At 49.0% G+C, this 71,776-nt stretch overlaps 1 long non-coding RNA gene across 1 annotated transcript; it reads left to right on the plus strand.

The window, feature by feature from the left end:
* The first annotated feature begins 38,103 nt into the window (after nt 1-38,103).
* On the plus strand, nt 38,104-45,068 carry LOC143172895 (uncharacterized). Its single transcript, XR_012997428.1, has 3 exons — nt 38,104-38,138; nt 39,706-42,137; nt 42,399-45,068. It is a non-coding gene; the product is annotated as an uncharacterized LOC143172895 (long non-coding RNA).
* The last annotated feature ends 26,708 nt before the right edge of the window (nt 45,069-71,776 follow it).

Below are 71,776 nucleotides of genomic sequence, written 5' to 3' on the forward strand. Positions count from 1 at the left end.
TCCACTTTTTACTGTTCCCACACCCTGCACCCCCACAGAGACACTCTGCTGTGAGCGACGGCAATACCGAAGGGGAGGCAGACGTGAGAGGAGCTACAAGATTTTCAGTGCTGGCAACTGTGGCTGTACAGAGATGCAGTAGAGAAGCACCCGTGATGCAATACGAATAATCTCTTTGGACCATCCTTCACTTTCCCTTCCTTACCATCCCTGTTTTGTCACTCTCTTATGTTGTTATGAGTCACACTGAAGGCCACCCCTCAGGCAACGCTGCCCTCTCTACAGACCACGTGGCTAACATGGCTCAGCTTCCCCATTTCACCCTTCTACCTCTCCTGAAATCTGAGTACCCCAACCTGCCCCCTCAAGATTTTCTTCATAGAAAGGCAACATATAGTGACTGTACCGAGAGCGGCAGATGGTACATGGTGACTATTGGCATAGCTTTACTGTTAACCCCAATTGCTAAGACAGAGCTTTAAGACTGTGCTGCATCTAAGAGTTAATTTATGGAAGTGGCATGGAAAGCATGAACACGAACCTTTTCAGGTTTAAAACTTTCAGCCGGAGACCCTCAATGAAAGTTCACCTCATATGGACAGAAGGTTTTGCTTTTACAAAAGATCCTTCTAGAATTGGCTCCCTTTCCCCAAATTACAAAGACAGTTAATTTTTCTTTGAGTATTTATCGTGCCAGATTTAAAAACTAAATTGAATAGCCGAACATAAGAAAGACAACTCATGCCTTGTCCAAACAAAGGACCTCAGCTCAACGTTGCCTATGGAGCAAACAACAAAACCTCCACAGCATGCTGTACACGTACAGAAGGAGCCTGGGGTTTGTTTTCACGCACGCTGTCCTTTAGCCTGGTGAAAAGCAGAGGTGGCAAACCACCATTCCCATACGCTAGGTTTTTACACCCCATATGAGCGGCTGCCAAAGCGATTGTGTGAATAGCTCTGTCTTCCCTTAATGGATGATTGACTAAAAGGGCGCCTGAAAGTGCTCTTAGTAGCCTCTCATAAATCCTGACCGATGAACCTAAAATTCTGCTGATGGCATGAATCAGTACACTCTACTTCCAAGCAATATTCAAAACAAAAGTAAATGACATAGTAGTACCCCTGGGGAAGGACTTAATACTAGCGGCGTGCTTTATCTCAATTGTTTGTTCCTATTTTCATTTTTTCCCATCTAGCTACAGGGAAAACTGTAGTAGCATAGCATCATCTATATGTTTTCTGTCCACCCAGAAAGCAAATTTTCAAAGCAAGCATTTCTGGTTAATTGAAATAATTATTATGTTTCATTCCAAAATTGATTTTGTATATAACAATAAAAATTTGAAGACCTTCATGAATAAAAATGCCAAAATATTCCATTTAATCAAGGCACTTATTTCTAGTACACGTCAACTGAAATCCACGTATCTCTGCAGAAAGTTTCAGTTTCAAGTAGAAGAGGAAAGTATTTTCTGAAGGCAAAATGTTGAGAAATGTAAAAAAATTTAGATCTCCTTTTCAAGTCCTCGAAGAATTTTTTATTAACCTCACAGGTTTCAAAATAATTTGGGCTAATACTGTTTCTGCAGCCTTGGTCTTCCTCAGCTAGGGATTTTGGGGACAGTAAGAGTATGTCAGCTTGAATTGACAGCCTTTCCCCTCTTTTTACTCATGCTTTCTTTCCTTTCATTCCTGAACTTTCTACTTACCACGGTCTGAGAAACACTACACAGTGAATATCCTTCTGTCCAGTTCTCCCACAGCAGATGGTTGTGCCTGAACCCCTAGAGACTTCCTTGTGAAGCTTTCCATTGCTGTTTCTCAGGGACCTGGACACTGTCGGTGGTATAAATCATCTGCATTTTACAGATTCCCAGACATCAGGGATGCAATTTCCAGAAGACAGGAGGGGGGAGGTCTCCCTTCATTTTTCAAAACCTTGCAGTAGAATATAGTTATTAATGGGTTTCCATTCCCTTTCATATTGGAAAAAGCCTTTAAAGAAGCACGTTTTGCATTCAGATTAACACAAGATCTGTCATTAACTGGTATAGGGAAAGACTGTTTTTTCAATACAGCTGCTATGGCTATTATTTTTAATTACACTCCTGCTGCTGTAAATTGGTTGTGGTTTGTAACCACAATAATTTAAAATAGAAGGTGAGACACAGAATACAGAGGGGTGCAAGAAAACACTAAGGCATTGGTATCAATAGGAAATAAAATGTTCTACCTTAAACAAGAGATTTAGTATTATAAAGGTGAAACAAACAGCACGTGAAAGCACCACTACCTCCAGACTAAATTGGAAACTGAATTACGCATGATGTGTGAGCAGGTAAGATATGGTACCTGCTGGATTTCTCCTCCCTGAGAATCTAAAGGTAGTGCCTGGTGACTGGAGACCATGCTAACACATCATTATCCAAGCCTTTTTTTTCTGCATACTTTTGGATCACATCTGAAATTGGATCGGTGCAATATCTTTACCACTGGGCATATTTTGGGAAATGCTTCTATAAAAAATACATTGCCTGATTTTGAGGATGAGCTTTCTGGATGAGCTTTCTGGATTTTATGAGATCTGAATACCTGATTCATGCAAGAGAGCATTTAGGACCACAAAACAACCACAGAAAGTTCAGCTATAACAGAGAAAGATTTTAAAACTGTATGTTCAGTCACACCTGCAAGCAATGATTTCTGATATACCATACCCGCCCGCGCTTTTATTTTCAGAAACACTGTTTAGAACTGGGAAAGGTTCAACATTCCAGAATTTTTATTAATATTGTTTTCATTAAACTTCACGTTATTCTTTCTTCTTGGAAATATTTTACAACCGTATCATGGCCAGACATGACAGAATTTTTTTTTTTTGGGGGGGGGGGGGACAAAAAGGCATTTTGACAGCAGACCTCACGGCCATTTTGCATGGGAACCTCCCCATCAACCTACCGGTCCTCAAAAGGCAGTGGTGCTTCACCCCTCTTATGGAATCATAGAATAGTTTGGGTTGGAAGAAGAATGGGCCAGATGGACTTTCCAAGTTCAGACTGGGCGAAACGAAACACAGATCTGAACTTTGCAACACGTTTCTGTAACTCTAACTTACAGAAGGTTAGGGCTTTTTTGTTTCTCTGTTTCATCATTTGTTCTTCACATAGCTTAGTACATACATTTAAAAAAAATCTTCAGGGAAAATGACAAGTTCATATGCTGACTTAAATGTTTTGTGTCACAAGCACTTCCACTGCATGTTAGCCAGCCACCAACAGAAACACTGATCCAGTCAGACATCAGAAATCGGCATAAATACCTTCCAAAGTAGCTAGACTACAGGTACACGCTATCGTAGGCCCATTGACTCCAGCCGCAGGTTTGTCCTGCGGGTCCCACAAGGAAGCTACAGCATCAGCTGCCTTAACCAAAACTGTCTTTGCACAGTGCTCTCACGCTAGGTATACGTACCGCATTCCTGTAACAGAAAGCGGACTATGAGAGCACGAGGAGCAAAGCAGCCAGGTGTCCTGCTGTTAAATCAACCCCACGCTAACCAGGAATGCATTGCACTTCTCTTGACCACGCTGCGCGAGCTCTATTGGCGATAAACATCCCTAGGTAATTTTTTCCATTTCTCTTTGCTTCAGTCAATGGTAATTGAATCTGATCAGTAACTGTCAGTCATTTCACCACCAGGCGTTTATTATCATTTACTCTGTAAATACAGATGACCAATGAACTGCAACACTGGATCTAACTGTATTCACACTGTAACACAGGAAAAGTCCAAACTTGGTTCAGACTTTGCCACATGAGTCCACGTGTACCACAATAGATCTATGTGATCTTTCACGTCTGGCAAGGGAATTAAACAATGTTGCTACACACAAAGATTTAGGTCTCTAAGCTGAGGCCTACACTGTTTTCACTGGAATCTTTCTGCTCCTAAGAAAAAAAACAACATACAAAATAAATCTTCCTAATACTTTTTAATTCTTAATAAACCAATAGTTTTTCTGGGAAGAAGAGCAGAAGGTGTAAAATTAAAGTAGCACTTTAGAAAATTAGGGGAGTCACATGGAGAGAAACCATTTTCCAGGGGTTATGAGCACGCACTGCAAAGGCTGAGAGAGGTGGCAGCAGTCCATTACTTGCATTGCAAGGAACACAAGGCCCCTTGTGTTCCGTGTCACTTGCTCTGACACATGATGCTAGACAGTATGCATGTCAGGGTTATTTGGCTTTTAGTTCAGGGACTAGCTTTGGTTGTCATGCCAGCCACATCTCTCCTATGCTTCAGTGTCCTTTGAGGCTGTGTCTACACTGGTGCACTGACAGTGTTGGGGGGTGATACCATGCTGGTGAATGTTCAGGATCTTTCCCGGCACAGCTCTGCCCTGCTCCAAGGAGCATCCTTGCTGCAATGCTGCTAGCCCAGGCCAGGAGTGGTCCAGAGACTTCTCCCACAGAAGAAATGGCACACAACTTAGTTTGGAGGTGACCAATTTCTGGCCCAGGAGGCTGTGATCGCAAGCAGCCAGCCTCCGGCCCCAGCCGCTTTCAGACTGCCAGTGACGTGCGGCCCCAACGATGGTGCATTGCAACGGCAATCCCTTGGGAAGCAACCAAGGGGCCCCAGTGAAGCATATGGAAACAGCATTAAAACAAGGACCAGTGGGAGTCGGGCTGGGGCTGTACGGAGTACTGAGCTGGCTATTTCCAGCCGTTCTTCCTCTGCTGCATCTAGACTGCCTCTTTGGTCCAGCCCTGTCTGTTTAAATTTACCTTACCCTGGAGAGCAGATACATTTTTTCATGAGGCAGTTTCATTTGCTGTTAATACGATTCTCCAATCTGTTTGATTTTGAGACACTGCCTCTTATTTTTTTAAATAGCCGTTTGGCTGAGCACTGCAACATTCAGCAATCAGAGCTCTTGCAGATAAAGACTGCATTTGCTTTTATCTGGGAACTGAGGAAAAAGAAGAGGGGGGAGCAGAGCTACTGCAGCAGCAGTTGTGGCCTGTGGGACCACATAGCACCTTCCACCTACTCCTAGGCACTAAGTGACATTATCAATTTGCAGTCCTGATTACTAAAAAGCATAAAGTAACAACACCTTCAATGAATACTGTTATAGAGTGGGTAAAAATAAAAAGGGGAGTTTTATTAGGACGGTTCTCTACCCTTTTCAGAATTTAAGGCATCAGATACTAATGAGCTCAATGGCACAAGAAAAGTCTTTGCGAAGAAATAGTATTACGTGCAGGCTTCTCAGCCAGAGCTGGGGTACACGTGCATTCCTCCTTAAGATACATTCTCAAGACTTAACATTGATGATCCACAGCTATATTAAGAGGACAAAAGAAAACAAGGGGAAAAAAAAAGAAAAACCCAAACAGAAAAAAATACTTTTTTTTTAAATCTGAAGAAGTGATAAAAACAATTTTGACCTGTGATTCAATTGTTTGGCTGTTTAGCATAGGAATGAAAAAGAGGATGCGGTAATTTTTGCACAAAAGCATGCATTTTAATTTAGTTCTCAAGTAGTGTAGTGTCCCACTGTATACTTTGCAGTCCAGCAGACATTCTAAAATAATCCAAGCCAAACGTGAAATTTATAATCGATGTAATAAAGCTGTACAGGGAGAAGAAAAAAGGAGGGGAAAAGAAACCTTTCAGGCTACTTTAGATTCTGCTTTAAAACAAAAAATACTCCATCTCCCTTGTGAAATTGCAGTTGAACACCAAGAGACTATCAATCTGACGATCAAATGGCAGGGACTAATTTAGAATTTGTGATTTTCTTAGTAACCATCTCACGGAATCTTGTAAAAGCTTTATTTTTCATATATTTAATCTGACCGATAGTATTTGCTAAAATAAAATTATAAAATTTAGGATTTCAAAATGTTGTATTTCTCTTTTCAGTAGAACTCTTCTTAAAACTTCTTTTTACAGGGCAGTGTGGTGGGGAAGTGTTTCCAGTGGCCAGCATGGGATGTTATTCAGAGATTCTTGTATTTAAGCATTTAAAAATCACATTTCCCTCCACGATCATAGCTTTGGAGGGCATTTTACAATGTGGGGCTGTCAATAAGCGATACCATGCATTGTCTGTGATGGGAAACTTGGGGACTGCGAGGCTAAACTTCTGGGTTTGGGCTTAATCACTCAAACTGGTACCAGTGGGGCTGCGCTCCTGCCAGGGGCCTCCACAACGCCTCTCCTTGCTCGTTTCCAATGAAAGCTGTGGAAAGTGCGGGAGTGGAGCTGGCAGACAACCGTGCGAAGGCTGAGGCCCGTAACCAGCATCCACAAGCACTTCAGTCCAGAGCGGCATGGGCGGCAGAGACTGAGCTTCCCCAGTGACCTCCCCAGAGGAAGCCGCGGAAGGCAGCAACGCAGCCAGCGCTAGCCAGGGGCACCACGACGACATTTGTCTCAGCGTCAAATAATACAGAGGGCACAAGGCATCTAAATATAGTGACGCCACAGCTATTAATTGCTGCTTTAGGAGAGGAGCAGCTGAGATGCATGTGAGCAAGGCTGGGCCCCAGAGATGCTAATGGCAATGGAAACAGTTGCCATGGAGATCACGAAGAAAGGCCGACCAAAGGAATTACCAATACGCAGGAGTCTAAGGGTGCCTGACGTTGAATAATGCAGGGCAATGCCACCACAGTCCCAGCGCCATTTCTGAGCCTGGGGAGCACAGCAACCCTGAGCACGTAACGTTTGGTTTGCTTTGCTGCAGCTGGTGGGCAACCACTTTGTTATAGACACTTATATTTAACAAAAAAAAAAAAAAAAACAACCAGAAGCAGCAGCAATAAAAGGAGGAAAACCCTTAACAAACTGAATGGTTCCCCTTGCCTGTGCTGGAAGAAGGATTTCTGCTGATGCTATGGCTTAGCATTTAGCTCACCGTGAGTCACAGAAAACAGTCTCAACACGAGGGAAGAAAAGGAAAATCAATAATGCTTGATCATTGGAAAGCTAAAACCATTAGGAGCACAAGGAAGATTGCAGTTCTCATTAAGGCATGTATTGCTCCTCCCTGCACATCTGCTTCTCTGAGCCACTGTTTCGCAGTTTCAAGGTCACATGCAGTGTAAAGCAGCACAGCATCACTGGGCCAGTCCTGGGTTTTAACCTGGGCCTAAATCAGCAATTAATATAAAGCACAAAGAAAATTCCTATATGACCAAAAAAAAAGGAAAAAGCACCACAGAAGCCTCTTGTATGTAGCAAGGAAAAGAGTGTTTTGCAACCAATAAATATAAGAAGTTTACATTAATTCCAAAGTAAATGGTTGTCATTCTTACTAAGAAAAAAAAAAGGTGTTTTTAAATTTCACACTACAACTTTTCTGTACAGCATTAGTACCAGTTTAGCATGCCCGCAACAAAGTTATATCCCTGTTTTTAATAGAGATGTTCTTATTGATGGGAGCACTTTGAGGACATCTGTTGGCTTTACTTGGAGTAAAGAAGGTGAAGAAAGAGAAGCACGACCATTGTTACTGCTGCTTTCACAGGGAAAATGGAAATGTTGAGATTCTTCTGGCGAACGACAAATATTAATTCTATTTAATTTGTGTCGTATTATCCACAGCACAGCTTGAAAATGGGTGCCCATACAGATTTTCATGGTAACATGCAAGTGCCTACAAGGCTAGAAAATACCCTGTCAGCTAAACGCATCACACAATGTATATTTTCTATTTAAGAAATACACACACACACACACACACAGAGGTGTAAGTAATTTATACATAACTTAAGCCAGAAACTTAGAATAGCAGGGTGTGAGTGCTTGGCTCCCCTATATTCCTTTGAGAACCAGACACCCCAGTGCTGCTGAGTGGCAGACGGGTGGGTGTCTGCCAGCTGAGGAGCAGCAGGAGGGAGAGTGCATCGGCCTGTGACCCCACCACTAAGCAGGCTGGTCTGTCTGCTATGCCTCCTTCCTGGAGCACACTTCTGTACGCCCTGAGAAGACACTTTTGCACTCCCTGAGAAGACACAAGTGGAACAGGGAACCCTGCTACAGGGCAACTGAAGGTGGGTTAAGTGAGCTAATGTGCTTTGTCTGCTTCCACAGAATCCCAGGGAACATTCTAGTGGCCTGTTGCATGCATGAAAATGCACACAATACTCCATGGATGTGCAAAGTAGTCAACAGAGTACTCCTACTTTTATTTCCATGCAACTGCTCCACAGTAATCCATTCTAAAATATTTCTTGAACTAGGTAGCTCTCTTCCCTTTTTACAGTCCATGGTAGCTCAACAAGAATTATTTTTAGGGTATGTACTACCATGGTAAAACATCCGTGCTTGAAACTTTCAAAGTAGGAACTTTCAGGGAGTCCTTTTTTATATTAAGTCACTGGTTCATTGTGAAAGGTACCAAATTGAAGTCTTTGGTTGAACTTACACAGGCGTACTCTCTGGCTTGAAAAATGGATGCTGGACAATTGGAAATGGTTCACAGCCCTCTGCTTTGCTGAGATCATCCCTTCCCTGGGAAGATACAGAAAATAAAATTAATACTTGTGAAGAGTTTTTGAGACCTTGTAAAGATAAGTTATAATATAATAAGTGCACAATATAATTAATGTAAATACAACATGATTTTTTTTTTCACCTAAAGGCTAAAATTATACAGTAGTAATGAAAGAAATAGATTGTTGTTCAGGGAAAATAAGTTGGTATCCATTCATAATTCATGTACTCCCTACAGTGTCCCTTAATCGAGTTCAGGTGCTTCGAGGAAACATACAGTAAAATTGTTCGATGGGCTATTTTTCTGGAATTGAAATTTTAATTATCCTCTTGTGGTTTTCAAGTTTAGGAGGAAACCAAAACAAACCAGGTCACTCATCTACAAGCTGTGTGATTGCAGGCCAGCAGCTAAGCACCCACGTAGCTGCTTGCTCATGGGAGGGTGAAAAACCATGGGCTGAGATGAAGACCGTTTAATAAGAAAGAGATTTTTTAAAAACAAGCGAGGCAAACACAATCATTCACCACCTCCCACCAGCACACTGTTGCCCAGCCAGTCTCCGAGCAATGGCTACTTTGGCAAGAGCAGCCCTCCAGTCTTTACCGCTGGATGATACCGCATGGTATGATGCCATGATGTTGTATGGTATGGAATATCCCTTGGCCTGTTGGGGTCATCCGTCCCAGCTGTGTCTCCTGCCAGCCTCTTCCTACCACTAGACTGCTCACTGGCAGAGGCAGCGTGAGAAGCAGAGAAAGCCCTGACACTGTGCAAGCACTGCCCAGCAATAGCCAAAACACTGGTGTATTACCAGCACCCTTTTAGTCAAGGATGCAGAGCAGAGCACCCCGCGGGCTGCTGGGAAGAACTTTAACCCCATCCCAGCCAGACCCAGTAGAGTGGTTCAGTTTGTTTTCTCACAACTTCCTCTCGGCTCAATAGAAGTGCACATTACAGGTGGTGGTGTTTAAAGAGTGCTTTTCACCATTAATGATCAAATCACCGCACATTCCTAGCTCCATCTCCCTTTCCTTCGGAAAGTGTGCCTGGGAGCTAAACCGAGCAGAAAGTGAAGGAAGGTTTCTGGCAGAAATCTATTCCAAACAAAACATTGTCTTTTTCTAGCTTAGATCCAGATCAGCAAGATGCTTAAGCCTCATTGCTTAAAAAATAGTAAGTGTTTTCCCAACCACCATTTTAAATAATATTTGAGGCTATAATGGTGTCTTCTTTCTATTCCGAAGACTGATAACAAAGGCTCAGTTTGGAAATCAAAATGTATCTACTTAGATCTAAGATACTGAAGGTTAGAAATACTTCTGGATTAGCATTTAATTCCCACTATTAAAATCTGCATTCTCACTATTGAAAACTGGATTTTGAATATGAAACAATATAGTGAAGGTTAAAATGACAGATTGATACATAGCTACTGAAGGCAGTTTAATGCCTGAAATTATTTTGAAAACAGGCATCAAAGAAAAGCACGTGTGTGATGGGGATGATATTGTTGCACAGCATCAGGAGGCTGCTTAAACAGCTACTTCTAACAGGATTCATCAAACTCACTGCAGACGAAAGAAGTTAGAATCTGCGGATACTGTCGTCCAACACATTTCAACCTTTTTGAAGTTTGCACTAAGATGCCTCCTAAATTCTGTTTCAGGCTTTTCCTGGTATTTTCTGGTTCTCAGCTGGAAACGAGTATTTATTACCATTTTCAGAATGCTCCCACTTTAAAAATTGGCTCCTTAATTTTGCAGACTTGTGGTATTCACCTGGCTTCACTAAATTCAGCGGAAGGTTTTCAGTCAGCTTCAGGTGTTTTCCTGAACTTCAGTCAGTGATTCCAGAATTCAATTAACAGTACAGATGGGTTTTTATCTTTTGTACTCATCTCAACTTCATTTACAGCTCATCCATCATTTCTTTTTTTAATCTTCCACAATCTTGTTTCAATGTCAGTAAGTACCTGCCAACAGTAAGACAGAAACAGTTCAACATGCCGTGCTAAAATGTTGGGTTGTTTTTATTTACATAAGAAATTCTTAAAAACAAGTGGTTTAGTAGGTTCGAAAGACTTTTGGACAAAAGCTCCTCAAGTGCTTCCGAAAATTTTAATCTACTATTTCAAATGCTACAAGTTTTTCTTTTAATCTATTTAGACCATAATTTAAAAATTCAGAAGCCAATCATTTTACAATTTTGCTTAGTTTAGATTGATTATTTTCCACTGTGTATAAATTTATGCTTAGCAAATTTTCCAACTTCCATTCCACTTTCAGGACAACCCATCCTGACATGAAAAAACCATAGTTACAGTTCTTGTTATGTTAGTCTGTGCCCTGGCTCCATATGATATCTCTGTGGAGAAACTGTTGAACCAGATTTTCCACCCAAATCCAAATAATCCATCACTTTCTTAATACTGTTCTCATCTCTTTCCCAAAGAAACCTGATATTCTCTGGCAGAAAAAGCTTGAGAGACATGGCTCATGCTCTTCCGACAGACACGCAGGATGATGATAGGGCTTAAATAGAAACAAACAAAAGTTATGTCTTTTGATCCTCTCTTGAGCAAAAATATCAAGTACTCAATACACTTTTCTTCCCACTATTTGAAGGAACCCAAAGAAATTCAAGGCAGAGGAGAGATTCGGAACAGCTGTGACGACATAGTCAGTTTGACATGATTGACTCTAATGAATCACATCATAGCAAGAGTGTCATATTTCGGTTATGTTTTCTCATAGTGACTCTTTGTCATGCAAAGTAGTGTCAGCTAGTGGTGTCATTCCACCCGCCACATTGGACAACTAGTACTAGCTCACAAATACCAACTATTATAATTTCTGAGAGGCTGATACTGAAATGCTATGAAGGTCTAGGCAGCCTTTAAAATTTAAGTGAGGGAGATTTGGACACCTAATCTGCAATACAGTTTGGAGGAGGCAGGCTGCCAGGTCTCCTCATTTTTAAAATCTCCACCTTCATTCCCCTGTTGCCCAGGAATGGTCCTTTCAGAGGTACTGGGGTTTTCTCATCCTTGTACTGTGCCAAGCACAGAAGTGTCTAGGATCACCATTGCTCCAAACTAGCAAAGATCTGGGAAGACTGATACTGCTATTTGTCTTACGGAAGGGAAGATATGACACTAACTTCCAAGGTTAGCAAATCTGACATGAAATATTAGTTACAGTTATAATTTCAGAAGAAAGAAAGGAAGGAATGAAATTTCACTATTCTCAAAAAAAATTTTCAGTTAGATCTGCCTGTGACAGTTCTGCCCACAAAGTGTGGGAGTATCTGTCAGAAAATCAGCTTCCAAGATTCAAGTGATATGTCCTCATCCACAGCTTTGCCAAGAAAGTGGTAACCCTTTATGTTTATTTCTCCACTGTACCCATTAGTCTTTGCCACTTTTTGCGGTATTGGCAGCTAGGGAAGTTTAAGGCACCCCAACGAGTTCATTTGGCAACACAGATCTTGTACTTGTCCTGGGCATCTGCAAGTGCTCAGACTGCTTGAAGCAATGTGAAAGAACAGGATAAAAAAAGTCTGCTGATAGAGATACTGGCAAAGGCAACATGCCACTTCACTAGTTCAGTCTTAAAATAGATCCTTAAGAGCAGAAAGGAGTTATCAGCACGAGTTGATAAACTTTTGAAAGTAAAACCTTGTATGAAAAATTTAACGCAGATTTATTTCCTGACATGTATCAATCAGCCACAAAGCTGTCCAAACATTCTTTATGATGAAATATTTATTTTGAGATCTCTTATTTGGCGATATTGTGCACTGGACTCCATGTGTGCTTATAGCAAGACAATTCCAGGCTTCTAGGAGCTATTTTGCTCTTGAAGCTATTGAGCTTCTTCCTCCAATTTGGGAAGAAGAGTTTGAGTGAGAAGACGTGAAAAATGTTCTTTGAAAGGAGTCAAAACCAAAACAGATCTGTGGAAATAGGTCAGGTTTGGGTATATAGGAATTGTCACGCAGTCCAGAAATGGAATTGCTGCCTCTCAGCAGCCAGAGGCGGCAAAATGAGAGGAACAGTGCCTGAGCTTTAAAGTGGCTCCAGCAAAAATGGACTGAAGTGTTGGAGAGTCCCTCCCACCTGAGCCTCTTCTGACTGGGAAGGGAAAAAAGGAAACATCCTTTCTCTGGGAGAAGTCAGGTGGTCAAACAGTTTCCTTCAATGTCTCTTGAGAGAGCTGTAGGCTTTTTGCATCTCATGCCTGGGTTACACAACAAGGATGGATATAAATGCTCACACCCATACGCCTATGTGGAGTCCAGGCTGGAGCAGCTCTCTGGAGGTCAGGATTGAGGCACAAAACTAAATCATAGCATCTCCTAAAGAAGAGAGGCAAGACTTGTCCTTCAGTGTCTGAACCCCTGGCGTGCAATTGAGTCGTGCTCACAAGTGGAGTGGTGGAGTGATATGTCAGTTTCCCTGTATTACCCCAGATCCCCATCTCCGGCTGGCAGACGCAAGATCCACATCATTTTGGATCAGCAGCTGGAGGCCAGCAGTCCCTGGTTGAGGTACCTCAGTGGCATGGCACAGAACACATAGATCAAGCCCCAAGCAATGCCATTTCCCACCTCCTACTGAAAGCTGAGATTCCTTTCAAATCCCAGTGCTGCATGATCTTGAACAAAACAACTTTGTTTCGCTGAGAGACAGACAAGAGCGTGTCAGAGCTGACTGCAGGGAGGAAGAGATGAACATGTCACTGTGCGGCAGACAGTCCTAAGTCAGCCAAGATCCGGGAAAGCAGGAATGATGGCTGAAGAGGGGAGGAATCCGGAGAGAGTGACTGTTTTTGAGAAAGGATACAATATTCAGTTACATGCTTGTGAACTCAATGGCTTTAGTGGAAGGCAGGGGGAAGCAGTGGTGGGAATCCTGTGCTTTACGTGAGGGCCATCACAAACTACTGCAGCACAAAGAAACGGCGCTGTCACAGGGGAAGGAATAATTCAGGAGAGCAAGGGGCAACAACTAGTCACTTTGGAGTGAGTTAATTGCCTGGCAATTTGATGGACCATGTATTTGGGCAGGTTTGTTCTGTGCTGCCATGCAGAGACGCACTGAAATATCAGAAACATGGAAATACTTCATGCATCTGGAAGTGTTGTATCACGTCAAGCTATGCATAGCAGAGCAATTCCCCTGGCAAAGGCACAATAAATGTGTCCGCATACTAATTCACGTAAAAGAAGGGGAACAGCATACTAGTTTAAAGAGCTGGTCAGTGAGTTAGTAGACTGTATCTACCACTGGGGTTGGAAATGTAATATTTGAGGAAAGAGATTCCCTTCCAATTTATAACAGACCTGAGACAAAGACAAGAACATTTTGACCTGTCATTTTTATGCCTCCAGATTTTATTCCGCATTATTTATTCACACAGCTGTAAAAGCAAACCAACCACTATTTTTCCAAAAGAAAATGTCTCCTCTTGAAAGCAGAGCAAACTGGAAGAGCGGAGGAGCTGCTTTGTTTGAAAGCCATGTAGGACTTCAGTCGTGCAGGGATCCTGAGCACAAAGTTTGTTTGCTGTTCCTGATGGCAATGGACAAAATACAAGGTCTTTCAGATTTCAAAGCAGAGGGAAGGGAGCTTTGGTATTTGGTTGATAGGACAGGATCAAGTAAGTGAGGAGAGAAGCAAGGACGGTTACCTTTGGGCAATGGACATTTTCCCACTGACATATGTCAGAAGACTGAAAAATTTCCAACCTGCCCCCTGTCTTTTGTGTACTAATGAAAAATGCAGTGGCTTCACACTGGAAGGGCAGCTTTAATGCAAAGGCCGCTACCCAGGAAACATCAATTTTGGCACCACCAGCTGAGAATTAAGCTATTACAACATCAGGAGAGAATCTGAGTTTTGATTAAACAATTCTAAAGTGACATCCCCCCAGAGGAATGGCACACAGAAAAAGCAAGAAAAAGCTGAGAACAATTTAAACCATCTAGTGGGATGGTTGTCACCAATGACAGTATTATTACAGAGCAGCAGCGTGCAAGCAAGGACAGAGAACAACTGAAGGTTACATTTATTGGAAGGGTTTTCCTCCTCTCTCTTCCACCAGTTTGTCCCATACTTCTGTGTGTGGAATGAAAATAAATACAAAATTTTCAATCTCTTTTCAGGCAGTGCCTGTTCCAGCTATTACAGAACGCTGCTCCCACCATAAACAAGCAAACACACAACTAATGCTGCCACTTCTGCTGAGCAAACATCTAAGCTGTATGTATCATTTATTTCATACAACATCCCTCAAAACGTGTACTAATTTTTTGTTCTGACATGACACAAAGTTAATAAGAATTTGGGAGCAGGAAAAGACAGAAATCAATGAGCAGAATAATCTAGATACAAAACCAAGTTTTTAACGAAGGTTGAAAGCATTTAAAAATAAACTTCTTCCAAAGAAAGAAAAGTCATTTATCAGGGTGTAGAAAAGTTAAAAAGAAAATCAGTAAGACAGTACAGTCGCAAGAAAATAAAAACTGAAAGTAAAAGGTATCAACATGCTTGGAAACTTTAGCAATAACTCCTTTTTGACTGTCTGTGGAGCTACAACACACTGCAAATTTTGAAATATGCGTCCAGAAGGGACGATTTTTCCTCTGACCGATCCGTTATTCACATGCTAAAAATGCTAGGCTATGTGTCTCAAACACAGAAAAAGATTATCTGGACAAAATCCTTTTCTTGCTGTTGATCAGAATAAATTCAGTAGCTATCACTGGGAAAGTGAAGAAGGGCAATTCAGCAGAGATTGAGCAGATGCCCATCAAAGTAAGTGGGAGCACACACGCTAATTTGGTGGGCACTGAACCAGGCTGTAGTGGCTGAGGCCAAAAGCATTTGTCTGCACAGAAGTTACAGTCAGACACTATCATCAGAGGCATTTTTGTAGTGCACATGGGAGTAGATCTATTTCCACAGTATAAGGAATGAAAAATGCATGTGTTTTACCAATGCAATTATTGCCTGGGGAGGGAGGTGAAGGGGAGAGAGAATGGGAAGAACTCACCCAGACCAACATCTCTTCAAGTGTGTCCCCTCACGTACATCATGCAAATGTCTAAAATCACTGCATGATGGGGGTTGTGGGGAGAAAAATGTCTGCACCTCCGCAGAGTACTCCCATGTGGGTAAGATACAACTCTCTGGTCCCCAGCATGTTCCTGAAAGGAAGCAGAGGAGAATCACATCCCAGCCTAGCCCACAGGACAGCTTCACATTCATACTGAATATCCTACCGACAAATACCTGACCATTTTGCAGCGAGCTAACCAAGCTGGCAGCAAATTTGTGGTGGGAACCACAGCGTAACTCACGTGCTTTGCATGGCCGTCACATCCTGAGGTGGAGATCAACTGGCTTCTGCTTTGGGTGAGGTTGACTCACCTGCAGAAGCTGTAGCAGGCTATGAGCTTGGGTTTGAAGCAAAATACCCTGCTTTTCTGTGTGCAGAAGCTGCACGGTCTCACCTCCACCATGGCCTGCTGGACACAGGGTTGGATGTTGAGGACAACCTGACACAAGGGGAGCACGGCAAGAATCAGAGAAGGCCCTGCTTTGCTGGGGAGGAGGACTGGGACGCTGACCTGCCTCCGAAAGCAGCGGCTCTTTTTCAGACAGCAGCAAGCAGAGAAATGCTCTGCCCTGTATGTCATGACTTCTCTGGAGAGGGGTGACACGCACCTCACTACACCGTAACCCGTGTTACCGTCCACTCAGTGATGTGCCTCCCTCGTCAGACAGACACCATCATTAGAAAAATGCTACCGTGTTCAGTAGCAGAAACTGAGAGGAAACTTGTGAGAATAGGCACATCCAGAGCTGGCATTCAGAAGTAAAATGCCTCGATAGGAAAAAGGAAAAACAAGTCCGTGGTTGCCCAGAGTTGACTACTCTCCTCGGCCTGAGAGTTTCACACCCTCCAGAGTAAGGGCATACTCAGGCTCAAACAAAAGACATTTTTAAATTGTTCTGCACTATATTTGGGAGTGCTTCCGAGAGAGCACAAATCGACAAGGCAATGTCAGCAATGGGAAGGGGAGGATGCACAGCACACTCTCTCTGTTCCCGGTTTCTCTCAGAGCTAGCACACTGGCTGGGAAACGGGTGAATCAGGACAGGTGAAAATAGTGAGAAAGGAAGGAGTCACCCAGTGTGTTTGCTTTCTTCCTCAACCCCTTTGTTTGGTCTTCTGTAAGGTACAGTCTGAGCATTTATCATGGTAGTTGTGGCAGTCTTTGCCCTGGCTAACCACCCACATTTCTGTTTGGGTTTTCTTTTATTCAGAAAGCAGCAAATGAATCTTGTGAAGCCTTTCATGTTCCCTCACTGTACTTTAAATAGCTATCATTTAATCTGTTATACATACACATTGCTTTGTTATGCATACTGAATTGTGCGCTCTGCATCTCAGAGGAGAGCTGATTCTGAGCAGTGGCCACTAAAAAACAAATCCAATCTGAAAAGTATAAGATTTTTCTCTACAAAACATACCAGCAGAGTTCTAGTCTTTTCTCAGTCATCATGTTACTCTCCTAATTCCACAAAAATCTTGACTGAAGTCCTTTAAAATACAAATGCTTGAGAGTAGTTGCTTAGACTAGGAAAGAAGGTAATTTTCAGGTAAGTTTGTCAGCTTAGCACACTACCTATTTTATTTTCCATGGTGTGCTAGTGAACTTGTTCACCGGCAAATGTTTCCAAATAAACAGGATCTTTTTAAAAAAATCACAAAAACAAATTCTGGGTGTGGAAGTGCAGGAATTTGTACAATCAAAGGACAGAAGCATACAGCAGGACATAGACCATAGGCATTCCATTAAAATGATCCAATCTCAGTATGAATATTAAAGACTGAGAATAAGCTGTCCGTAAACCCGGTATAGAAATAATTCATTGTATAGTTCTGAATAATTAAATATCGGATAACCAGGACCTTCTTGAAGGAATTTGCGAATAACAGCACACAGAATTTCTAAATACGTTATTTTTAAAAACCCATCATGCAACTTAATGGAGCACAATGCAAGCGTTTTTAAAATATCTCAATATTTCACCTTTTTTTCTGGCAAAGAACATGCTCACCTATAGACTAGGAATTTTTCCCAAGTCAAAATTTAGCTGAATACATTTCTATCTACCTAGATATTTACCACTGTGAACTTGTGGGAGCCTGTAATCCTTTCCCAGGAGCTTGCCCATGCCCTCCAGCCAGCGTCCTGGCCCACATCTGGAGGTGGCCAGCCCCTGAGGTGCCCAGTGCAGGTAGGCTGTGGGAGGGAGGCACATGCTCTGCCCAAGCCCATGTGGCTCTTCCAGCCCGCTCCAGGCCTGCGGGTCTCACAGTGCCTTCAGCTGCACCACAAACCACATAGCAGCTGAAGACCCTGAACATTTTGTGCCATGGGGACCTGCATGTCCCCTAATTTAACTGTTTAAGCAATGACTTTAAGACCTGGTGGTTACTGGTTGCACTCATCCTTCCTGTCTCATGGTGCCCAAGCAATCCCAGAAATTTTCTCATTATTTCTGCTTTTATGCCAGTATAGGTGGCTGTCGATATGCTGCGCTGAAACACTTGAACTGCTAGTCACTGTCCCCAAAGTGATGAGTGGCTCACTATTATTTATTCAGAATTGCCAGGGGTGACCAGCTTTATCGGACTAATAAACACGTGAGCCGGGAAGGAAATACCCACCACGCACCTACAGAACCGCGAGTTTACCGGGAGTGGGAGAGACAGTGGGTTTTCTGGAGGATGACTGTGTATCACGCAGAAGTACTCAGTCCTGATCTCCTTGTTTCCCACGCAGAATAAGGCTGAGGAGAAGGTCGATGTTTCTGCTCTTTTGAAGTCCAGATTTCCCCCTCTCCATCCAGCGAGGAAAAAAGTCATAACTAACTAATCAAGAATGGGCTGACGTGACAGAAACGTACATTGGGCAGGCACAGAAATGGAAATAGGCTTTGTAGATACTCAAGATTGAAGATAAGACTTTGCAGAGGGCATTACAGTTAAACTGCACAGTGCTATTATGCAATTGCCCTCCGGTTTTACTGACCAGGATATAAAACAACTGAGAAGCTGGGGACAGATTTTCTGGTGGTGTTCTACTACATTATTCCAAGGGAGTCAATGAAAAATCCCAATTTGCACCAACCAGAAACCATAGAGCACTCTAAACCTGAGATATCACTTCTGTGATGAAAGTAGTAGTAAAACAACCCATTTCAGCCATAGCTAGTTATTGAGTGCATTTAGCTGCTTCCACACCACCTTTCAGTGGAAATCCTTACTTCAAATTTAGTAAACTTCGAAGTTTCTTTGGGTATGAAAAATAGGATTTAGCCGTATTTTGCTGAAATATTTGTACCCTTTTATTAGTTTTAACAGTTTGACAAAATACTTTGCAAACTCCTTTCTTTATAGGAGCTTTTAGTAGAGTAGTGTATAATTTCATTTGAGGACAATTATATCCTGGTTTTAACCATTGTATAGGGTAAAAAACTCACTGTCAAGCTCATGATGATTTAGTTGGTGTTTAAATTAGTTTAGTACAATAACATCCAGCCCAAATGTGGCAACGTACAATACCATTTACAATTGGGCCAGGCCATTTGAATGAAATGAAAGTACCATTAAGCCCAATGAAGGATACGCCTGTGCCTACGGTACAGCAAACATTTGTAAACTGCTTGTTTGAAGTCACCAATACACTGCTGAGCTCTACTGATTTAGCAGACATTCTTAGTGTTACTGTTATCCGCAGAACCCCGAGTATGTCCTACTCTATGTGCTTTGCTTATAAATGGGTGTATGTAGCTACAATGTAGGGATGAAACAGGATTGTCCTTAATATGATCGTACCTCGTTATTTCACTGTGTCCTGCATCTTTGCATTTTCACATTCTTCATGTATCTTAGTAATATGCTTTCTTTCACCTGCAACAGAAATTCCAGAGAGGCAAATTTCAGAGATGTTGATTTTTAAATGCATCTTACATCCTGCAAAAATTGAGAACTGTCTCTAGTTTGTTTTTCTATCTTCAGAATGGTATTCATAGTAATGCTATTAGTTGGCCATCTGGGCCCTAACCAGATGGATCGCAACATGTAGTTGGCATGCTTTGATGACGTATTTTGCTCAAAAGCACTATGTTCTGCCACTTCCAGGTGTTCAGTGTATGAATATTGCCACAACGTGGTATTCATGTGAATCTTTCACATACATTTAGGAGAACTATATCGTAAATTAAGAGTGAATTAGTATCAATTTCTGGTAACTGCTAAGGTAAGTTTAGCAGACTGGCTATCTGATGTTGAAGAGGAAAAAATACATAGATACTGGTACATGCAGTTTGGAAATAAGCAAATCTCACAACCTTGTGTTCTGCTATGCCAAATGCTACGCTGACCAGAGACTCATCCGTACCGTGAAAAGCAGATCTCCCTTTGTTCAATGAGAGCATTTAACTAAGCAGCAGAAAAACCCGGAGAGAATCCCTGGAAAAACAGGATCTGGAGTTGTGCCCTCAGTACCATTTCGTGCAGCGTAACTTGAAATCATACCGAAGACCCAACTGTTTCAACTAACCTTCCTGTCAAAATAATATTCACTCCTTTCCCACAGAGCAGAAGGAGACCTTTATATTCCAGCTTGCCAGCAGTTTTGTTGGCATGCTGCATGCACCACAGGTACTGACTCCCAGCAGTTCTTTTTCCACCATCACTAATATAACTTCACAATATCTTCCTGAGCTGCTTATCCCACAGAGGTTTAGCCTCCGTACAACCACCTCAATCCCTGGTTAGATGTCATACTCCAAGCTCCTTGGTGCAGCTGAGCCTGCCTTTGTATAGCCAGTGGTTCAAAATCCCCTCTTAACTCCCTCAGAAACAGTCAACTCCAATATGGAGAGAATGAAACATTTAAGAACAACAGTTGCATAGATTGCTTTCTTCTCAGTCATGGGTCCAGTCACTCTATCCACAGAGGGAGTGATGAAATTTTCTGACTTCAGTGATAATTGAAATGAGTTTGTCAAGAGAATTTCTGGTCTTGATGCGGTGAGTGATAAAACTTCCATGAACACGAGGGCACAATTACACCCGGGGGATTTTAGAACACGTTTATTTTCTGCTTGTGACAAGCCTGTACAATTCCTGTAAGAGGAAGTTTAGTCTATGTGGGGACTGACTTCCATAGGCTACAGCTGTTCATGACTTTTTCCCCAGAATTTCAGTCTCCTCCTCGTGTTCTGCCGACACTGTGGTTTAGTGCACTGGAGATGAACAGAGAATGGACAATAAATAACCAAAAGCAAGTGAGGCTCATTCACAATTTACCTTTTCTTCTCAGAAGTCAGATTCCATTCTTCAAGTAAACAGAACTGGAAAACACTTGGTGGCTTAGAAATTCATTCTCTGTCTGACTGAAAATCCCTCCTTTTTCAAGACACAGCCAGCCTGCAAGCTTTTTTTGTCAGCTGGCAAAAGCAAGAAATGTCTCTGGTACTATCAAACTGTCAATAGCACACTCACAATTATGACATTTGATTATGTGAATGGGTCTTCATCGAGCTATTTGATTTATAAATCTGATTTGTGCCATGATCCTGTTGTCCAAGCCACCAGGTATATGTTCATTAATATTCCAATTAACAAAAACACACACACAGCTGCAAAAGGTGAGTGTCTTCAGTAACACTTCTTGGATTTACTGCATTTACCAAACATTACAAAAAGAATAAAATCAGGAAAAAAGTGATATGCAGTACACAACGGTATCACAATTTATGAAAAATTATGAACATTTTGTACTTTCCATTAAAAGTCTGCCTGATGCATTTCCCACCAGTATTTATACAAAAATGAAATGAAGAAAAAGATTCTGTCAAATGAGGGAGGCAGCTCTCACAACATGTCTTTCTGCAAAATAGCCTGTAATATCTAAAAGGCGTATTTCAGCACAGCTTTAGTTTATCAAGCCTCAGATGGGTTTGTTTCCTGAAACGACCTGTGAACCTCAAGCTTCAATATGTTAATATGCATAATACATGTATTTGACAGGTGTTTACAGCTGGGGGAGGGAATCGGCACAACAGCTATCACCAGGCTCAAACCTGCTTCCACTCCTTCTGTGTAACTTAGGAAAAACTCCAGGAAAGGCTTATGTGCTTTTATCTTATAAAATTGATCTCAGTGGAGACCTGAAGGCTGAGGCACAATACTGCCTGTCAAAAAGCGTAGAAGTATTGCCCGTGCCAAACACGCTGGGCATGAAGAGGGAATTCCCTTGCCCTAAGGAACGTTTGCCCTTTCTGTCTATCAAATGGTGTAAATTTCAAACAAACGTCAGAATGCATCCACTGAAGGTGGCCCAAGAATAACTATTTCTAAGGTGTTTGGCAGCCTATTCTGCAAACAAAAGGCATTTTAAAAAAATGCTGGAAACTTGTGCTCATAAAATCTCTTCATTCCCTTCCGAAAAAGCAGGTGGTTTATTCCCATTTTCTGCTCTTACTTTTCCCTTTCTGTTCTTGGGTGAAAAGTATGAATGATGTTCAGGATTTAGGTTCTCACAGAGCACTACTATTTTCTTGTTCTCTCTTCCTTTTCCTTTTCCTTTTCCTTTTCCTTTATGTGGAGGGAGGGGGAACTCTGTTATTTCTAGGGTAGAAGCAAAAATTTTGAAACAATGCGTTTTCTGAAAAGTGTAAAAAAGTTCAAGGAAGTGAAAAACAAGAAGTATAAATCTTTATATCCTTCAGTTGCATTCACTGGGAAAGAAGAAGAGGGAGGAAAGTAACACCTTCAAAAACATTCACATTTTTGAATTTTCAAAAACCCGAATGAAAAATATTTCGGGTAGCAATGAAACTAGATACAAAGGTTAGGTTGAGAAGAAGTGGCGAGAAGTGTTCACCTACAAAATTCACTCAAATAAGCAAGTCTCTGTGGAGGGTTACTGTACGTCCCTTACAAGATACACTTAGGGGTTTTCGTGAATCTTTCTTTCTGCAGGTGACAGGAGAGAAGATATTTAGCTCCACACTGAAAAACAGGAATGTTTTGTCAGGAGACTCCCAGCCTAATCTTCAGTTCTTTAATGGGCACCAATAAACAAATATTCAGAATTCCCCTGACAATTTTGTTTGTCAGATCAGGAGCTGAACACTTGAGACAAAGACGGAGCTTGTTTGTGCAAGTTAGAGGTAAATCTGATACTGACCACAAAATCTCCAAGTAAGTCCTACCTAAACTAAGATTAAAGGGATTTTTCCTTTTGTCTTTTTTCTGATCTAGAGTTCTTGTTTCTTCCTGGGTGATTTTGATTAAAAAGATGTAGCCAGGCAGAAGAGAACCCAGGCTCATGGGGTGTTAGAAACACACTTTGATCTACAGTAGAGGCAGAACGGAGACCTCAGCTCTGATCTAAAACATGCAAATACCACGTAAGCCTGGAGAGAAAGTATCTGCCATTTGGCTTCCGAGACAGATGCAAACATCTTCAGGATGTATATCAGATCTGAGGACTTTGACATCTTGTGAAGCCCCCTAGCTATTTGGAAGGTTTGCAGAGCCTGCAAAATGCCCTTCTGCCTTTCCCACAATTCACTGCAACACCTCTAAAAACCTCCTAGCGTGGAGATCCTGGTGATCTCCTCTTGCTTTCATTTCCCCCAGTTACGGCACACTTCCCAAAGGAGGGAGGGTCCAGCTGAGGACATGAGTTCTCCCTGATCAAACTCACTTGCCTATATAGCTCATTAACCAATTTAATCTGGCCCCTCTGCAGTCACCCTGGTGGGCACTGTGCTTTGCAGCACACAGCTGTTTGCAGGGACCCTCCTTCAACTCTTCAGCAGTAACAATAACGGACAGACTTTTCCTCCTGAAGTGGGCTGGTCTTTCAGTGTTGCCTGCTATCTGCAGCCACGACCTTGCCCGTGAGATCGTGATGTTCTCTCGTTTCAGTGAACATCTTTAATGTGTATACTTGCGATTTCTCCTCAGCCACCCAGTGCTGCATAGCACAGCTACAGATTCTCTTGAGCAAACACAGCCTGCCCTCAGTTTTAAAGGTATCAAGATGGCTCTGCTCTGAGACCAGTCCATGCTGTGGTTTCATCTAGCAAAAATCTCTGCAGCCATTGACTCTAGTTCTTTTCCACCAGCCCTCATGTGCTTGCAGCGGGATTCCTGCAGAGCATGTCAGGGCACTAATCTTGTTGCAAGCTCTTCCTGCCTACACTTTTGGGGTTAGTTTGAAAATGGATCGTTTGCCTGGTATAAATTTAGATGTAGCTTCTTGAAAGCCTGTGCTAGCTCCACAGAGTCAATGGGAGGTGGAGAGTAGCAGGCAAGACAACTTTCTGTGGCAGCCCAGATTTACCTAATTACAGTGACTGTGTAGCCATCATCTTAACTACCTTAGTTTAATATGGCAGAACCAAGACTAAAGCTAACAAGCGACTGGACATGTGCACTTGTGTATTCTCAAAGAGTGCCTGCACCCGTCTGTCTTGTAAGCTGAAGCCCTGATCCTGTTTCTCCATGTGTTTATGCATGGATTTTTTTAAAGTGTGGGCAGTTCAACAGAATAAATCAAGTCTGAGAAAGACTACCCGTGGTAGCCCAGAAAGAAGTGAGATGTCTGAGCAATGCATCCAGTGGAAACCAGCCACGTAGTCTTATCATGGCAGAGGAGTACTGACATACGGTGGATTGTTGTGGGGGGAAAGGGAGCAGTGGAAGGTTGCTGGGACACAGTGAGGGCCAGGCATCCGAAGTTGGTAATTAGGGGCCAAAAGGCAAAAAAAAATCAACACCACCACTGCTCCAGGGAGAAAAGTTTGAGGTCATGAATGTAATGTCACATATTCTTGTTTATTTATTTATCTGCCTCAGTTTGATGGTATTGACAACTCCGTGACATCACAGGATGATTCAGGTCTGCCTAGTTCATTTGTACGTCCTATTCTCTCAGCACTGAACTTTCACTCATCGAGTGAGCCTTCTGGGAAACGGTATTTTTGAGATCCAAAGCCTGATTCTTTGACAAAAAGACTACTAGAACCATAATCAGGGTCAGACTCATAAGAAGTGGTACTTTCCTTCCCCAAGAGTGTTGATGTTGACCAAGATTTTTCAGAACTGACTCATGGTTTGGCTCCTAGACAATGTACTTTTTCAGGACATATGCTAAGCCACCTCCTCTGGGGATCCTGAACCACAGCCTGCATGAGAGCAGCCATGCATGTATTCATCATTATATTTATTTCATCCTGTACATTTATCGTAAATTAAATGCACCTGGGTTGAACATCTGAGCATGCTGGTGAGGCAGCAGTTTTACAGTTCACTTACTGATGCCTTCAGCCACAATGTTGGACTAAGCAGTTCTTGCATGCACCAGCGTCTGCTCACTGGTAGTTGGTGTTTCACACTAGGTGTTGTCCTGTACCACCAGTTGTGTCAAGAGAACTGACTGTCAGGCCATAGTCTAACCAAGGTCACACAAATGGTTTGGCCTGAAAAGAGCACCAATTCTTTTTTCGCAGTCACAGAATAATTGAGGTTGGAAGGGACCTCTGGAGGGAGGTGACCTGATCCAACCCGCCTGCTCAAGCAGGGACACCTAGACCTGGCTGCCCAGGACTATGTCCGGATGGCTTTTCAGTATCTCCAAGGGTGAAGACTCCACAACACCTCTGGGCAACTTGTTCCAGTGCTAACTTTTTAAACAGTTAGTAGCCAGTCTGATAGCATTAGAACAATTCTATCAGTATATCTTTTGGGGAAGAAAATGGCACTGTGGGGGCAAGATGGGTCACTACAAACACTTGAGGTTGGCTTTGCCACCAAGCTGTCATGGTGTGGAGCCATACTAAGTTTAACCAGCAGTCTGTTTTTCACTGAGTTCTTATGTGTGGATGGAGAAGGAGGAAAAACAGATAGCAAGCAACATATACTTAAATAGAATATCTGACCAGCTGTATTTCATGGCCCTTCAAAGTAATTTGCTTATCTACCTTAGTTCAGATAGATTCTGCAAGGAATTAGTCACAAAGGTCTCATATTTTCAGTAGGTATTCTTTACCAATTCATTTTCAAAAGAGAGATAATTCACAGTCTGGCTTCCTACTGTTTCTGATTTGAGTTTCCTTTGCACTGAGGGAAAAAAATGAACACAATGCTATTAACTATTCAGTAGTATGGAAAACCGTGCTGCAAAACTGTGATTAAGTCATTTATATGCAGAGAAACAGCCAATATATGAAATGGTACTTCTACATCTGCATGAGTGAAGGGCATCTCTCACAGCAGAGCTTCATTTTTATGTAGGCACTAAAATAAGGGACCAGCTTTTGAAAAAGCTCAAGATAGTTGACGTCCGGTGAGTGGGAACTTCTCTGACAGAAGGGTACCTATTCAGGCTTTGAAGCAGACGAGAAATCCTTTGATATCTCTGAGGACCTGGGCTAGTCTGGCCATAAATTCTTCTGCCTAAAATACGCGAACTTCAAAAAATCCAGCTCTTTTTAGATTCTGAAACAGGAACTAATCTTCTGGGAAAACCTGGCTTGCACCTGAGCCAATTAGAAAATAGTTTCAGACTCCAAATAGAATCTAAAAACTATAGGATGAACTTGTAGCACGTTCCACTTAATGCAAGCATACTTTCTTTACGGGCTATGCCATTCCCATGGCTGCTCAAACACGAAGGAGTTTATTTACAAAACACCATTATCCCCTTTTCCTTTCTCCTCCCAAAAAGGGAGAAGATGTCACAGAAGATGCAAATAAAGTCTCTTACAGTCTAACAAGCATACACATATTCATACACATTATGTACATCTACTTACATACACATACAGGATTCTTAGGCAGAACTGCAGCCAGCTGAACATATGGCAAAGCCACAGGCAACTTTGCATTCAAAAGAAATGGAGGTCAGTAGAAAACAGAGCAATGCTTAGGGGAATTTTACGGCCTAGACAGCTTGTCAGTGCCAAAGACAGCCTGCACCCAGAGAAGAATCGAAGGTGTCTACTACCAGTCACTACAATGAAGTTATAGATGACTGGCTAACCTGGGAGTCAGTAGCTTGTGCAAGGGCACAGTACAGCCCCATACTTAAACATGTGTCAGTTGCAGGAAATCTTGAAGGCAGTAAGGCCACTCATTAACTTCGAGTCAGATGTGTTTAAGCGCCTGGCTCACCTGCTTTTGCCTGGAGAGCATCAGCTGGTATGAAATGCTACTGTGCTCTTTCAAACCAGATGGGCAGAGTGCCAACACAGTTATTTGGTCAAAGGTACGAAGAAAGCCAAGTGCCTTACAACTTACTATCCACCCTCCCATCAGATAAGGGAGCACCAGAGGAACCCACCCCCCATCCTGCCCCTTCTCACTCCACCAGTGATGGGGGTAGATGGCAGAGTACAGCCAATTGAAGCAAGAAGTTATCACAGAAGAGTTTTCAGTGTTAAAATACTTGGGAGAATTAAGAAATGCCTGGGAAACCACAATCCCACTGCTCATGTTTCTCCTGCAGAGCTAAAATTTTTATTTTAGCATCTTAAAATAAAAATGTTTATTCTCTTCAGGAATTCATGTCAGCCGCTCCAGCAGTTGGAGTGGAAAGCTACTTCAGAGCCCGGATACATACTAAAGCATCCGTATAAACCCGTCAGCAGCTAAGCTTTGCTCAGAAATGACAGTTCAGCAGAGCGGATGTGATAGGAGTCACAGAAGTACCAGCTTGGTCCTCCCCCTGGGGTGCTGTGCCTGAGATTATGGACCCGGGGAACAAAAAACGTTTGCCATTGCCTTACGTATTTTCTTGGAAGGTGCGTGTCCAATAAAGAGAAAACAGATGCTGCTGAATATTTGATTACTTTTCTCACCCCTCAGCATCCACAAATGTTTTATAATTAATGACCCCAGAAAAAAACCCATTCTATCCCTGTGCTTTTGAAACAGCAAGAGATGGGCCTGTTTAATGCCCTGTGACAGAGGACTTTTACATGTACAGTTCCTTTTCTTGAAAGGGGAAAAAAATAAAAGAGCTGACTGAAAGTTCACTGAAGGGTAGATAGGGAGGAATTCGAGCTTGAGGTTAATCATAACATTATGATTTTACAGGCTTGGAACTTAAAAAATAGGAGTAAAATGACTAAATGAATAGAATGAAAAATACTACTAGAAAAACCTCTATAAGAAAATACTGCTAACAAGGTTTCCTGTCTCTTCCTTTATTTTCATTTTATTCGCTTATTTCAGTCTCTTTCTTCATAGAGTCCTTCTCCTGAGCATCTCTCTGACATTGTCATGCATCAAATACACTGTCTTCCACCAAGAGCACCCAACACTACACTCTCCAAGCCCAGAAGAAAAAAAAAACTTCCTCGTTTTGTTGAGAACATGCATAGCCAGACTGTCATGAGACTGCAGCGTGCAGCAGAAACGTTCCTGAGAGTTCAGCCCCCACTGCCTGTGGAGAGGTTGATCTCTCCCAAAGTAAATTATTAAAGAAATACTTTCTTTCCAAAAGCATCTTCTGAACAGCATTCTCTCTATACTACTGAGTGGAGCACAACATAAATACAGACAAATACAGTTATTTTGTATTTTGCATTTTGCAATGAAAATGCAAAGTTTCTTTGAACTGTTCTTACCAACACAATTAAATGGGCAGAATTCACATCCCAGGCTATTAGAAAGCCTCGGGTCTGGATGGTTAGTCTTCAGCAAACATCCCTCACAACTGTAGTTAATCCATTGATCCAGAGGGATGTACTTTTGACAATGTGAGTTTTAGCTTATCCATTCTGCTGCGCTGCCAGGAGTGTGGCACCGTACTGTGGAACGAGGCTGTATGAATAGAAAACTTTACACTTTGCAAAGCAAGCAGATGCTAAACTGATGAGTGCATGGAAATATAGAACATGAAAACAAAAACCGGTATGTTCTTTTTTCTCCTGTAAAGTTGTTGATATAGGCTCTGCAGGTGACCATCTTAAACTTGGTTCTTCTCACAGGATTAGAGTAAGATCACAGAACGAATGCGGGTGGAGGGGACCATGGGAGGTCTCTGGTCCAACCTCCTGCCCAAGGCAGGGTCAGCCCAGGGGTCACACCAGGTGCTCAGGACCTTGTCCAGCTGGGGCTTGAAATCCCCAAGCACAGAGGTGGCAAAAACCTCTCTGGGCAACCTGCCCCTCTGTCCTCTGTCTGCCAGACTGTCCTCATGGGGGAAAAGTTGCCCCTCATCTCCAGACTCAAATCCATAGTTTCAGCTGATGCCAGGCACCTCTGGAGGCAGATGGCTCACTGTGATGTCACTGTGTGGTGGATGGTGACATCACCGAGCGATGGACTGTGACCTCACATCCCTCGCTGCATATATTTGGGCGCCGGCAGAGCCTGGCACAGCCTGGCTCATGCCTGCACTCCTGCCGAGCGTGCCTGCGAGGTCTGGAGGGTGGAGCGAGGCTTCTCCTGGTGCTGGGTGGTGCTTTGGGGGCTGCCGTCGGCAGCTCTCGGTGCCCGTCCCGGAGCCATCCCCTGTGCTTCCCCGGCCCTGCCTGGTTCAGGCAGCCGGGCACCGCGGGGTGCGCTTGCAGCAGCGGAGGTGAGCTGTGCGGGGACACGTCCCCCGGGGTGGCCGTGGGGCGGGCAATGGGTCTCGGGGAGCCGGGAGGGTGTCCTTCTCGAGGGGCCTGGGCATTTCTTCCTCCCCTCCCCTCTCCGGGTCAGCAAGTGACCATGGCCTCTCTCCATTTTGCAGCGCGCGACACCCTTTGGCAGCGCCGGCGCCAGCGAGGGGGAGCAGCTCCTCATCCTCGGCTCTCCCCAACCCGCTGCGGAGCACGAACATGGCCACGGAGCCAGAGTGCACCTGCCCCATCTGCCGCGATGCTCAGAACGGCGTCGCCTTCGTGCAGCCATGCCAACACCAGTTCTGCCTGGGCTGCATCCTGCGGTGGGCAAAAAGGTCATCAAATTGCCCACTCTGCAGAGGACAGATGGAGAAGGTCAAGTTTTCTGTGCGGGGAGGAGATGACTACCTAGAGCATGTCATCACGTCCCCCGCACAGCCATCAGTCGCCAGCAGCCAGGCAGGCAGAGCTCCCGGCCGCCTGGCCAACAGCAGCCCCCATCGCCCTGCGGCGTCCTTTCCACAGGGGATGCTGTTCCTGGAAGAGCAGGGGGCTGCGGGGACAGAGGCCGAAGCTACTGTGGGTGGCCTCCTGCCCGAGGTGTGGGCCGCACTCTTCCGGCAAAACCAGCATCTCCTCTACCCCGTGCTGCCCTGGCTGCGCCGGGAGCTGGAGGCAATATATGGGGCTCGGTGGTGGCAGGCAAAGAGTGCAGAGAGCACCATCCTGCACGCCCTGTGTGTCCACGGTCCAGATGGGGAAGTCATGGTCCAGGTGCTGCAGGACTACCTCGAGGAACACACCGCACTGCTGGTTCATGGCGTCATCAATATCATTGTGCGCCAGTGCAGCGAGGAGGCCTGGAGGCTGCTGTGCCCCTACGCTGCCGGGGAGGAGGACGACAGCCCTGCGGCCATCCCCAGCCCCACCGCCTACCGGGGGGGGACGCCCGACTCCAGCCTGGCCTCCTCCGGCAGCCCTGCAGGCTCCGACAGCGAGGAGGAAGCCGGCACATTGGAGGCCGCCCTCCGCAGGGGTCCCGTCCGCCCCCCATCTGCACCCACCCCTGCAGAGCAGGAGCAGCCCCAGGAGGAGCCGGGGGAGGCGGCGGTGGCAGGGCCCTCTGCCCAGGGCTGCAGCCGCAGCCCCTGCGCTCCCGGCCGGGGCATGGACCGCTCGCCCGGGGGGCCCCAGCGCCCCCCAGAGAGGAGGGCCCCCGGCCCCCAGGACTCTCCACAGCCCTGCAAGAGGCCGCCCCGCCAGCGGCACTAGCAGGGCGCCAGCAACCCTGCATTCCAGAAAGAGGAAATAAATTCCTCTTTCTCTGACACAGGCTCTGGGTGCTGCTTTCTCCCCCTCCTCCTCGTGCCTTTTCCCTTTCCCCCCGTGCCCCACCGTGGGTGGCACCAGCCTGCCGCGGGGCACGGCCATGGGCAGGGGCGTCCGAGCCAGAGGCAAGCATTGGGGTAACGGTATTTGGCAGGTACAGCGTGACTCCTACCAGCCCCAGCCTTTCCCAAGAGGAACAAGTCCCTCAGCTTTCACCTCACGCAGGCTGGCATTTCACTTCTCATTTGGCCAACAGAGAAATGGAGGGAGGGAGGAAGGAAGGTGTCGTCATCCCAGACCACAAACCAACTCCCTGCTAGAGCTGATTCTCAGCTTCTGGAAGCTCCTGGCTCCTAACCCTGGGCAACGTGATTCACGTGTCTGATAAGGGCTCCCGAGTAGGGAAGTAAAAGGCTTTCTTTGCCTGCCCGTGGCCTCCCCTCAGCCCCTCCGGCTTGTCGAGGTCTCCCCCGTCCGGGACCCTAGGCTGGACAGGGTGTCCAGATGAGGCCTGACGGGCACTGAGCAGATTTGATACGGTTCTTCTGAAAGCATAAATTTGCTTATTTTGCTAATGCTTCTTCTCTTGTGTAGGGATGTTACATTTTTGCTTGTTTGAACCTCCCTGAATGCTCATGCCTAAGAATACGAAGAGCCTGTAAGGCTTTTCTCCTGCCCCACCAACTGTTCAGGGCATTAGGTCTAGCAGAAGTTATCTCATTTAGGAGGTTAAATTCACTGCTCTTTAGTACGATGAATGATTGTTCAGAAAGCTTGAAGAAAATAATGTACGCCACCTCAACAAAGCTGGAACTTCACTAAATTCTAACTTTTAGCTCATGTCTGAGCAATTAATTGGTGAGATTTTCAAGCTGTACTGAAATAGTTTTAGTCTGCATGGCTGTCGTACAGGTGACTTCCTTGTCCTTATTCTTGCCAAAAGATTTTTTGCCTATACATCAAGTCGCCTCATTAAGGCCCCAAGCAGGTAGCAAGTGAAGTACCCAGCATCAATTTGAGGACTACACCTGCAAAAATAAGCACTGTATATTTCTGAAACTGCCCGTAAATTTTTTTTGTCTTTCAAATCCTATGTGGAAAAGCAGAGTTTATTCTTAAGATACCTGAGTAGCAATACCTGAAATAGTTCTTAGCCCCAAAATGGAAAACAGGTATTTGTGGATCACTCACTCTGCCTTCTCTGGTGGCTTGGTCTTTGTCACCCACTCCTGGATGAACAGGGGGCAGATGTCTTCTGAGGTGTACAGCAAACCCCCCGGGGCTTGTGTGGCATCTCCTAGCTCACATGGACAAGGACTCTGGTGGAGGGAATTGCACAGCTGTTCTGGCGTAGGAGGCCAATGCCCAGAAAGGCTCATAAAATGATGGCGAAGGGGCGTTAACGAGTTAAATCTGCACCTCTTTGAATCTTACACAAACATGCAGGGAACTTTTTCCCATTGCTATAACTGTTTTTCTGAATGTGCTGGCTGCTAGTGACCCGCACAGGAGGAATCCCATTGATCTGCGTGTTAGGGCAGGACTTGCCCAGCGCCGTTAATGATGCTGAGCACAGAAAACAACTTGACAAGAAAAAAAAAAAATCTAGAAGTGTACACAGGCCAAAAAAATTAGTTTAAGCAACGTATAATTTGAGTTCAAACGCTGTCCAAATAGAGGGTGTGTCCTGATTTGAGGCTTTAAGCCAACAGATAACAGGCAATGGAGAGAACTGGGTTGCGGTATACACCTTGCCTTCAGACATTGTGGGCTGTTTGTCTGGAGTGCTGGTTTTAGGCACGTACCAGAAAAAATAGAGGGCATCTCCACTTAGGTGCAAATTCTGGTTTGTTCATCTCTTCCTGTACAGTAATTAGGAATTTGCTGTTACCCATATGGAGGTAGTATCTTCTCTCTTGTTAATAGGAAGATGCCAGAGAATTTAAGAAAACTAAAAAAGAAAACATTTGAGGCATATAAACTCCTCACGTGTGCTAAGGAAACAGCTCTCTAAGTTACTGCTGAAGCATACGACCTGCCTACACCCACTCAGCTTGAGCTTGCCTGCCAGTACACTTCATTATGCAAGTGTAATTTGCTATCATAAAGCTATGAGATGATTTTCCCAAACTTAGGTGCATCACACCCTATCAGCAGCCTTGTGTGTGTGTATACGTATGCGTATAGAGGTTCTTTTGCTAGAAAGCATCAATCTGATGTTGAAAAGTAGAAAGCTGGTTCCCCACTCCTTAAAAAGTGAGTAATTTGGATGGCAGCGTTGCAGGGTGCGTTGCTCATTGTATTCACATCCCTCTTGCCAGGTTGCTTTGTTCCCATTCCCCATGAATCTTCTCCATGGTGAAGACTTCTGTGTCACTGGCAGCTAAAAGATATTCATACCTGTAGTAGCAATGTAACATGTTAGAAATTGGTCTACTCCCTCTCTGTGGGTTTTAACTTGTACTTTATGCTTGAATCCTTTGTTTTCAGGTAAGAAACTGGTCTTTGCATTTAGCCTACCAAGTGCTTAATGAGAAATAGCAGCTCCCACCGTACCTCCCTGTGGCCAGAAGAGTCCATCTTACAGGAGGTTTGGGTATGGCGTTGTTTATGAAACTGGTCTTCCCTGCAGCTGAAGTGCAATACTGTTATCTTACATCGGCAAAACAGATGGTGCGTTTTCTGTGACTAATTAGCTATGCAGTGCCTAGTCTGCAAAGAGCAGGAGGAAATCCTTGATGCCTCTTTGCTACTTTCTCTTCCCCCCAGGTCTTCTGCCTGTGCAGCACATCGCCACAGACCACAGTGGTCGAGAGCTTGTTGGTCGGACAGTGTCCAGCAAAAAGTGGGCCTGATCTATTTCAGGACTTTGGCAGTTTGACAAATCACTCATAATTAGTCATGAGAGGCTTGCTTGGGCTGCGGCTTGACTCAGGTGTATTTGGCACGCACAGCTGAGATGAGAAGCCTCTCGGGCCGGCTGCCGTGAAGATAGGCTTATGGCACCTCCGCAGTCCGGCCAGCACCTAGTGTGGAGTTTCACATCAGGGCAGGGATGTTGCCTCCTTCCCACCCGCTCAGGAAGTTCCTGGATGTGACGGTGGCCTACTGAGGCCCCCTCAGGTCTTAGAGAAACTGAGTTTTCAATCTGTGATCTAAGGAAGCTGTGTAAATCTAGATTTCAAGAGACAGTAGTACTACAGCAGTGTGCCCTGCTATTGAGACTACGACGACTGACATACAAATAAGTGCACTGAATTTTCAACCAGAAACATCTGACACTGCAACAGTTGGTATGGTTAAGTCCCTGGCTAGGGATGAGGGGTGTGTAATGTCATGTCAAGATAGCAGGAAGAAATAAGCCATAGTGAAAAGGAATCTCCCAAGCTTGAATTCACTGGCAGCTCTGTAGCAGTCAGTCCCAGCTTTCCAGAGCGACACCCGACTGACAAATTATCTAACTGCTGCCTGACCTGCCATCAATGGGCACCTGCTTAGCTTTAGGTGCTTTGCTGAGTTGTAGCCTAAATTGATTTAAGCAGGCCTTGATTTAAGATTGGTAACCTGTCACTGCTGCTTGACAAGCAGTTAGCAAAGATGATTAAGTAAGTGCAGTGTTCTTAGACAGAGTGTACTCAGCTAAAAAAATCACCAAGTCAGTCCTAAAATTATTTCGTGTTATACTTGTTGCAAACTTTGCATCTCCATGCCTTTTAAACAAATCCTGCAGATGCAGTTTGGTCTGTGCATACGTATGCTATCACCTTCTTGCTCCGTGCACAGACAGGTGTGGGCATGAATTAGAATTCTGGTCAGTGAAACAATTAAAAGTCTAACTCAATTCAAAAAGCTTTGCAGAAAGTCTATCCTTTTGCACACTGAAGAGAGTATTGGGGCAAATCTATTGACAGATGATAGCTGCGAGGCCTTACGTTGAATTCTTATGCACTAAACTCTGACATGACTTCATCTGAAACCTTGTATGTATTCATACTGGTGTGGAAAAAAGTCAGATGAGGACATTAAAGAGGTGTTTATGAATTAGAGGAGTAAAGCAAAAAGTGCTGATTCTTTCGTCTCTTTGAGGAAATAATCTCATTAAATTAACAGCAAGCAAACGCGTGCTAAACATAGCAAACACTTTTGTTGTCACTATGAGCATCCTACTGGAAGACATGATGGAATAATGTATGATTGTAGAACTTCGGTAGCCATATGTCTCCCGATAGAGACATGAAGTTTCATTGTGATCCCCTGTACGATGGGGAAACTGCTTCCGATCTATATGTTGTGCTACACAAGCTCAGTTCTTAAAGGCTTACGGTGACACAGATAGTTCTGGATTTCTGGATAGGATCTACCCAAACACTCAGGCAAGCAAACAGCTTTGAACGTGTCCTGCAATAGGCTTCAATGGAATGACTCACGCTTTAACAAGAACATGAGATGTCTTATTGGGACTCCTTCTGGGAGGAGGAGAAACTACTACCAGGAGCTAAAAAAATCAGTAAAAACCAGCTATATGAGTCCATGTGGGAAGTACACATGCGGTTGTGGTGAATGTCGTTACACTCATTCTTCCCCGAAGATTTACAGACTGCTGAATTATTGCAATGTATTCTTCCACCTCCAATACTAGATGAAGGAGCTGACAGATATCCATGCCCCCACTGAATTATCATTGATCGAAAACTAAAATTTGTTGCTTTTAGCAGTAAAAAATGAATCTTTCTTCTATAGTACATATCCTCACTTCTTTTTTCTGCCTACTGTAGAGAGCTGCACACAGAAAGCAGCACCTTGCCCACAGGATTCCACTAACAAATGTGGGCAGGTATTCTCCCAGCAAGTTGGGCAACCAGTTGCAATGCACTTTGAGTATCAGCTACACTCTGATTCAAAACAGAGATGTGTACCGAACTCTAAGAAGGAGATGAATATCCATTTAAATTACTGGGCTAGGTATGCTTTTTCTGGGAAATGAATGCATACTGGAAAATGCTGAATTGGGCATCTCTAAAAATCCCGGTCCAGATATAAGGTGCTAAAACAAGATACTTTGATTGTTCTGAAGGCAACACATACTGTTGAGAGGTTGCATTTGTTTGGGTTTTGTGGGATGGGGTTATGTCCCCTGAGAGGCAGGATGCAGTTTCTACTTGTTTACTATTTAGCAAGTGCTTCTGGTAAAAGATGATTCTTGTTTACATTTCTCAGTTTGTTTTCTCTTTTGTTTGCTTGTTTTGTTCTCAAAAGTTCCTCCTATTAATATGTCTTCTGGAACTGCCTGGCCTACTTTAGGCTAAAAATAGCCCTTGTTGCTACTGCTGTAGCTCCACGCGGGCCACACAACACCCACACTAGAAAAGAAAACCTCATGCCCTGCTCAGCTTCCCTGAAATGACAAGCAGGTCAGAAACCCATATGACCAAAAAGCAGGAGGAAAACCAAATCCTGCCGTCCTGGTCTGCTTCTGCTAGGCTTGCTGATGATGCCAAGTGGGGAAACGGCAGAAAGGCATGTTGGTGTTTTGGTTTCCCTCTGCCTCCTCCACATCCACCAAGGGCAGTAGACACCACTTCTCTTATAGAGAGCGTGAAAGAAAAGATGAAACTGCAGGGATATGGAGCTGCAAAGAAGACATTTTCATGTTAGTTTCCAAGCAGTCATTCTTCAGTTTAACTTAACTCGATTGATCTGTTGGGTAAATATCGGTCTTTGGGTATGATCAGACCAATGCTGCCCATGCTGTTGCACTGCTTAAATGAACAGCAACACCTCTCTTCCGCAACTGAGACGTCTCCAGTGGGCTGTGCCTGTGCTCCCGATGTCTTACAAAGGAAAAGAGCTCTGGATACACAAATGTGTTTTCCTCTGCGTTGCAGCAGACAAAACTTAACACTTCTTAGCCTTAAGTGGATCACTTTACACTACTTGTCTGCTTGTGCCCCTCAGTCCATGTGGCCCGTGATGCATGCTGGTGAGACGCAGTCTGGGCTTTCTGGTGACCTTGGGCAAGCCACCTCGCTGCCAGGTGGCACTGTGCTCCCCGCCTGTGAAATGGGGGGGGAATGAAGTACCCAGAAACGCTTCTGCAGCTACCGTGGCAACTGAGGGATGAAATGCCATTGCTCCACAGATAAAAATTGCGTTTTCCCAATTTACTCTAGCTTGCGGATGCTATTTTTTTCCATTTTACAGTTAAGGCGTATTGGCAAGAGGAATTCACGCACTCGTGGGAAGCCAGGACTCTGCGCTCATTTGCGGTAGAATAACCCCCGGGCCACCTTTTCTTTGCCCTGCCAGCTAGGAATTTGGCTTACATGTAAGTAGCTGGGGCGGCACCGTTCTCGCTTACAGTAACATAGCTGTGACTTGGAGGCAAAGCCGAGCCTAACAGAGAGCAAGCGCAAGCTACTCTCGGTGTTCTCACTGCGCTCCCGAGCGACAGTTTGTTGAGGACGGGTTGTGTCGGGTACCGTGAGTTCAGAGTGGCCCGGCAGCTCCTGCGCAGCAAGAGCTGCTCAGGTCGATGGGCAATGCACGGTTTGTGAGTACGGGCCCACAACGCGGTGCAGCAGCCTTGGTCAGCAGTCCCGCCTGGTGCCCGGCGCTTGCACGATGAGGCGTGGGGGAAGGAGGCACGCCAGCGCCGCCAGGGCCTGCACCAGGGCCGGGATCCCACCCTGCCGCCCTGGGCATGCCCCGTGCTCCAGGCTGCGAGGGTCCTCTAAGCCAGAGCCTCCCTGGGCTTAGGGGCGCCAACGCTGCCAGCGCTCACCCAGACCTCATCCCTCCGTGTGCCGGCTTTGCTCCCTGGGTGCCTTCTCCTCCCCGCCCCTGGTTTTGGGGGTGTGCAGTCCGGCCTGGGGTGATGCCGGGTGAAGGCACTGGAGCTGCGTGCTCGCCCCGGCGGGGGCCGGGGGAGGAATGGCGGGAGGGGGCTGCCGGACCGCGCCCAGCCTCTGCCTGGTAATCGCCGAATTGCAGGGAGAAGGGTCCCCGGGGTGGGGGGGCGCCTTGCTCCCCGCCCCCGCGGCGTGTGGGAGCGGGGAAAGCCCCGGGGACCGGTGGCTCCGGCACAAAGGAGGGCGCCGGGGCCGGCCGGGGGCACGGCGGCGCCGGGCCGGGCGGGGGGAAGCCGCGGCGGTGCCCGGGGGGGATCCCGCTCCCTCCCCTCCCCTCCCCTCCCCTCCCCTCCCCTCCCCTTCGCCCGCCGCTCCGCCCGCCCCTTCCCGGCCGGCCCCTGTCCCCTCCCTCCGCTCCGCTCCGCAGCCGGGGCGGGGGGCTGAAGGCCGGCTCCGGCGCACGGGGAGGCAGAGGAGGAGCGGCGGGCGATGGGGCAGCAGCCGCGCCGGTTATCCTCCGGGCATCGTTAGGGAGAAAGAGGGGGCGAAAAAGAAGAAGGGGAAGAGGGAGGGCGGCCCCGGCCCCCGCCCCTCTCCGCCGCGCCGAGGAGGGCGGGCGGACCAGGATGCCCGGCTGGCGGGCGCTGCCCGCCCGCCCGCATGGAGAGCGCCGCCCGTAGCGGGGCCGCCGCGCCGCGCCGCGCCGCGCCGCGCCGCACCGCACCGCACCGCGGGGTGAGCCGGGCTGGGCGGGTGCGGGGGGCCGGCTGCGGGGGCTGCCCCTGCGGCCGCGCGGGGTGCGGAGGGCCGGGGTGGGCGGCGGGGGCCGGGTGGGAGCCCGCCGCCGGAGGTGCCTCCGGCCCGGCCGTGCGGCACCGCGTCCCGGGGGGGCTCGGGCAGGCGGCGGGAGCCCGGCACGGCCCTGGGGGCGTTTGGGCTGCGGGAGCCGGGGCGGCGCGGCTGCTTTCCTGCTTCCCCCCCGTCTCCGCGGGCCGAGGCGGGCCGGGACGCGGGAGCGTACGGGTTTGTCTTCGGCAGCTTCGGCATCCCCGGGACGCCCTGGAAGCAGTGCGGGGGCAGAGCCCGGGGCGCCGGCGCCAGGCGGGGGCCGTGCGGGCTCGCCGGTGGCCACGTGGCGAGCGGAGGACGAGGGGTGGCCCGCCGGGGCGAGGAGCGTGCTCGGAGGCAGCGCCGCGGTGACCGCGGTCCGTTTGCGGAGGGGCGCTTTCCCCCCGCGAAGGTGCCGGGCGGCCCCTCGCCCCGCCGCGGTGCTGCGGCCGCGGCCCTTCCGCGCGGAGCCTCCCCCTGAAAGGGGGGTCCCTCGCCGCCGCCTCGGCTCCCGACGTCGGTGGAGCCGCGCAGGCTGGCACCTGGCTGGTGCCTGGGCTCGGGGTCCCGTGGGGAGCAACCACCTTCCCCTCGCCCCGGCTGGCTGCCGGGGCAGCCGGCGGTGCCGTCCGGCCGTGTCTGTAGCGGACACGCGTGGGTTGTCTTTGCGCCGAGAGTGGGGACAGAGCGGCGATTCCCGCGAGCGGCCCACGGGGAGACGGTAGTCAGCGAAGGCGGACACCATGTTTCTGCCACGGTGTTCCCCGACTGTGCTCTTCTCTGCCGCTGTCTCGCAGTGCTGCGGAGTTGGTTGTCGTTTGGGAGACGACTGCGTGCTGCGGCAGGGCGTGATGGATGCGCAGGTGTATTCACACACAGCTGCTAGGGCAAGGCAAGCAATAAAAGCGAGGGTAGCTCTGGCCTTGCCGCTGTCCGTACCAATAGGCCGAGTGCTGCTGATCTCCGTGGTGCAAGTGAGGACCAGCTTTCTCTGCAGGCACACGCGTGCCGGGGGAGCAGCACCGCTGGCAGGTGCTGAGGGAGACACCTGAAGGCCCGTACCGGCTCCGAACAACGGAGACACAGGATTTGGCTTGTCGACGTGCTTTAGAAATGATGTTTCAGTGCTGCACGACATGTTGGCAGTTCTGCCCTTGAAAGCGTGGCTGAAGCCTTTGATCCACAGTGCCTTTCTGCATTTGCTAAGCCAGCTAAATCACTCATCGAATACTATGAGCCCTGCCCTGAGAGAGAATGCGTCCTCTGTGTTTTGAGCCTCTCTACGTATCAGCCTCCTTCTTCCTTTTTTTGCCTTCTCTTCACACGTGTAATTAAACAGCTCATTTCCTCTGCGACACATCCCAGGAAACATGCTTGGCTGGGATTATTATTATTATTACTATTATTATTATTATTACTATTATTATTATTATTGCTATTATTATTATTATTGCTATTATTATTATTATTTCAGGTCTAGGAATGTTTTGGAACGGGAGGTCAGAAGAAGGGCAATACGAAGTAAAGGAGCTTCGTGGAGACCACTCAGAGAAGTTCACCGTGATGGAAAAGAAGGGGGCATCCCATGTAACAAGAGAGATGATCAGCAGTCACCTGACAGAGGACCGAAGGGATGTCTGCTGTTTTAAGAACAGCCAAGTCGTACTCTTCACGTGGGACGAGCAGGCTGCCCTTCACCTGCCCCTTTCAGCGCCATCAGAACAGGGTAGCTAAGTGAATCACAAAAGCCTTTACTGTTTCCCTCGGGAGTACCCTGTACCAGCCCTCCTTGGCCGAGTGTGACAGCCCAGGTGTGGCCGGGATCAGACCGTGGAAGAGCTCAGGGTCTCAGGGGTTTCCCTCCATCTACTTGGACTTTGCAAACGGGCATTTCTGTTCTTTTTCGCAAATGCAGGTCCCACTAGCTAAATCCCAGGATCTCAAGGATCGGTTCTAGGATCTTTTCTTTCGACCTTACCTCCTCCTTTCATTTTCCATTCATAAGAAATACTGTGTTTATATCAGACCACTGGAGCCGGAGATTACCGCTCAGGGACTTTCACACAGACAATCTCAAAGCGTGTGCCTGTGGGGGGATGGTCCTCACCGACCATCCCGGGTAACGTGGAGAGGGTCCTATCACAACTTCTGTGGTGTGTTCGCCCAGGCTGAAGACCCTGGGACGTTGTAGGGGAGACACAGGAGGGGACTTTGCGTCCACGGAGGGATCCTGCTCGGCTGAGCAACAGCAGACACGATGAATTCATAAAAAGGGACACCACCCCTTGAAGCTCCTGATGCAGCACTCAGCACGACAGGCTTGGGGCAGCCCTGGGGCTCCCGGTGCTCTTTCTGTGCAGAGACCTGCTGACACTGCCAACACCTGGCGAGCCCCGCGTGCCCGGTTTGGCACTGCCACCCTGCCAGTTGTACTGCTTTACCAAGGGTCATAGTTACGATAGCGTGTATGTGAGAAGAACAGTCGTCATTTCTCACGAGAAAGGTGTTCTTCTTCGTGGGGGTTATTCAGTGGCCGCAGGGGCACTCCCTGCCGTGGGTCTTTGCCCCTATGGGTGCGGAGCAGAATATCCCCTTTGCCAGGAGCTGTCCTTGTCCCCCGCGCCACTGGTGTCCAGCCCCCGCGCATCCCGAGGGGCGATGCCGGTCCCCTGCCGGCACTGAGCTCCAGGGCCAGGCGCCTTCACGTGCTGTGTTGGACCGACCGTCCCCGCAGACCTTGCAGGTCGGGGAGCCCCGCGGCCCCAGGTATCCCAAACTCACAGCTGCTCCAAAGTCATTTATTCCGTCTGGAACCGGGACTGAGAGTCTTTGGGCTGAGCTCTGTGCTCATGACACCCACCCAAGTCGCGGTCCAACGGGCTGGTCTGCTGGTGGAGCCTGCAGGAGAACCATCAAGGCCACTTCTAATACAGTATTGTCAGTGCAGATAATAAGGGATTGCATTATTGCAATTTTTATCATTGCAGATTAATGAGGGGTCGTTTCCTGTAAAAAATCAGGAATTTGGGGGTGGGTTCCGGTCATTGATTTTGGTCGTTCCATGGTTGTTGTTGACTCACTGAAACTAAAAATTTGCGTAAGAGAGACTCGACTCTAATGCACTTCCTACTCAGAAATAGTAATCAGAATTTCAGATTGTTCAGGTATCTTGCTCAGACGTTTTCAACTGGAATGCTTTTTTCCTTTAAAAATGTTGTTACAGGTACCGTGAAGTGGATCTATAACAAAAGTATAGAAAGGCTAACATGATTAAAGGGAAATGTTCAGAATTAGTTTCCTTCTTTACGCTGGGGTAAGTCCACTTCACCATATTTTCAGCTTACAAGTATTTCTTCATGTTTTAGCTTCTAACGGTGATTTTGGATGGGAATACTGTTGGATGCGAGAGAATTGTTCCGGTCAGTCAGAAAAGCTCTTTTTTGTCCTACTTCCATCATGTTCATTCTGTTTCTCGTGACTGGTCTCACTAGTTTCAACCTTGTTGTTTGAACTAAGGATTACCTCACTGTACCTGTCTCAACTGATGTCATGGCGACTCTATCACACTAAGAAGGTGGAGCTTCCATTTTGATACAAAAAACGATTTTCCTAAGCCTTTCTATCGTTTTTGCACTTTGACAATACTCCCAGCGTAAACTTTTCCTCCGGTATGAGGAATGGAAAACTGCCCAAGGATTAGTCCTCTTGCGTCATGTCAGCGATATCTGCCGGTAGCCGAGTTTATTTACTAGGTTCCTCTGTACAAAAGACTGCGTTCAGTGGCTTTGTAGAGATGCATTCAGATGAACTTGTAGCTACCGGTTTCCTCAGCAGGGAGACGCGAGGAAATCCTAACAGCGTTGGAGTAAAGGAAGAAATTATTGCAGACCAAAACTCCTTTACCAGGTATTCTCTCTCAGCGTCAGATCGGTCACGCGACATGCAGTTAACCTGTCACCTAAGGCACAGCGCTACCGGGACAAAAAGACGCCCAACCCAAAACCCGACAGCCTTACTAACTGCCAGTGACTCAAATTTGCCATACATTTACGACACATACATTCTGCCTCACGTATTTGATTTTGCCACCCGTTTTCATGGGCTCTACGTGGTACGGTGGAAGAATGTTCCGTCCTTAATAAACACATCTCTTTTCTGTTTTCACAGTGATTTCTCAAGGCGGGGGAAGGGCATGCTGGTCATCACGTCATGGGCCTCGTGCTTCCCTCTGCTGTGCAACCAAGAGTAAAGCACGGGCGTGCAGAAACCGTTTCCCGAGGTCCTGACAGACTGAAATGTTAACTGTGGGCCTATCTGGAGTGTACTGCCCTAGCGCCAACACCGCTTCCAATACAAATCTTATAAAAAGATCCATTTGAGATGGATGAGACATTTTGTACTGAAAAAACCCTTAATTTTGACTTTGTACAATTGAATAGTACTCGCAGCTTAATATTCTCTGGAATGTTTTGCTGTTGCCAGAATCTTTCTGCTTCTCGCACTCCCCTCTTACTCAGAACACAATGCTTATGAAATGCATAATCTTGCATTTTATCCTGGAAGAGTCTTTGCTCACCGTTTTTTCCGGCAAGCTGTGATGTTTATCTGGGCAATCAGAGCCGCGGGACGGAGCACGGTGCTTCCAGTTCTCCCTTTTTCCACTGTGCAGCTGACGGTGACTGAGGCAGCGATGCCTCGGCAAAGGCACCGGCCGTGAGCTGGGGGTGTCTCGGGAAGGAATTGAGAGTATGGAAGGAGTGACGCCCTGCAGCCTGGAAATGGGGGGTGATTTATGCCGCCGCCTGGTGATGCCAGTGCTTTCTGAGTTTGTGCCCCTGTTGTGACTGCTGCTCTAGAGAGGAGACGCTGGTCGTGGCCGAGATGGGAGAAACCTGAAGAAGTGTCCTCGGGAGCAGGGTGTTTTGAGATCCCCTGTTTGGTCTGTAATATTGGGGTGCAAAAGAGAGGCGTAGAAGCCAGAGCATCCATCCGTTCCTCAGCCGGCAAAGCAGAATCAAGAGAGTGGTGGAAGAAGCTCTGCCTCTCGGGTCTTGCCTGTGCTGAAACCAATCATTCCTGCATTCCCAAAAAGACAGCAAGAAGTTGTTTCCCACACAGTCCAGGGCACCGAGGGAGGCTGAGGATGGGTTCACGTGCAAATAGAGGACGCCGTTAAGAAAGTCCTTCCTCTGTCAAAACCAATGCCTTCCTCTTGATTTCAGGTCACCCCTCTCCTAAACCAAAGTGTCTCGGAGACACAGGCAGACAGCTGACAGAGCATTTCCCGGGCGGTACACACGGGTTCCCCTCGGGAGCGGCTTCTCTGCACCGTGCTGGGATGAGACCTATTAACAGGCACATTCTGTGTATGTGTCTCTGTTCGCACGCCTCCTGTGAAAGTAGCTGGGCGCCTCTGAGTGCCAAGACGCAGCCAAAGGAGGAAGGAATCTGTGTTACAAAGCAGCGTTCAAAACGCTGTTTTCTGGGAGAGAAGAAACAGACATGTAGAGAGGAGCACGCTGCCGTGATTCCTGCTGCCACGTAGCATGCCAGCTGCTGAAACCAGCAGGAGAGATACCGGCTCTCTGCACCCTCTTGTGAAAGTTCTCCACAATTGCACCGTCACAAATCCACGGGGCATCTGCGGCAGTGAAAATGGCTGTGGTACTCGCTCCTCCAATACACCAGCACGCCAGACGCGAGCGCTGAAGAACCGGTGCTGTCAGCAGCTCTTGAACACGAGAAGCATTAGAAGCAGGGGAACTCACTGGCTTATTCAGCCCGTTCCTTGGCAGGTCACTCCCTTCCACACCTGGCTTCTTCACTGCTTCCAAAGATGACTGAAACTGAGCTCTGCACGCACGTACACGACCCCCCCGGCAGCGGCACAGACACCTCCAGCAGGACAAACATCTGCCCACCTCGGAGAGGTTCCTGCTTTGTCACACTCTGTGGGGTGCAGAGACAAGTGCTGGAGGTGGCAACGTTATAGCGCATCCCAACTCCTTTCATTGACAGTAAGAGAACTCGAGCGCAGTAGATTTTTTTTTTAAATACCAGCCTAAATTTATTTTTTCATTATTTTACCCCTTTACGCTTTTTCATGCTACTTCCAACTTCTGCACATAGTCCTTTCCTTCCTTTGGTGTTTCTACCTCTTCCTTTCTTTGCACCTTCCCCTCCCTGCTTGTCAGCGGAGCTATTTTCAGATCTTTTAGGGTCCTTTTTTTCACCCACCTTGTACCAGATCTGCCAACACAATAATAACTCTCCTGACTTTGCCCCTAACTGCCTTCTCTTTGGGCCACCTTCACAGCTGGCAAAGCTTCGGTCTTTCGTCTGCAATTTTCTGACAGCAAGTGATTTCCTAAGGACTGCAGTGCAAGCACGAACCACAAGGCAGACCTTTTCTCTCTCAAGCGAAGCTGCTTTGAAAGGACTGATGAATTCCCATCACGGAAACGAAGAGATGCTGACCGAGGATCAGACTGGAAGGATTTGAAAGGGGGTAGGAAGCTCAGCCTGCAAAATGAGACACGAGAATCTTTTTCCCCACAGGAATTTTGGCATCACTTTAGCACTGCTTCACACTGGCGAGCTGTCCCCAGGAGAAGAGCTTCGTCAGCCCCCCCCGCCCCGTTTGCACACCCCTCCTGACAGCGGTGGGAGTGCTCCGGCCATAGGCGTGGAGCCCGCTGTTCCCAGCTGGGGGACGAAGCCCCTGCCAGGCCCCTCAGGCACACCCGGAGTGGGGGGACCCCTCCTCGCTGTCCCCACAGTGGGGTCCAGGGCTCCGAGGATGCTCCTTCCGTCCGGGCAGAGCTCGGGATGGCCCTCATGGCACTGGGACTGGGCTGGGGCACCGGGGGCTGCCAGCAGAGACCGGGCGTGATGCTCAGTTGGGTCCCCATCGGACCTGTGACAAAACCAGCTTGCCCTCCTGCCTGCTCTGCCCTCGGCATCTGCTGCGGGTGCCACCCACGGTGGGGCACGGGGGGAAAGGGAAAAGGCACGAGGAGGAGGGGGAGAAAGCAGCACCCAGAGCCTGTGTCAGAGAAAGAGGAATTTATTTCCTCTTTCTGGAATGCAGGGTTGCTGGAGCCCTGCTAGTGCTGCCGGCGGGGCGGCCTCTTGCAGGGCTGTGGAGAGTCCTGGGGGCCGGGGGCCCTCCTCTTTGGGGGGCGCTGGGGCCCCCCGGGCGAGCGGTCCATGCCCCGGCCGGGAGCGCAGGGGCTGCGGCTGCAGCCCTGGGCAGAGGGCCCTGCCACCGCCGCCTCCCCCGGCTCCTCCTGGGGCTGCTCCTGCTCTGCAGGGGTGGGTGCAGATGGGGGGCGGACGGGACCCCTGCGGAGGGCGGCCTCCAATGTGCCGGCTTCCTCCTCGCTGTCGGAGCCTGCAGGGCTGCCAGAGGAGGCCAGGCTGGAGTCGGGCGTCCCCCCCCAGTAGGCGGTGGGGCTGGGGATGGCCGCAGGGCTGTCGTCCTCCTCCCCGGCAGCGTAGGGGCACAGCAGCCTCCAGGCCTCCTCGCTGCACTGGCGCACAATGATATTGATGACGCCATGAACCAGCAGTGCGGTGTGTTCCTCGAGGTAGTCCTGCAGCACCTGGACCATGACTTCCCCATCTGGACCGTGGACACACAGGGCGTGCAGGATGGTGCTCTCCGCACTCTTTGCCTGCCACCACCGAGCCCCATATATTGCCTCCAGCTCCCGGCGCAGCCAGGGCAGCACGGGGTAGAGGAGATGCTGGTTTTGCCGGAAGAGTGCGGCCCACACCTCGGGCAGGAGGCCACCCACAGTAGCTTCGGCCTCTGTCCCCGCAGCCCCCTGCTCTTCCAGGAACGGCATCCCCTGTGGAGAGGACGCCGCAGGGCGATGGGGGCTGCTGTTGGCCAGGCGGCCGGGAGCTCTGCCTGCCTGGCTGCTGGCGACTGATGGCTGTGCGGGGGACGTGATGACATGCTCTAGGTAGTCATCTCCTCCCCGCACAGAAAACTTGACCTTCTCCATCTGTCCTCTGCAGAGTGGGCAATTTGATGACCTTTTTGCCCACCGCAGGATGCAGCCCAGGCAGAACTGGTGTTGGCATGGCTGCACGAAGGCGACGCCGTTCTGAGCATCGCGGCAGATGGGGCAGGTGCACTCTGGCTCCGTGGCCATGTTCGTGCTCCGCGGCGGGTTGGGGAGAGCCGAGGATGAGGAGCTGCTCCCCCTCGCTGGCGCTGGTGCTGCCAAAGGGTGTCGCGTGCTGCAAAATGGAGAGAGGCCATGGTCACTTGCTGTCCCGGGGAGGGGAGGGGAGGGGAGGGGAGGGGAGGGGAGGGGAGGGGAGGAAGAAATGCCCAGGCCCCTCGAGAAGGACACCCTCCCGGCTCCCCGAGACCCATTGCCCGCCCCACGGCCACCCCGGGGGACGTGTCCCCGCACAGCTCACCTCCGCTGCTGCAAGCACGCCCCGCGGTGCCCGGCTGCCTGAACCAGGCAGGGCCGGGGAAGCACAGGGGATGGCTCCGGGACGGGCACCGAGAGCTGCCGACGGCAGCCCCCAAAGCACCACCCAGCACCAGGAGAAGCCTCGCTCCACCCTCCAGACCTCGCAGGCACGCTCGGCAGGAGTGCAGGCACGAGCCAGGCTGGGCCAGGCTCTGCCAGCGCCCAAAGATAAGCAGTGAGGGACGTGAGGTCACAGACCATTGCTTGCTGACATCACAGTCTGCCGCTCGGTGACGTCAGCCTCCACCACCTGGTGATGTCACAGCAGGCCTTCCGCCTCACCCTGAGAACTTCTGCTTTGGAGCTGTGTCGCTTAGCTGACTGTTCTGCATTGCTGCAGTGCGTTCCCCATGGAGCAGGCACAAGCAGGCTTGTTTTGCTTGACCGCCGCTGTTGAAGGTTCCTCTAAGATGGTGGTGCTTCCGTGGGGCCCTTTGGGACTTTTCTTCCTCTTCCTGCACGCAAAAACTCAAAGTAACGCTCCGTGTCACCAGGACTTCTAGGAGTCCATGAGGAATGGCTTTTTTCACCTTGCGGTAACAGGCTTGAGGGATTTTTAAAGTGAAATCAATACCTTTCCCCCCAAGACGCTCAGTTGCCATTAAACTAGAGAGCTAGCTCAGTCTCCTTTTGGCAGAGTAGAAGCGTAGGCCAAAAACCTGCACGTGGTTCTTGCCCTTTCAGGCTTTGGTCTCTGGGTTGAAGCTTTTGGTTTTCCCAGGGATTTCTGCTTTAGAAACGAAACACATTTCTCATGGAAAGGGTTCTTTCCCGTAGCTCCAGTTTCTCTTCCTGACAGATTCTAATGAAAGGCATTTTGCTGAGCTTCCCAAATAAACTAACCTTTAGAATTCTTCAAGTATATCGGTAGCATACTACCCTGCTTTTGAGTATTGTACAGTGCTGGGTAACACTTAAACCCCTCCCCCTCTTTAAAAATACATAAACCTTGCTTTGCAGGAGCTCTGCAGGTCGAGTACCCTGTAGCAGTGCAGGCCCTGCAGCACGTTTGAAGGTCTCTATCTGTGCCATTGCTGCCTTTGAGGTTAGCTGGCAAAATAATGTTTAGGTATGCTTCTGCCATGAGAGTCACCTGTTTTAAATTTGTCACCAGTCTCAAACACTTACCAAATAATCCGTTACGAAGCTCGTAACGCATTCTGACTCTTACCCTGTTATCCCTATGGCTAATAGGACAGTTCTCTGACCCCATTTCCTCCATCCTGTGGTCAGCATTATGTTCTTGTTTTAATATGGTAAAGCGTAACGCAATTATTTGGTGTTGTCTGAGTCTGTTGTACAGACAGAGTGTCTTTAAAACGTGAACAGGTCCTGTCAAACTTGAGGAAGCCCATGTGATGTCGCTTTTATTCAACAACGGAGGAAGAAAATTTTGCATTGGTCTGCAAAGAGCCGCTGATGCCCCTTCACAACAATGTCAAATCCTTTCTGTGCATGAGAGCGACTTCTTCTTCTACTTCAGGAAGAAGATGGTAACAGAATGCAGAATGCAGAACTTCCTAAATTTTAGTTCTTATCGCGAATGTCTCAGTGCTGTGCGGAAAGTGGACTTTTGGTTGCTGTTTGGAAATCGTCGAATGGCTGCTTTGTTGTTTCTCCGATCACATACCTGCTTTTGGGAAGTTCCTGAAAGTTGACGACTATGAGTCAGTGTTAGCTATTTTCTTGACTTCTGGAGCTGTGTCGCTTAGCGATGAAATTACTCTGACTTTTCACATGAGCTGATCCTTCTTTCTTTCATTTTTCACCCACCTGGCCCACTTCCTGCATCCCCTTCAGCAATTTAGTGAATTACTCACCTGCATCATACTGTCTCAGGTGCTGTCTCTTGCCTCTCAGCCTGCAGATTCAACCAGCTGAAGCACAACAGCGCGAGATGATTATTCCCATAGGTGGGCTGTGGCACGCCTACGGCTTTCTGCAGAAAACGTAGATCAAAGCCACGCTGCGTTAAATGCAAGTCATTTCTGGCGTAATCTTGCAATGCCGTATCATTGCTTATTCGTAGGAGATTCTTGGGTGACTAAGTCCCATGGAAGTCAGAGAGCACCAGGTTCCTAATTCTCTTTGGAGGATACAGGCCCTGGTCGGTAATTCGCTCCCTCAAAACGTTTACTTCTGAGAGGCGAGACAGTGGATAACTCTGTCCTTCTGCGCAAATGCGCTTGCCCAGGCCTTTTTTGCTAGCGTATGCTTGCGAGTCTTGAAGTTGTGTACATGCTGTAGAAGCCAAGTAAGTCTTTTTCAAGCCGTGGTGTGATTGTCTAGCCTGGCACCCGGGAAGATACACCATGGCCAACTTGTTCTTTTCAAAAGCATTAATGTTTAAAAATGAGTTAAAAATGGATAGCCAGGACAGTCTTTTCATTACCACTAGAACGACAAACGCCTGCCCGTTCTCTTTTTCAAGCACCCGGCCCAAGAGCATTGTTAAAATTTAAAAGCTATAATGAACGGCACGTGAACTAGAGGGACAGCTGCACTGGAAATTAAATTCGAGGAGAGGAACAGAGCATTTGATGAAATGGAGCTGTTGCTTGAGGCTCAGAAATACATCTTGGGAGAGAACCGGGCCAAGTATTCTGTGTAGGCCTTTATTTCTGTGGGTGCCTGTTTTCAGGGACGATCGTTACTCGCTGACGGGGAAGATTTTTTGGAAAGCCGGGAACGGAATAGGTACTCAGCATTTATGGAAATCCATGCAGGTGTGATTCCTAGATGATGCCCATGCCTTTGAAGACTACCTTTCATCTGCCCAGCTCTGTACTTGTAGCCCTGATTTTTAACGCCTTAGAAAAAAGAGGCGTTGAGAGTGAAGGCATCTTCACTAGACGTGTTCATTAAGGTTTACTGCCATCGAGTATCTGGTGGTAGGTATAAGTGCCGGCGGAAGCCCTGTTTCTCATCTTCCTAGTCCCATATTCTCCTAATTCTCACACAATACTTCTGGACTGCTTTCAGAGTCATTTTCCTTCCTGAAGTAATTTTGCACGGTTTGTTAAACCCCTGCCCTTCGGGTGTCAAGCTCATGTCTGGCCGTTAGATTTAATGTGCTCTTATGCAGAAGTCAGGCCGATGCTCCCTTTACCGACCAGAGAGGGTGGGGTGAGGTCCAGCGCCTTCCTCCGAAGCACCCCGCGCTGCCCCTTGCAGAGATGGAGCTGCAGGCGTTGCGTGTCTGCAGACAGGCCTGTGAGCGCGAGGTTGTCCCTCGTGCCCTGCGTCCTGCTGCATGCTGGGGAGTGTTTAGCCCCCGGAGGATGACAAATCCTGCGGCGTTACAAAGAGAAAGCACGGGGCAGTCGACGTGCACAAGGGCAGGGCTGCCGTAGGGAGGGGCTGGACGGGGGGAGCAAGGGGCCGCGAGAGACCCCGTGCAGTTCGGCCAGGAGCAATGGGCAGCCCTGCCCGGGGAAGGCAGAGCCCCGGCATTGATGCCGGCTGGGGATTAGAGAAGGCCTCTCTGCTCAGCGCCCGTCAGGCCTCATCTGGACACCGTGTCCGGCCTAGGGTCCCGGACGGGGGAGACCTCGACAAGCCGGAGGGGCTGAGGGGAGGCCACGGGCAGGCAAAGAAAGCCTTTTACTTCCCTACTCGGGAGCCCTTATCAGACACGTGAATCACGTTGCCCAGGGTTAGGAGCCAGGAGCTTCCAGAAGCTGAGAATCAGCTCTAGCAGGGAGTTGGTTTGTGGTCTGGGATGACGACACCTTCCTTCCTCCCTCCCTCCATTTCTCTGTTGGCCAAATGAGAAGTGAAATGCCAGCCTGCGTGAGGTGAAAGCTGAGGGACTTGTTCCTCTTGGGAAAGGCTGGGGCTGGTAGGAGTCACGCTGTACCTGCCAAATACCGTTACCCCAATGCTTGCCTCTGGCTCGGACGCCCCTGCCCATGGCCGTGCCCCGCGGCAGGCTGGTGCCACCCACGGTGGGGCACGGGGGGAAAGGGAAAAGGCACGAGGAGGAGGGGGAGAAAGCAGCACCCAGAGCCTGTGTCAGAGAAAGAGGAATTTATTTCCTCTTTCTGGAATGCAGGGTTGCTGGCGCCCTGCTAGTGCCGCTGGCGGGGCGGCCTCTTGCAGGGCTGTGGAGAGTCCTGGGGGCCGGGGGCCCTCCTCTCTGGGGGGCGCTGGGGCCCCCCGGGCGAGCGGTCCGTGCCCCGGCCGGGAGCGCAGGGGCTGCGGCTGCAGCCCTGGGCAGAGGGCCCTGCCACCGCCGCCTCCCCCGGCTCCTCCTGGGGCTGCTCCTGCTCTGCAGGGGTGGGTGCAGATGGGGGGCGGACGGGACCCCTGCGGAGGGCGGCCTCCAATGTGCCGGCTTCCTCCTCGCTGTCGGAGCCTGCAGGGCTGCCGGAGGAGGCCAGGCTGGAGTCGGGCGTCCCCCCCCGGTAGGCGGTGGGGCTGGGGATGGCCGCAGGGCTGTCGTCCTCCTCCCCGGCAGCGTAGGGGCACAGCAGCCTCCAGGCCTCCTCGCTGCACTGGCGCACAATGATATTGATGACGCCATGAACCAGCAGTGCAGTGTGTTCCTCGAGGTAGTCCTGCAGCATCTGGACCATGACTTCCCCATCTGGACCGTAGATGCACAGGGCGTGCAGGATGGTGCTCTCTGCACTCTTTGCCTGCCACCACCGAGCCCCATATATTGCCTCCAGCTCCCGGCGCAGCCAGGGCAGTACGGGATCGAGGAGATGCTGGTTTTGCCGGAAGAGTGCGGCCCACACCTCGGGCAGGAGGCCACCCACAGTAGCTTCGGCCTCTGTCCCCACAGCCCCCTGCTCAGCTGGGGACAGCATCCTCTGGGGAGAGGACGGAGGGGACGCCACAGGGTGACGGGGGCTGTTGTTGGCCGGGTGGCCAGGAGCTCTGCCTGCCTGGCTGCTGGCATCTGTGGATTCTTCGAGGGGTGTGATGACACACTGTAGATAGTCATCTTCTGCCTGCACAGAAAACCTGACAATCTCTATCGGTCTTCTGCAGAGGGGGCACTCTGGTTTCATCCTTGTCCAACGCAGGATGCAGCCCAGGCAGAACTGGTGGAGACAGGGCATCACGTAAGCGACGTCATCTCGAACATCGCGGCAGATGGGGCAGGTGCACTCTGGCTCCGTGGCCATGTTCATGGTCCGCGGCGGGTTGGGGAGAGCCGAGGATGAGGAGCTGCTCCCCCTCGCTGGCGCCGGCGCTGCCAAAGGGTGTCGCGCGCTGCAAAATGGAGAGAGGCCATGGTCACTTGCTGTCCCGGAGAGGGGACGGGAGGAAGAAATGCCCAGGCCCCTCGAGAAGGACACCCTCCCGGCTCCCCGAGACCCATTGCCCGCCCCACGGCCACCCCGGGGGACGTGTCCCCGCACAGCTCACCTCCGCTGCTGCAAGCACGCCCCGCGGTGCCCGGCTGCCTGAACCAGGCAGGGCCGGGGAAGCACAGGGGATGGCTCCGGGACGGGCACCGAGAGCTGCCGACGGCAGCCCCCAAAGCACCACCCAGCACCAGGAGAAGCCTCGCTCCACCCTCCAGACCTCGCAGGCACGCTCGGCAGGAGTGCAGGCATGAGCCAGGCTGGGCCAGGCTCTGCCAGCGCCCAAAGATAAGCAGTGAGGGACGTGAGGTCACAGACCATTGCTTGCTGACATCACAGTCTGCCGCTCGGTGACGTCAGCCTCCACCACCTGGTGATGTCACAGCAGGCCTTCCGCCTCCACAGGCGCACGGCATCAGGAGGAAAAAGAAAATACCGTTTCTTGGTTTCGTCTTCTACAGTTCCGTGTTGCTCTAGCTTGGTCACCTGCAACACGCGTCCGTGACTGTGTCTCGTCCCCACTCCTGAGGCCTTGCAGAGGTCTCCTGTGAGGGGAGCGTGGTGGGACCAGTCAGCGTGGACTGCCCGCGGCTGGATGACGCCTCCCCCAGCTGGCTGCCTTTCCCTGTGCAATGCCGGGATTTGCAGGGAGGACCTGGGTGGTCAGTGGCCAGCCCCGGGTGAGAGTCTCCCACCCTGCTGGGTCGTGCCCCCCGCCGGCAGGGAGAAGCCTGCAGGGGCATTTTGCTCCAGCCCCATCCGCTCCCGCTGGCACTCGCCCACAGTGCCGGGTCCCTCTCCGCTTACCAAGTTTGCCATGCTTCTGGTAGCTGGTGCTCCTGGCCAGCTGTTGCATTGGTGGTCCTCAAAAGCACGAGCAATGGAGCCTAATCCTGTATATGCAGGAAGGAGTTGTAGTTGCTGTCCCTCCAGAGTAGGGTAGAAGGGCCGCAGGTGCCCTGCTCACGACTCCGGGGAGCCCAGGATCGATCACCGCGTGGGCCGTGCTGTCCCGTCATCCCTTCTTGCCTCTGGCTTTTATAATCCTTTCTAGTCATTGGTCCAAGCGCTTCTTTTTTATTTTCTGTTAGTTTTAAGTTCGACTGCGTGAGTGTGAAGGGTGCTGTGTAGGTCAGCCACATGGGTCCGCCCATTAAAATCTCGTGATTTTAATTTAAAATATGAGCCCATATTTTCTATTCACAACGCTTCTCGTCTATGGGAGAGGCAAATACAGACACTTCAGGCCAGTCTCTGCACAAAGTTTTTGCCAGTTTGGTTTTAAAGTCGGAGTTTTTCTTCTCTGCAGCCCCACTGGACTGGGGGGTGATGGGCACAAGGACGCTTTGGTTCTAGTTGTAGGGCTGCACAATTTTTCTGCATTGCTTGCCCGGTAAAATGGGTCCCCTTGTTACTATCTAGCAGTAGGGGAATACTAAACCCAGGAATGAGTTCTCTCTGCAGTTTCTTTTTGCAACAGTTGTTTTACGTGCATGCTTACAAGGACAGGCCTCCGTCCTGAGAACGTATCTAAAATGACAAGGACATACTCAGCGTGACAGCATCTAGGCATGTGAATGAAGTAAATCTGCAAATTTACAAATGGTCCCCACCGTTCCGGGTGTGCCTCAATACTTGTCTTCTCCTTCTGTCTTACCTCATTGTGTTGAAAAGTTGTCCTAACCGTATGAAGCCTTAAGAATGTGAAGGGTACTGTGCTTGGAAGCTTCAGTCGTTTACACCTTCATTTCTGACCAAATGAGAGCCCCTTCCTGATCGTTCAAGCTACAGAACTAGTTGAATAACTAAAAATGTGTCTGAGGTATACAAATCCTAAGTTCATGTGGACTGTTTAAGAAGAAAAAGAAATCGTATTTAAAGTTCTTTAACTTTCCTTTTCCAGTGTTAGCTGTATCTTCAGGTACACCAACATTTTAATGGTGTAGTCATTAGCTCAGTGACTTCATTAAAGCCTTCTGTTGCTCTCATCCCGTTCCAAGATAATGTCGAGAATGGACAGGCAATGGAAAAACAGGCGCGCAAGCAAGATTTCGGGCAAACCCATCAAAAATGTGGATCAAACCTATCCTGCCATGGAGCTGCAATCATCCCGCCTGTGCTGGTGTGGGCAGTGGCTGGGCCACCCGAGCAAGGGCAGGTCTCTCTGTTCTTCTTCTCGCTGTCCTCCCAAAGCCGCTTTGCCTGCAGTTTGCAGGGAGCTGTAAATCACTCCAGCCAGGCCCACGGCAGGACATTGGCTGCCTCCTTGGGTTGCTGCAGTACAATTAGCGTGTAGTGATCAAGTGACCTACAGCTTGAAACCAGGGTGGGAGAGAAGGGGGTTTTTCAAGCAATAGCAGAGTTTCCCTACCTCTCCTTTACCATCCTCTCAGGACTATCTCCTAGGGAGGAATCCCGGGGCACATCACAGGAGTTTGAACAACCCCACCTTCTTCAGCCTTAAATACCTAATCTCAGTCAGTGCTGGCTGAGTAGGTAGTTTAGTTCGCATTCAGTACGAACTGAAACTTCTAAAGCACCAAAGCTCCTGCTGCGTTGGTGAATGAGCCCGGTACCTCTGGTTCTGCGGTGGCGGGGGCGTCGGTCTGAACGTGGTCTCAGCTCTTTGCCTGCACTGACCCCTTCACCACCGAGTGCTGCTGCCGCGGCTGCTAAAGCACTGACATTCAGGGTGCGTGTGGGTTCTGCAGGACGGCACCGAAAGCGTCACCTGGCCTGGACTGTTGTCATTCTTAAGGGCAGGATCTTTTAAGGACCCCTAGAGGGGTTCCGGCTCCTTAGGGGAGGAAAAGGTTAAAAAAACCCCAATCACACACCTCCTTGGATCAAGGACTTATCTGAGCATCCCCGGAGCAGAGGATCTCTTGTGCCACTGGCAATCGGGCTGGCTGACCCTGGGTTGTCCTGTCCAGCCACCTCTTGTTTACAAGCAGGATGGGATGGGTTTGTCTAAGGAGATTTGCATTTCCACTAGGTACGTTATTTACAGAGCCCTGCACTACCTGGTTCTACTGCTTGTCTCTGTCAGGTTTAAATCTCTGTAAGATGAGGCTACTCCTTTGCAGCTGTGCATTTCCCTTTCCTACCTGATTCTCCACAAATTTGGAAATCCAATTCGCAGAGAGCTTAGAATCATAGAATCATTTAGGTTGGAAAAGACCTTTAAGGCTACCGAGTCCAACCGTAAACCTAGCACTGCCAAGGCCACCACTAAACCATGTCCCTAAGCACCACACCTACATGTCTTTCAAATACCTCCAGGGATGGTGACACAACCACTTCCCGGGGCAGCCTGTTCCAGTGCTTGACAACCCTTTCGGTGAAGAAACTTTTCCTGCCTTTTGCTCTGGCGGTCGGAGAACACAATACCACTGGAGGTCAAGGAAGTATCTCAATAGGGACAGAAAGAAGGGGGGAAGCGAGGCAGAAGAGCGAGGGGGAAGGGAAAGAGAAAAAGTGAGGGAGGAAGAAAGGGAAGGAGGGAAGGACCGAAGGAGGGAGGGAAGGAAGGAAGGAAGGAAGGAAGGAAGGAAGGAAGGAAGGAAGGAAGGAAGGAAGGAAGGAAGGAAGGAGGGACAGAGGGGACAGAGCGGGGAGAGGAGCCCGTGTGCCGGGTTTGGGAGGCTTGAGGAGTGCCCAGCTTGTGCCCATGGACAAGCGGTGCTCCCTCTCCTCGGGTGTGGGTGGCCTTTGGTGGCTGCTGCCCCCAGCACGGGTCCGCAGCGCAATCTCCAGATAGCAGCTGTAATTCACACCAGAATCCACTCTCTCTAATGCATATTGGCACAGCCGTAATGAGGAATTCAATGAAAAGTGCCCCGAGGGACTTCTAACGTTAGAAGAAACATTTGTCAAAGGGTGGACGGAGGTTGGAAGAACAGTAGGCTGTTACGGCAAGGGAAGGTGAAGAACAGAGTATGGTAACAACCGGGAGGTGCTGTCACCTGTGAAATACTCTGCCTCACATCAAACCGGCCTTTAATCCCACTGGTACAAACCCAGAATGACTCCGCAGCTCTCAGTGTCACTGCTCGAACTGACGTAAGATGGTCAGCTGCCCACCGATTCTGCACGTCCCTTTCACTCACAGTCAGGGATGCGTAAGACATTAAAGGCCTCACTTAGTACCACACCACGCTTGCTCTTCTCTAGAACAAAAGCCCCCAAAATCTGAAAATTCGCAGGGCGGAAAATGAGGCTGTATTTCATCACTTCTACAAATCCCTGGGCCAAGCCCCTCGTGGGTTACACCTCATTAAGTGGAGTTGCACAGCAAGGGGAACTTCCACCCTCTTGCAAATTGCATCGTAGAAAGAAATCCGCTTGCATTTCAAAATACAATCATGATCTTTGAAAAGCACTGGAAAATAACGTTCTTACTGAAAGTATGTGACACGTGTCGGTCAAAATACTGCAATTTAGTTTCCGTTATAAACTTACTATTTACAATACGCTGTAACAGGGCACCTGACAAGGCACCTGAAACAATACGTTGAAATGAAGTTTTATCTTGCCAGAATTTCCTTTTGGAAAACACCTTCCTACAGATTCCTACACTCACACGTAAGAATAACCAAAACCCAAAACCTCCCCTTAGTTATACTGTAAAACCCCCAGAGCTGGAAGTTGAGTCTGTAGGCAGCCAGAAGTCCTACACCCACTGCAGTCAACAGAAGAGGAAAACTCTCGAGGGTGTCCTGGAAGTCCATAGCACTCCGTAGGGATGGGCCTGGGATATCTGTTTCCTTTCCGTAACATTTTCTCGTGACCTTGTGTGCATGCAGGACTGCTGTAAAATAGGATTGTTTCCGAGCACTCGGCTGTAAGCAGGGATTTCACTGATGCACTTGCTTGGACGAGAATGTGAAGGAAGAAGTATATTGAACGCACAGAGCTAAAGAAATAGGATGAACGGCACATTTCTGCAAGTGTGAATCAATACGATCCATGAATGCCCAGGCAGAGACAGTGCCGCCTACCTTGAGTTCATCTCTGTCGGACTGAACTTCCTTGCTATAAATCCCGGCGCTACTGTATGATAAAAGAATCCAATTAATTGCAAGAATTGAACAGAAATATTGAAGTTGTGGAAGCCATACAGGCAATGTTTCATGCGGGTGAGGACGAGGGATTCAGAGCAGGGAGTGTTAATAAACACATTGGTAACACACCTTGTTTGCTAATGCGTAATGAAAACCAATGCCCACGGGCGGCAGGAGCCAGGTTCTGCGCTGGAAGGCATTCAGAAATGCTGAAATCGGGACGTCTTGCTGTAACGTGAGCATTTCAACAGCCTGAAATCACCGCAGGAACGGTATTTCCTCCTGTCATTTCCATCTACCGACAAACCAAGCACTGAACTGCAGTAAGGAGATCCGTGCTTGGTGAATACAAACTGTCACTTGGCACTCTCACTGACTCGGGATGTTTGGATAGAGAAAGCCCAGAAAAAGCTTTTGCCGTATTAAAATAGCGGTAACGATAATGATCAAACCCCTCCGTCCTTGTGACACCTACGGTGCATACTGATATAGCCCAAATTCCCAACAAACTTAGGCTGACAGTAGTTCTGCAGTCATGAGGAGAACCCCAGGAGACTGGGGCTAGCCTGGTGCTTGGGCCGTCTGGCTGTGCCTCCTCCTCTTCAGGCCCTCATCCCTCAAGGGCATCTTTGCTTTTCATGGCACACAGAGCCATCCACTTCCATTGAATCCTAGGAACGTGGCAAGACAAAGACAGGGACTACCTGGATCACTAAATCTCACCTCCTGCAGATGCACCAACCATGAAACGAGCATTTAGTCCAGAAGGGCTCAAAGAACGTCCTCCAGCCACTACAGAGGGTGCCTTCAGCACTCAATAGCAAATGAAAGGCCTGTCATAAAATACAAGCTCCCGAGTCTCAGTGAACCTTCCCCAGGCAGCAGCCAACAGGAAAAACCTTAGCAGATCTGAAACAAAGGTCAGTCATAGGAGATGAAGTGGAAACAAGGGAATTCGGAAAGACGCAGAGCCACCACGCCTCCAAAACTCGTGCACTCAGGTAACTCTTTGGCACTGCGCTGGAAACAGCAAACCCTACGCAGCTCTGCACACAGATTTGCTCCTCTCTTCTTCCTCTGAGGGGAGTTTTGGGGCTCAACAATTGTTTTGCGGTGAAACCAAGGAAGCGCTACAGCAGGTGCTGTTCCTTGTCTCAAACTCCCCCAACAGTAGGGGCAAGGCAGAGACAAGCCCTGGATCTCAAGACGCACCAAGAAGATTTTGTAGATGAAGGACGGTTTTCACATGATGTAGCAAGCCTGCAGGTTGATGCAATGATATTAAACACCCAGACTTGGACTCCCAGATGGTGGTATCAGATGGGAAAAGGAAACAGGTGCACTGGAACAGGCAAACACACGGCAAACAGTAGCTCCTTTGACGTGGTTTTGAAGCAAGAAAGGCTCTTTTCCCCGTTTTACAGCCAAGGCAGTGGACCAGAGGAGGGCAAATCCTTCTCTCTCAAGGCCCTCCGTCAGCTTGGGGAAGGGACTCCAAGGCAATACCCGAGTCGGGCTGCGGAGCGAGGCAGTCTCAACTCCACCCACCTGAACTTCCAGATCCCAGGAGTGCGTGGCAACCCTCCTGCCCCACTTGCGAAACCTAGCAACCCTCAAACTTGTTCTTGTTTGCGCTTTCAGCCCACTCAGGCCTGCACGGCTGGTATTAAATGACTTTGAAGGGTGCTTTGCCACCTCCGTCTTCCAGTTAGGCTGTAACCACAGTTTGTAGAGCTGAAAGTGCATTTAGACAGTACTGCAACGACACACACAGTTTCTGAAGTGATCTACGCCTTTACGACTGCTTTACGATTTCACATCGCAGTGGCCTTCTGCTGACTCCACAGCATCAACCCAGTTTAACAAGCTACCCCGCATTTCACGTTTGCTGCTTTATTGTCATCAAAACCAGCTCACCAAACAGAGGGTGAACGCAGCCCGGAGGATCTAGAACGTTCACCTGCGTGAAATGAGGCTCAAAGAGGCCAGGGGAGGCGGAGAGGGGAGATGCAGCAGATCGCTTCCCAGCGCTTCTCCCGGCGCCTGCGGGGACAGGGAGCATCGGGCAACTCGGAGGCGGTCCTGACTGACGACGGTCCAAAACCGTTTCCCAGCGTCTAGCGCAAGCCTTGAGCCGTGGTCGTAGAAGCTAAAAGACCGTCTCAAGGACAGCAGATGGCAGCGGAAAACCTGTCTGTGGAGAGTGCTGCCTCCAGGGATGCCCTAGGACAGAGCAGGCAGCTGCTGATTAATTCCAGCTCCTCAAAAGCCATGGGGAGCCGGGGGAGGAGAACAAGTTGGGAAATTGATTTGGAAGGTTTCTTTTCGGTACCTTTTTTATCTCCCGCTTTGGCTGGTAGAAGGACGTGAGGATCTTCCTTCACCTACTTTTTTCAGGAAACTGCCTTTTAGCTATGAAAGAACCCCCAAATCCTTGGTCTCTAACATTATTAATGCAGTACAGCCAGTGGATGCAAAGAGGGAGCTACTGATTTTTCTGCCAACATCGAGAGACTTGCAAGAACAAAAATTGTTACTAAATGACTGATGCACCCAGATTTTTGAGATAACACAACCTAACAGCAAACTCCCGGGGCTGAGTAGCCGGGTACTTTGCGTACATCTTGATACTTTCTGGACCAAGAAATAATGCTTCCTGTGCTCTACCAGGCACTCTGAGTAAAGAGAGGATCCCAGAGTTTTTACGCACCTCTGACTTCAAGCTCCACTTGAGCTCCCTTGCCCTTCCCCCTCCGGACTGGTGTATATGTTGAAGTTGCCTTGGGTGTTTGCAACCTACGGTGCCCTCACTTTTGCCTGCCCTGTGGCTGGGCTGTGAGACTTCTGTTGAGAGATTCTTGCTTTGCACTTTTCTGTATATACCCATGGAGGAAGAAAGAGAAAGCCAGCCTTAAAGAACGTGCAGCCTAACTGGGATGAAATAAAGGATGTGAAGCAGGCACGCTCCTCGTACCCACTGTGCAGGCAGGAAGAAAAATGCAGCATTTGAGAAGTGAACACACACAGTTATTCAGGGGCTTCATTTTCATCAACGGAAGTCAGCACCATCTTGCTTTGAAGCCTTGCGGTTGTCGTAAGGCCAAGTGCACGGAGGGAAACAGTGGCTGAACAGAGACTGCACCTAGACTCCCTTCCCCCCAGCTGTCTTGTAGGGCAGCATCTTCCCCTTCAGGAGGCGGAGTAGCGAGGGTGAGTGTTTAACGCAACGCATTCAGGCTTCATTACAGAGAGATCCTATCCTTTTTGCTCCACCTCCTACAACCCGTGCTTGCCAGATGGCGTGGCTGTATTGCTCCTCAGCGTTTCTTTTTACAAGGCTGAGAACTCGTAGCATGCTGCTAGCCCACCTGATTTCCAGGGAAAGAGAATGGTTTTGATCTGAGCCCTTCCACAAAGGCAAGGCATTAACAACGAGAGCCAAGTCCCTCGGTGCCCTGTAAGTGGAACGTCGTTCTCTTCAACGAGAAAGTCATGACTCTCTTAACAGACGCAACAAAGAGTCTCAGAAGCGTCTGACTGACTGGGTAGTGGATGTGGGTGTCTGTCTGATGTCTAGCGAGGGGGAATAGCAGGCAGAGGTAGAGGTAGCAGAAGGAAATGTGTGAGAGTTAAAACCTCCGGGACCCTGGTAATGATACCCCCTTACACATCACCTTGTTGTCCTGCAGGAGGCAATCGTTCCCAGAGGGTGGAGAGGAGACTCTGGTAATGCCACAGGTGGTGGGATAGCTGGAACCTGAAGCCAATGGGAGGATACGAGAAACCTGGAGAAACAACAGTATCAGTGATGCTGCGTCTTCAGTTCAGTGGAGCAAACCCTAGTCATTCAATAGATCTCAGACTCTGCGTCGAGAGAGCAGAAGGCTAAAAAAGGCCTATTTCCCCTTTTAAAAACGAGCTTTTAAGAAAACGAGCAGAAAGGGAACCGTCTGATTCCTGCCGAAGCCACGTTCTCTTTGTTCTGTCTCATCTACAGCCTCCTTATACAGCACTTTGCCTACGGCCACATCAGACCATTGGCACGGAGGGGTACGGGCTCAGCAGGAAAAGGCCAGGTAATGGGGGTATCCGGAACAGCAAGGAGTAAGGGAAGAACAGTCAGCCCGAATGCACGGCTGAAGGCCTCCAAAAAAGCACCAAACCTTTTTGAAAACCAGGTGTCCTACAAACACTCACGATGAACTTCTTCCTGTCCTCTGTCGAGATCTGTCACCCTCTCAAAGCCCAAACGGAAGATGATGTGTTTCCAAGTGTGTAGCCAAAGGAGATTGCCTTTAGTGTCATTCGACGACGTAGAGATGAAGGGGCAGCGAACAGGACAGTCTGTGTGGCAGTTTTGTGTAGGGTGGCTGGGAGGACAAAGAGTGCAAGCAAGCGTGGGCAGCGTTTAGCTTGCATGGCCAGATCGTGCCCAGGCCCAGGCAGAGGTAAAGAGCAGTAGCTGCGCAACATGGGGAACAGCAAACGGGGAAACTGCTGTGGCCGTTTGCACTGGGGAAGGTGCAGAGCTGAACCGACAGAACTGCAGAAGTTCAATTAGTTGAATTAGCAGAACTGGAGGAGTTCAGTTAACGTAAGATTCCCCCAAAGAGCACGTTAAGGCACACAAGGAGGTAGAAATCCCCCCGAAGGCCAGCGTTACAGGAGTTACTACGCAGGATGCAAAGTTCACGATTGCTTTACCAGGGGCAGTTTCCTATCGGTGGCTGTGGCGCAAGGATCTGCTGGCGCGGAGGGGACACGTTTGTTCTCTCAGTCGGAGAGTTCTCCAAATGGCAGCAGCTGAGAGAAATGGAGAGACCTCCAGGGGACTTGCAGGGCAGTCCCACTTTTACTGCGGGAGTCCTCTGCAAATTATGCCCTCCTCGGACTGCCCGAATTTCCTCGATGAGACCCATCCTACAGCTGGGATCACAGCGCGCCTTGGAGGCAGCAGGGAGTGTAAAGGACAGCAAGAAGCAGCTGGTGCTGGCAGGAAATTCTCTTATCAGGCCTGAGTACCTGGGCTTGTGAAATTAAATGACAACCTGCTGCTGGGCACAAAGGCAAGCAGGCATCATGTAACATCTAGACGTGAGGCAACATCTAGGTCAGAGCTTGTTATTTCGGTCCATGTCTGTACCATTGATGCAGGTGGTGGCCTGCAGATGGAAGAGGCCAAGTTTTGGCTGTCAGGCAGGTGGCCGAGGATCAAGACCTTGCATTCCGTGAAACACGATCTCAATTCCACATGTGAAGCCAGGGATATGCAGAAATTCAGAGTCTCGGTGCCCGAACGAGATGTAGAGAGGAAGGACTTAGATCCGTGAAGCACGAGGAATCCTTCTGGGACAAGAGGAGCCTGAGCAAGAAGAGAAGGCTGCACTTGGATCGTAAGGAAGTGAGGCTTCTGGCACTGAAAATCCCAAGGCTCCTGGAGGAATATTTAAAGCAGAAGCGGGGGGAAAGCACACAGGCGCAGAAGAGCACCCGGTTCAGACTGATGTGACCTAAAAAGCGGATACAGCTAGGGTTCAATGCCCCTGGGGGAATACCAGAAGGGAAATGAAAAGAACAATCGCAAGAATTTCACCTCAAATACTGTGTTCAGTTTTGGGCCCCTCACTACAAGAAGGACGTTGAGGTGCTGGAGCGTGTCCAGAGAAGGGCAACGAGGCTGGTGAGGGGTCTGGAGCACAAGTCTTATGAGGAGCGGCTGAGGGAACTGGGGTTGTTTAGCCTGCAGAAAAGGAGGCTGAGGGGAGACCTCATCGCTCTCTACAACTACCTGAAAGGAGGTTGTAGCGAGGTGGGTGTGGGTCTCTTCTCCCAAGTAACAAGTGATAGGACGAGAGGAAATGGCCTCAAGTTGCGGCAGGGGAGGTTTAGATTGGATGTAAGGAAAAATGTCTTTCCTGAAAGAGTGGTGAAACATTGGAACAGGCTGCCCAGGGAAGTGGTGGAGTCCCCATCCCTGGAGGTATTTAAAAGACGTGTAGATGAGGCGCTTAGGGACATGGTTTAGTGGGCATGGTGGTGTTGGGTCGACGGTTGGACTCGATGATCTTAGAGGTCTTTTCCAACCTCAATGATTCTATGATTCTATGATTTTAAGAAATAAGGAAAGCAAATTAGACTGCTCGTGTCAGTTGACTGGCACATGCGAAATTAAGTGTTGGAGTAAGGGCAAAACTTACAGGTGCTGGCACTCCCATGCATGAAGCCTGGAAAAAAACCCAAGTTCGGGGGCTGAAATGGTTGCCTTCAGGGAGCTCCCTGACACAATGGGCATCTCAGAGAGCTGGGCTATGGAGGACCAATGGGATTCAATGTTACCTGGCTGCCAGTTTCATAGGAACGACGCGGTAAGGTGTTCAGGGGGCAGAACGGCACTCTGCGTGACAGACTCTGAAAGCAGCGCCAGCATCAAAGCATTACGGAAAAGAAAAGCATCACAGGCCACGAGGGTGGAAAGCACAGACCGACAACAAAAACGTCTTTTTCGGGTTGTGGCGCTGACCTCCTTGCTCCGGAAGGAGAGAGTGGTCAAGGAGTGGTAAGTAGGATTCGCGAAGCTGTGAATTTTGGACAGGCAGTAATAGGGGGATTCCGACTACTGGGTCAATGACTTCTCAAGAATGAAGTGGAGAGAGAACACCTTTGGGCGCAATAAATGACTGCTGCCTAAGACAACTAGTCCTAGAGCCCGCAGGAGAAGAGGCCATACAGGATTCGGTCTGGAGTGGTGCATTACATGCATGTAAATTGAAGAGGTGTCATTACAAGGGCTGTTCTCTAACAAGAAGAGACGTACAACTGATTTTAACTATGGAGCAGGGAGGGCAGGCCAAATAAACGCCACATTCGGGTATTCTGGTATTCCTGTTCAAGAAAGGGGGGAAAGGGCCGTGGGCCAGGTAAACACCGAACTCCGCCACTCAGTGCGATCTGGGAAGAAGGGGGAGCCTGATGAAACCACCAGGAGATCACTTTGAAACAGCTAAAGGGAAAATACTACTTTGCACAGGGGGTATCAACCTTCTGGAAGCTGTTATCCCGGGAGGCTGTGAAGGCAGGGAGGAGCAGCCGATCCAAAGAAGGATTAGGCAAATTGACAGGCAACAGGTCTATAAACAGGTACCGAAAGGCTTGGCAAGCATGTATTTCCTCTTTGCCGCTTCAACAGCTATGGGGTCCTGGGGAACCAAAGGGTAATGGGCTGCAGATAGTGGGCAGGGTCACATGCTGTGCCTAAACAGCTTCCCCTTCTGCTACTGTTAGAAACAGAGGACTAGGGCAGATGTAGCACTGGGCTAACCTGGTAGGGCTTACTAGTTTGTGGACTGAAATCCTTACGGTTTTGTTGGCAGAAAAGTAGGTGTCTATGGTAGAAAGCTGTACTAGACATCATAAAAATTAAAGCAAGGGCTTTCTTTGCTATTGCACAGTTGCAGTTTTTAAATGCTTCCTCAGTTCAAGAAGGATGAGTGTTCACTACCCACACGGTTTCTTCTGGACTGCTTTAGTACTTCAGGTTATGCACTCGCTGAAGTTACTTTCTGCATCTAGGCTTAGGGGGTTAGTTCAGTGTCTTTTAAATTATCTGTAACGTGCATATTACTTTTCAGCCATGGCGTTGACAAAGGAAATAACTGGTATTTCCAGTTTACTGCAGCACAGAAATTACTTACTGTGGAGAACAGCCGCCAAACCAGTAATAGGATCTGGACTCCTGATAGAATGACAGAGTGGTTGTTGCTGGAAGGAACCTCTGGAGGTCATCTGGTCCAATCCCCCTGCTCAAGCAGGGCCACCTAGAGCTGGTCGCCCAGGACCATGTCCGAATGGCTTTTGAGTATCTCCAAGGAGGGAGACTCCACCAGCTCTCTGGGCAACCTGTGCCACTGCCTGGTCACCCTCACCGTGAAAAAGTCTGACTCATCAGCAGAGGACTCTGCATCTTGAAACAGGAGGGTGGCAATAAGGCTACAGCATACCCCCTAGGTCACTCCTTTTCCTGTTAGCCCACAAACAAAACAGCCTGTAATGCTAAGAAACTCGAACCACAGATGCACAAGGCAGCTGAATTGCTTAAAATTGCTGTGTTGCACACCAGTGATGCTGAACAGACCACTTGCACGTGCGTCCTGGTTCTTGTCAGTAGGTGGGGGAGAAGGCGTGAGTGGGTCAAATCGATCTGCTTAGAAGTATTGCAATGACGAATCACCTTACGCTTATGCAAGATCTTGCCCTGAGGTTTGTAACATGGATTTTTTGATACAAATAATAAACCTTCTGAGAGCTGCTACTGTCAGGTAACCGGAGTATTTCCTTCCTAAGCTGAGATGAGTCGCCACTTCCCCTCGTGTCTCACGCCACTTACTCGCTTGGTCAAGATCAGCAGCATACTCAGCATGCACACACCGTAACTTCGCTTTTCTGGAACTTGATTTGACAACCATGGAAGTCAAGGGGAGGTATGTGAGAGGAAGTCTTTGCATCTGTCTCATTTAGGGCCTGTGTTCAACTCCTGGTTTCATTTCACCCCTGGAGGAGTGCTCCTCCACTGAGCCGTACAGAAAGAGAAGTTTAGTCTGCTTTTAACAATGAGAAATCAGGGGATGCTGGAAGATTTTGATCACTTCAGGGAACATGTCTATGGTCTTACCGACAAGCAGATTAGCACTCACCAGCTGTACATGCACAGAGAGTAACTCAGTGGCTGAGGAAATAACTCGGTAACGATAATGAGGATTGCTAAGACTTAGTTTTAAATAATCATTGACGTTAGAGGATGCTCCCCTTATTGGTGGATTTCTCCATTAGTACGAGTATGGCTTCTTGCTGTGAAGAGCCCAATTAGGCAGAAAGCAAAGGCATGAGACGTTTACACATCAAGGATAATGACAGGAGACACACTTTGATGGCACCTGAAGGTAAATCCACACAAAAGCCTCTGAAATCAATAGCAATGACTCCAGAGTTAGACTGGCCTTAGACATCTCTTACCGCAGAAAGAAGTCAATCACAAAACAGCGTTAGAAGCAGGGAGAAAGAGCAGACGAGAGCAGAGTTATGTCCCCGGGTTTGTCATAAAGAAATATAACAAATAATGTAGAATTAAAAAAGCCCGTCCTCTTCTCCCAGCGCTATAAATATTATGCAACACATTCACGTATTCTGGTATTCCTGTTCAAGAAAGGGGGGAGAAAAGGGGAGAGGTCGTACTGGGTGCTATTGGAAGGCATTTAAAGAACAACGCAATCATCAGGCACAGTCAGCATGGGTTCACAAAGGGAAAGTCCTGTTCGACTAATTTGATATCCTCCTGTGATAAGGTCACCAGCCTAGTGGATGAAGGGAAGGCGGTGGATGTAGTTTTTCTGGATTTCAGTAAGTCTTTTGATACTGCCCCTCACAGCATCCTTCTGGACAAGTTGTCCAGCTGTGGGGTGAGCTGGTTCACAGTGCACCGGGTGAAGAACAGGCTGAAGGGCAGAGCTCAAAGGGTTGTAAGTGAATGGGGCTACATCTGGCTGGTGACAGGTCACCAGCGGTGTTCCTTAGGGCTCAATTCTAGGGCCGGTTCTGTTCAATATTTTTATCAATGATCGGGATGCAGGAGTCGAATGCACCATTAGCAAGTTTGCTGATGATCCCAACCTGGGAGGTGCTCTTGACTCTCTCAAGGGACAAGAGGCCTTGCAGAGGGATCGAGATAGATTGGAACGTTGGGCTATGATTAATGGGATGAAATTTGATAAGTCAAAATGCTGGATTCTGCACCTGGGACAGAGTAATGCCAGGCACAAGTATAAATTGGGAGAGGAGTGGCTGAAGAGCAGCCCTGCAGAAAGGGATCTGGGGGTGCTGGTCGGCAGCAGGCTCAATACGAGTCAGCAGTGTGGCCTGGCAGCCGAGAGGGCAAAGCGCATCCTGGGGTGCATCAAACACAGCGTAACCAGCAGGCCAAAGGAGGCGATTATCCTGCTGTATTCAGCGCTGGTGGTGTGGCCTCACCTTGAGTGCTGTGTGCAGTTCTGGGCCCCACAATTTAAGAAGGATGTGCAGGTCCTTGAATGCGTCCCGAGGAAGGCAACAGAGCTGGTGAAAGGGCTGGAAGGCATGTCCTGTGAGGAGTGGCCGCGGACTTTGGGCTTGTCTAGTTTGGAGAAAAGGAGGCTGAGGGGCAACCTCATGGCTCTCCACAGCTTCCTGAGGAGGGGAAGTGGAGAGGGAGGTGCTGAGCTCTTCTCCCTGGTACCCAGTGATAGGATGCATGGGAACGGTTCAAAGCTGCATCAGGGGAGGTTTAGACTGGACATTAGGAAGCATTTCTTTACCGAGAGGGTGGTCAAACACTGCAACAGGCTTCCTAGAGAGGTGGCCGATGCCCCAAGCCTGTCAGTGTTTGGCATTTGAGGGATTTGGACAATGCCCTTGATAACATGCTTTAACTTTTGGTCAGCCCTAAAGGGGTCAGGCAGTAAGTCACTTCAGTGCTCTCGCAAGGATGGACGGGTTTTATCATTATCGTTACCGCTATTTTAATACGGCAAAAGCTTTTTCTGGGCTTTCTCTATCCAAACATCCCGAGTCAGTGAGAGTGCCAAGTGACAGTTTGTATTCACCAAGCACGGATCTCCTTACTGCAGTTCAGTGCTTGGTTTGTCGGTAGATGGAAATGACAGGAGGAAATACCGTTCCTGCGGTGATTTCAGGCTGTTGAAATGCTCACGTTACAGCAAGACGTCCCGATTTCAGCATTTCTGAATGCCTTCCAGCGCAGAACCTGGCTCCTGCCGCCCGTGGGCATTGGTTTTCATTACGCATTAGCAAACAAGGTGTGTTACCAATGTGTTTATTAACACTCCCTGCTCTGAATCCCTCGTCCTCACCCGCATGAAACATTGCCTGTATGGCTTCCACAACTTCAATATTTCCGTTCAATTCTTGCAATTAATTGGATTCTTTTGTCATGCACTAGTGTCAGACTTACGTGGAAAACAGACGAGGCTGCTCCTGCCCCGCTCATGGCTCTTCATCACAGCCTCTCAAACAAGGCAAGGAACAGCCTCACAGCAACCGTCAGGCGAACTCGGATGGGGCCAAACACACCACCTAGGCACAGAAGCACCAGGTGGCTGGAAAAGACCAGCCCCGAGAAGCAAATCTGCCATCACGCCTGCTCCAGCCAAGTAGGCTGTGTAAAACATCCCCTTACTCACTTGTAAGTTGCATATACGCTGCTCGTGACTTCAAAGTGTGGCAATGAGGTAAAGTTGCCTCTCCCATTGATGTAGACGAGAAGCATTGCAAATAGAAAATACGGGCTGTCACCTCACGAGATTTTAATGGGCGGACCCATGTGAAATACTGAAGGACTTCCCACACGCAGCGGAAAGAAATTGACCAGAACCCACCACTGAAGTTTGCCGTTCCTGGAAACCAGGAGACTGGGCCTACGTTAAGGTATACCGGTGAAAACGCGCCTTTCAGCTGCACTGGAGGGGCCCTGTTCAGGTCCTGGTAATCACCAATGCTGCAGCCATGTGCAAGGGCTGCTCAGCTGAGTCTGTGCTTCCCAGTGGAAAAGGGTCGCGCCACCTTCAGACACAGCACAGAGCGTATCAGCTGTCACAGCAGAGCCGGGTGATCTGGAGGAACTTCCTCTGGTCAAATGTCAACAGAAGCACAAGGTACGCCCCTGCAAATAGACTTCGATGACCCCGTTGTTATCGTCTGACTTACAGGAGCAGCCTGTAGGTCACTTTGATGACCCCGTTATTGTCATCTGAACCTGTTGACTGTTTTCAGAAATTGTAGCTTTGTTTCCTCTGGAATTTTGCACTTGGATTTATATTATTGCTGGTCCTATAGCAAACCGAGAGAGCTGTTATATGATAAGAACTTGAGGAATGGAGAATTTTTGGGGGGTGACCTTGTGTTGTAGCTGTAAGGGACAAGGCCCAAGTGACTGTGCTGTGAGCCCCGACAATGCCCCGAGAGAAGGCTCCAGAAGTTAGCCATGGGGAGGGGCCTACTGTCACTTCCCTTGACTGACTGGTGTCCCAACCACTCCTGGAACCGGGGCGAGAGAAGATTCCAGAAGTCTTGGACTGGGGCCAATAAATAGGGGCACACACGAGCCTCCTCGGGGCGCTCTCCACACCGACACCCCCCGTTGGCAGGTCCGACACTGGATCCAGGACTGGTGATCTCTCTCTCTCTTTCCCTCTCTAGCTCCCTCTTTCTTTCCCTCTCTTTCTCTTTCTTTGCCCTTAACGCTGCTAAGTAATGCAAGGCCTACCTCAACTTCCCATAAAGCCGCTTAGCTTACGTGACATATTAATACGTAGGGGGTTGATGCTTATAGCGTGCTCATTCCATTAAAGTTGATGTTCATATATGGACCTTGAGTGTTATCTCACCTTAATCCACACCGAGGGGATTTGCGGACCTTAGTCACTCTCCCCTTCCCGTAGGTGGGACGCGACAGTAGCCAATGGGTATGTGAAAGGATAGAGCGAGGCATAGAATCATAGAATCATAGAATCCTTGAGGTTGGAAAAGACCTCTAAGATCATCGAGTCCAACCATCGACCCAACACCACCATGCCCACTAGCATAGTGCAAGCAGAGGCCGGAACAACAATGCCGAATATATTCGAGGATAAGGAAGAAGGAAGAAGCGCTTGGACCAATGACTAGAAAGGATTATAAAAGCCAGAGGCAAGAAGGGATGACGGGACAGCACGGCCCACGCGGTCATCGATCCTGGGCTCCCCGGAGTCGTGAGCAGGGCACCTGCGGCCCTTCTACCCTACTCTGGAGGGACAGCAACTACAACTCCTTCCTGCATATACAGGATTAGGCTCCATTGCTCGTGCTTTTGAGGACCACCAATGCAACAGCTGGCCAGGAGCACCAGCTACCAGAAGCATGGCAAACTTGGTAAGCGGAGAGGGACCCGGCACTGTGGGCGAGTGCCAGCGGGAGCGGATGGGGCTGGAGCAAAATGCCCCTGCAGGCTTCTCCCTGCCGGCGGGGGGCACGACCCAGCAGGGTGGGAGACTCTCACCCGGGGCTGGCCACTGACCACCCAGGTCCTCCCTGCAAATCCCGGCATTGCACAGGGAAAGGCAGCCAGCTGGGGGAGGCGTCATCCAGCCGCGGGCAGTCCACGCTGACTGGTCCCACCACGCTCCCCTCACAGGAGACCTCTGCAAGGCCTCAGGAGTGGGGACGAGACACAGTCACGGACGCGTGTTGCAGGTGACCAAGCTAGAGCAACACGGAACTGTAGAAGACGAAACCAAGAAACGGTATTTTCTTTTTCCTCCTGATGCCGTGCGCCTGTGGAGGCGGAAGGCCTGCTGTGACATCACCAGGTGGTGGAGGCTGACGTCACCGAGCAGCAGACTGTGATGTCAGCAAGCAATGGTCTGTGACCTCACATCCCTCGCTGCATATATTTGGGCGCCGGCAGAGCCTGGCCCAGCCTGGCTCGTGCCTGCACTCCTGCCGAGCGTGCCTGCGAGGTCTGGAGGGTGGAGCGAGGCTTCTCCTGGTGCTGGGTGGTGCTTTGGGGGCTGCCGTCGGCAGCTCTCGGTGCCCGTCCCGGAGCCATCCCCTGTGCTTCCCCGGCCCTGCCTGGTTCAGGCAGCCGGGCACCGCGGGGCGTGCTTGCAGCAGCGGAGGTGAGCTGTGTGGGGACACGTCCCCCGGGGTGGCCGTGGGGCGGGCAATGGGTCTCGGGGAGCCAGGAGGGTGTCCTTCTCAAGGGGCCTGGGCATTTCTTCCTCCCCTCCCCGGGACAGCAAGTGACCATGGCCTCTCTCCATTTTGCAGCGTGCGACACCCTTTGGCAGCGCCGGCACCAGCGAGGGGGAGCAGCTCCTCATCCTCGGCTCTCCCCAACCCGCTGCGGAGCACGAACATGGCCACGGAGCCAGAGTGGACCTGCCCCATCTGCCGTGATGTTCGAGACGACATCGCTTACGTGATGCCCTGTCTCCACCAGTTCTGTCTGGGCTGCATCCTGCGTTGGACAAGGATGAAACCAGAGTGCCCCCTCTGCAGAAGACCGATAGAGATTGCCAGGTTTTCTGTGCGGGCAGAAGGTGACTATCTACAGTGTGTCATCCCACCCCTCGAAGAAACCACTGATGCCAGCAGCCAGGCAGACAGAGCTCCTGGCCACCCGGCCAACAACAGCCCCCGTCACCCCGTGGCGTCCCCTCCATCCTCTCCCCAGAGGATGCTGTCCCCAGCTGAGCAGGGGGCTGCGGGGACAGATGCCGAAGCTACTGTGGGTGGCCTCCTGCCTGAGGTCTGGGCAGCCCTTTTCCAAAGAGAAGAGCATCTCCTCGATCCCGTACTGCCCTGGCTGCGCCGGGAGCTGAAGGCAATATGTGGGGCTCGGTGGTGGCTGGCGAAGAGTGCAGAGAGCACCATCCTGCACGCCCTGTGTGTCCACGGTCCAGATGGGGAGGTCATGGTCCAGGTGCTGCAGGACTACCTCGAGGAACACACCGCACTGCTGGTTCATGGCGTCATCGATATCATTGTGCGCCAGTGCAGCGAGGAGGCCTGGAGGCTGCTGTGCCCCTACGCTGCCGGGGAGGAGGACGACCGCCCTGCAGCCATCCCCAACCCCACCGCCTACC

Source organism: Aptenodytes patagonicus, chromosome Z (assembly GCF_965638725.1).
Source record: "Aptenodytes patagonicus chromosome Z, bAptPat1.pri.cur, whole genome shotgun sequence".
Taxonomy (NCBI): Eukaryota; Metazoa; Chordata; class Aves; order Sphenisciformes; family Spheniscidae; genus Aptenodytes; species Aptenodytes patagonicus.